Raw genomic sequence first — 72,089 nt, forward strand, 5'->3', positions numbered from 1 at the left:
AGAGTACAATAGTCTTTTCATAAAAGAATAAGTTTAGAATGATAGCTTGAGGTCACAAGGGTATTCTGGTTATTTTACATATATATAAAGGTATTAAAGGGTAAGAAGGTAATTAGGCATAAAATCAGGAGTTAAAGTGCAAATGTAAGAAGGTTTAAGGTTTAAGATTTAAAGTCTAAGGTTTAAAGATTGAGGTTTGAGGTTTGAGGAATAAAAAAGGAGAAAAAGATTGAGGAAAGCTACGTAATTAAATTTAAGAATGTTTTGTTCAGCACAAGCCCAGTGAGGATAACGATACGTAACTCTCACTTGAAACCTCAGTGGGGGACGGCGATACGTAACACCTACTTGAGACCCCAAGGATAAGGTTTAGTAGGGACGGCAATACGTAACGCCCACTTGAGACCGGAAGGAAGGTCTCTCCCATAAGGACGATGATCTGTAACGCTCATAGAGGGATAATTTTTAAGGTAAGGACGGCAATACGTAATACCTATCTCGAAAACATTGTCGGAATTTTGGACAACCTTCTAACACGTGACCTTACGGCCTGTATATGAGTAGACATGCATCATGCTTTTTTGTCGCATAAATTCTTTGATGTTATTGCTATGTGTATGTCGTAATTGTTTATGTTTGCTTGAAATTGTATGATATCTTATAAGGTGTTTAATATGGTGAACTGAATGTGTTTGGTTGAAACTGAGAAGGAACAAATGTTAATCTTAAGGAAGGTAAAGAAAATATGGCTGTATGAAACCCTTGCTGAGAACCTCACCTCCTTTTCCTACAAATGGAGATGGGCATCGTGTTCTATGAGATGTATGAGTTGTTCATTTACGAGGATCTTATTTTTGGGAGTTATTTTATCTGCGAACATACCTCATGTTAAATTTTATATACCATGTAACAGACCATTCCTGCACACATATTTCCTGCTCATCCAGTACATGAAGCTTCACCTGAGCTTTTCCTAGATGATGTGCCTGTTCTTGAGCCCCCACCCGAGGCAAACGCACCTCTGGAGCTGCGGCCTCTACTTTCTTTGTGGATTAGTTAGTTGCTCAATATGGATACCTGAGAGAGGCTCTTGCGCCGGTTTACACTAATGGACCTGTCCCTGTGGATGGGACATTAGTAGTTCTGCTACTGAGAAGGACCTAGGAGAGGGTGCCGAGGAGGATCCAGAGGAGGACTGATGAGCGGATAATTTATACCCTTTTTGGCATTGTTTTTAGGTAGTTTTTAGTATATTTTAGTTACTTTTTATTATATTTTTATTAGTTTTTATTCAAAAATTACATTTATGGGCTTTACTATGAGTTTGTGTATTTTTCTATAATTTCAGGTAATTTCTGGCTGAAATTGAGGGACTTGAGCAAAAATCTGATTCAGAGGCTAAAAAAGGACTGCAGATGCTGTTGGATTCTGACCCTCCTGCACTCGAAATGGATTTTCTGGAGCTACAAAAGCCCAATTGGCGTGCTCTCAATTGCGTTGGAAAGTAGACATCCTGGGCTTTCCAGCAATATATAATAGTTTATACTTTGCCCGAGATTTGATGGCCAAAATTGGCGTTCAAAGTCAGCCTAAAAATTCTGGCGTAAAACGCCCAAACTGGCACCAAAGCTGGCGTTTAACTCCAGGAACAGCCTAAGCACGAAAAAGCTTCAATGTTCAGCCAAGCACACACCAAGTGGGTCCCGAAAGTGGATTTCTGCACTATCTGCACTTAGTTACTCATTTTCTGTAACCCTAGGTCACTAGTTTAATATAAAAACTACTTTTAGAGATTCATTTAGAACTTATGACATTTTTACATTTCATATTGTACCTTTGACGGCATGAGTCTCTAAACCCCAAAGCTGGGGGTGAGGAGCTCTGCTGTGTTTCAATGGATTAATGCAATTACTACTGTTTTCTATTCAATTACGCTTGATTCTATTCTAAGATACTCACTCGTACTTTAATATGGAGAATATGATGATCCGTGACACTCATCATTATCCTCAACCCTATGAACGCGTGCCTGACAACCACTCCGTTCTATCTGAGCTCAACGTAGTCTTTGGGCGACAGCTTGAGTGCGTATCTCTTGGGTTTCTAATCCACGGATCGAGTCCGAAGGTTAGAACCTTCGTGGTATAGGCTAGAATCATTGGCAGTATTCTTGGGATCCGGAAAGTCTAAACCTTGTCTGTGGTATTCCGAGTAGGATCTGGAAGGGGATGACTGTGACGAGCTTCAAACTCGCGAATGTTGGGCGCAGTGACAGTGTGCAAAAGGATAATGGTCCTATTCCGACGCTAGTGAGAACCGACAGATGATTAGCTGTGTGGTGACAGCGCTTGGTATTTTTCATCCGAGAGGATCATACAGCCTGCTATGGAAGGAGGCCATGCATGTTTGGAGAAGAAGACAGTAGAAAAGTAGAGATTCAGATGATAGAGCATCTCCAGAACCTCAGCCTGTTTCTCATTACTGAATCACAAGTACTATTTATTTTATGTTATTTATTTTTCATAAATATAATCACTGTTATCATTAATCTCCTAACTAAGATATACAAAATAACCATAGCTTGTTTTAAGCCGACAATCTCCGTGGGATCGACCCTTACTCACGTAAGGTATTACTTGGACGATCTAGTGCACTTGCTGGTTAGTTGTGCGGGGTTGTGAAAAGTGTAATCACAATTTCGTGCACCAAGGACCTTGGTTGGGCTGAGGAAGATGTACAGCCAGTGGGCGGGCCACTTGCATACTTGCCCAATGGTGATGTGAGATCTTGGAGATAGACTACGATTGTACCACATCCTTTGATGGCAACCGGTTAGCCACGACTTGAGAAGATTTGAAGAGTTACACTCGTTTTTGTTAAAAGTATAGGAGGGACTAGAGATGTTTAGACAGCTAGGTTAGCTTGGAATCCAGTTTAGATCATTTTTGGATGGGCCAGGCCCTGAGATGCTGTATGTACATATATGTTTATATTATGTATCTTTTATGAAGCAGTGTAGTATATCTAAAACTGGTTAATAAGTTTCAGAATTGTATGTATTTAATATCTGTACTTACTTTTTCTTGTAGTATATTGTTAACTATCTTGACCAGACTACCTCATCTTTTCAATAAATTTTTAAAAAAGAAATAAAAACATTACCCGAAAAGCGTGCACGGACTCTAACAATGATTACAAGCTTATATATTATATTAAAGCTATAAGGTAAATAAGTTAGTAACACCTTACTTCTAGTATGATCATGACGTACTGGAGTTGAGTTATAACAATTTGGTATCAGAGCAGTTTGTCCCAATAGAGCTTGGGGATTAGATTGAATCATGCTCCATTGCATGCTCTTCTTGTATCTTTCATGTTGATAGGATATCTTAATGATATGTGTTGCATGATTGCCTGTGTGCATTCATTTAGGAGATATTTACACTTAACTGAAAATGTTAAGAATGATCACCTTAATGTTGATTCATTGGTGCAAATAGGACCTAGATGGCTGCACAAGGACGGGGTATTCGGGGGAGACCTCTTAGTGATTCTACAGGGACTCCAAGTGATGTCTCGACACAGGATGCATATGCTTTTATGGCTACGATGAATTCCATTATTGAGGTTGTGCATGAAACAACAGCTGCTGCTACTAGGGCATTTGACCGTTTGGGAGAGCAAAATGAACAACAGTGGCAACATTGAAGCTGACCTGGTTAATCATGATAGATCCATGTTTCTGGCTGCTTTTTCTGAAAGTGAATCCACCCAAGTTTAAAGGGACAGTTATTGCAACTGAGGTTGATAATTGGTTCTACGGTATAGAAAGGTCATTGCAGGCCCAACATGTACCAAGAGGCCGATGTGAAATTTGCATCTTACATGTTGGAAGGCAATGTCCAATGTTGGTGGTAAGGAGATAGAATTGATGTAGTTGAGGTCAAGAAGTATGTCGGTGGTGGAATATATGCGCAAATTTAAAGACTTGTGCCATTTTTTCAAAATCTTCCAAGGAGCTTTGGCAGAGTTTGAAGAATGGAAATATTTGAAGTTTGAAGGAGGACTGCGTGAAGATTTGATGAATGTTATGGTTCTGATGAAGATACCAAACTTTACTGAATTGGTTACTAAAAGTCAATTGATAGAGGATTGTGCATGAAAGGTAGCATCAGCAAGGATGAACCGCCAAGAGTTACATTCAAAGAGTTTTAATAGATACATGACCCCTCAGAAAAGGAATTTTAAGTCAATTGGACCGCCGCAGCTTTGGAACTAACAAGGTGGCAACATTCCTGCTCGTCCTAATAGCGAGAACAACGGCAAGTCAAGGTAGGATACTAGCAAATGACCAAAACTGGCACAGTCAAATTTTTTCTGTAGCATTGCAGTGGACCTAGACATATGGCTGGAAATTGTGCAAGAAGAGTTACTCAGGAAACATCCAGTCCCTAGCAACAAGGATGGATTTTTGCTATGATGGCTGATGATGCCACACATTCGGACACCCTGATCTAAAGTGAGTGTTGTGTCAAGACATAACTTCTAACTGTATTGTATGATTTGAGTGCTACAGATTCTTTTATCTTAATAACTATTGCACGTAATTTGGGATTAGACTTTTCTGGGTTAGAGTATGATTTAATTATTTATTCACGTACATCTCAAAATGCTTTAATTAATTTGGTATGTCGACAAGTGTCTTTTGATATTAAAGATAAAATTTTTATATATGATTTTATTTGTCTGCTTTTACATGAGTTAGATATTATTCTAGGACTAGATTGGTTGTATATACATCATGTTTTTTTTTAAAAGACTGCTATTATATCATACTCCCAATTAAAGTAATTCTTCTTTCAACTAATTTGATTAGTGATTTAATCAATCAACTACTAAAATCCATTTACTCATTGGCCTAGGTTTCCAATGGTTAAAAGACAAAGGACAAGGATATTTGATGGTAAACATGACCTATAAACATCTTTTCCTAACATCAAATATTTATTGTCTGTCATTACTTACCAAACAAATATTATCAAACTAAACATATATCCTTAGGGTAGTGGAACAAAATAATACGGCATGCATAATAGTGGAGTACTATCAAGTTGATGCTTTTTGTAGTAGGGGTGTTATAGGTCGGGTAAAATTGAGTTTGTTTCAATTTAGACTCACCCTAAATATATACCTAACATATTTTTTAGACTCTAATCTGATTCTAGATCCGATGAAATCTATACATATTTGGACTATAATTATACCAAATAAAAAATAGGATAAAAACCAAGACTACAATAATAAAAAAATAAACAATAACCACATTAACTAAATTAAGAACAAATAAAAAAACAAGTAATAATCAGAACAAATAATTTGTGGAGGAATACAATTATCTCCTCTTCCCATTCTTCTTTATCTAAAGTCTAAACAAATAAAATAAAAAAAAATCAAATACTGTTCAACAATAATGAGTAACAAATTAAAAGTTCAGCCCGTTAAATAGCACAATAAACAGAACAATAATAAGAAACCTTATAATAATAATAATAATAATAATAGTAATCAGAAAAATCAATAATAACCACATCAACTAAATTAAGAACAAATTAAAAAATTAATAATCAGAACAAATATTCAGTTTATTGATAATCAGAACACCAAAATATCATTACTAATTAATTTTTTCAAAAAAAAAAAAGATAATACCATCACTGTTAATTAGAAAGCAAAACAATAATCAAAATAATGAAATACTAGTTAGAACAATAATCAAAATTTTTAATCAAAAGTTCTAATAATCAACATTAATTATTTTTTAAAATTAAAAGAAAAAATCCAAGGAAGAGAAGAAGAAGACGACCGGGGGCAACAGAGCAAAGGTGATGGCCGACTAAGATTGGTTGGGGCTTCTAGTGGTGACGAGGCTAACCTTCGCGAGTCGCAAAGACAGATGGTGGCAGAGAAGAAGATGTCTGAGGGCAGCAGTGCCAGGAAAATAGAGCAGAGAAGCGCCGTCGTACTTCGCTGAGGAGACAGAGAGACAGTGGTGGCGGGCTGGTGAGTCATGAGTGGTGACAGTAATGACGGTGCCGGGTGGTGAGAGACAGAGAGTGGGCTGAGAGGGAAAGGGTTCAGACCTTCAGTGCTGCATGTGAAGGACTGAGAGAAAAGGGGGTTGTGCGTTCCTGGTAACTTTATGCCCTAAGTTCAGTATGTTATATATATATATATATATATATATATATATATATATGCACTAGGATATCTATCAGGTCGGAAGTCCAAAAGGGGGTTGTGCGTTCCTGACTAACTCTATGCCCTAAGTTCAGTATGTTATATATATATATATGTCTGCACTAGGGTATCCATCAAGTCGGAAGCCCAATGACTAATTTCTCAGATATTGTAGAGGCACAAAGTGGACGACTCTCCTAAGCAAACAAGTTTCATTCCCATCGTCTAGTGAATATCGAACACAAGAAAATACCTAAACTCGGACAAGATGACCCGAACTATAGCTCGGACCCGATTGAAGTATTCTCGCCGATTTCATTTTTTTTTCCTAAATCAGATCCAGACTACTTCAAATTCGAGCCTACATATACAAAAAAAATTTTGGTTCGAATCGAATCTTTAGACTGAAGCAGACCATGTACACCCTACTTTATAATTATAACTCATTGCCGCTAACTAATAATATGTATTCACAAATGAAGGACAATATCTGAGTTTGACAACTATTATTATCTCTCTTCACTGTTGTCCAATTCGAATAACACCTTTTAATTACATCGAAAGTCATCTAATAACAATTTTCTTTATACATTTTATAGATTACGGCATTTTGTCTGTAGATGGATCTTTTACTTATGTATAACAAAATTATAATTACATATATTTGAGGTATGAAAACCATGAGTAACATATCCTAAGAAAGATAGTGTCATTTGAGTTTTCCTTTCCAAATGCACTATACTATAGTCAATATATGTGTATTCAACTGTGGCAAAGATTTTTCACTTGGCTATTATCTTTGTTATCTTTAATTTGTGAAAATGTTACATTATTAAACTAACATATCAAAGTATAAGTTGATATATCAATTTTTTGTATTGAGAGATAAAAAAATAAAAGTAAAATCAAGAGAGTAATATCAAAAAATAGAGTAAAAACTAAAAGGTTATGATTAATAATAACTCCTTTTTAGGCAGGAGGCCAAAATCATCAAAGGATGTCCCACAGTTGCATTTCATGCCTATATGTTTCATTACACAATCCCCAATTTTCATAGGAATCTTCACCTCCCCAATTTTCATAGGAATCTTCACCTCTATTAAGGGCTTGTTTGGGTGAACTTCTAAAAAAAATTTTTTTTTTTAATTATTTTTTTTTAAAAGATCTTATGAAAAAAGTAAAAGTAATTTTGTGTTTGGGTATCTCATACAAAAATTTTTTTTTATCTATCAATTATGTTTGGATATAACAATATAAAAGTATTTCTTTTGTTTATTTATTACATGAAAAACATTTTTTTAAGGAAAAAAAATCTTTTAAAAAATGTAAATTACAGCTTTTAAAAAAGGATGTTTTCTGATTTTTCTAGTGCTTTTACTTTTACTACTCGAAATTTTCCAAACACGCTAAAAAATAAAAAAAAGATATTTTTTCATCGAAAAAAGATCTTTTTTTTTTTATCAAAATAATGGCGCACAAACAAGTACTTTGTGCAAAATGGCAAATAACTTTCTATTATCACTAATCACCATCTTAGCCTTTTCATTGGCATAGTGAGTAGTGCATATTGGAACATATTGAACCAAAAATGGAGATTCAAAGTAGTAGACAAAACAACAAATAGGGGTGGCAATGGGGCGGGTAGGGACGGATTTTTGCTCTACTCGACCCCGTCCCGCCGTACAACAATCCGCATAGAACCCGCCCCACTTCTACTTGCGGGTAGTAAAACGTTGAATCCTAACCCGCTCCTGCAGGTACCCGCCCCGCCCCTACCCGCCCCTATAATTATTAAAATCCAATAAATAAAATTAAATTTTAAAATTTATATAATCATCATCACATACATAATAAAAATTAAAGTAAAAATTTAAATATGATACAATATTATTAATTATTTACTAATTATTTTACATATATTATACATATTATATATTATATATATAGCGGGGCGGATAGGGATGGATATTATCTAAACCCGACCCCGCTCCGCCCCTCCCAAAAATCCGCCCCGCTAAAAATCCGCCCTGAGCGGGTAGGGACGGAATGGATACCCGCGAGTTCGGGTGATATTGCCATCCCTAACAACAAACACCTTAAAGACATACTATGAGAGTTGGAAGATCAATGTGGAATTAAACAACATAAGAGGTTCAGTGTGGTGCCACAAGAATATGTGGATCATGTGAGGAAGTACACGACTTCATCTCAGGACAAAGCTGATTCTGAGAGGGCAGTGGTGAAAGAGTAGTGGATGTTGCACTTTTAAAGGTGATGGCAAAGATTCTTGGATTTTTGATATTGATGAGATCCTTTTGTCCACAATTCCTTATTTTAAGAAGCACGGTTTTGGGTAAGTTCCAAATGGCTACTACTGTAGCCTTTTATTGTTGTTGTTAATATTTTTTAATTATTATTAGTGCATATCTATTTAGTCTATCTTTTAATTTGGTGTTACTTACTCTATAGTAGTTGTGGTAGCCCTTTATAGTTTATACATATTTTTATTTAATTTTTTATCTTTTGTAACTATGATGTGTAGATCTAGGTGGAGTCCACACAATGCACTCAAGGTTTATGAATTCATCTCAAATGAGAAATTAAAAAAGAAGCTGATATTTTTTTTTTTCTAGTACTGTATTTGTTATCTTTTATCTATTATTACTGATCTTTTATACATGATTCGATTAATATATGTAGATACAAATAAGGTGAATTATATGGTAAAGAAATAAGTTTTCAGATATTTTTTTTATTGTAATCAAATAGTACTATGAACAAGTTTAATCTCTAAAAAAAAGTTTTTTCGTACAATAAAAAATAACCACAAAAAGAATCTATACTCTCGAATCTATACTCTCTATACAATTTTGATCTGTACTAGAATACACCTATATATATATATATATATATATATATATGCTGAAAAACAAAATAAATAAATAAAGGAGAATTAATGTGCGAATATAATATTATGAGAGCATTTAAATTCAATGAAATAAAATGGTGCAAATAGATTTATGCCTTAGTTGTTAATTTGAATGTGTAGCAGATAATTTTTTAGCTTTGATTGAATTCAAGTTGGTCATGTTTACAATGAGATAAGAAAAATATTATAAATGGTTGGTTTTTTTTTTTTTTTTTTTTTTTTTGGCTATTAGCCAATTTTATTTAACGGGATATGATTTTGTTATGGTTGATTATTTGTTAGTTTTCTTCATACCGTGAGAAAATATTTGTGCGGTTTATTAATTATCTTTGAGCATATTTTAGCAGCTGCAAATCTATATTACTAAATATCATGGCTATTTTTTTATTTTAGCAGATTTGTTATTAATTAATTAGGTAAATTTTTTGCAACTTGGATTCAACTGGTCCGAATACTGGTTCTATACTTCACTAGTTAACATCTAATGAAGTCTATTTAATTTAAGTTTAATTGGTTCAACTTTGTTTATTTTATGCTAAGTCTTCCGTAAATTAAAGAAGTTCAGTATGATATATTATATATGATACGTCATATAGTGGTGTGTGCAATCCACTACACCTTTTTGACCTCTATTAATTTTTTCTAAAAAAATTTACTGAAGAAATTTTCAAAAGTTGTTTCAAGAATTTTGTTCAAAATCCGGTCTTGATACGAGTATTGTAGGACTTAGGACCAAAATCCTGTCTCCATGCTTGCTTGCTACTTTTATGTCTAAATAATTTTATATTTCAATTGCTAAAAGTTGAATTAGGTGATTTGGTTACCTACCTGCTCTAAGCTGATGATGATAATCTCTATAGCCAATGAGTTTTTTTACCTTAGATTTAAGCAAAACAATTATCTGATCTTAATCACAACAACATTGTAGTGTCACAGTCACATCATCACTCATGTTACGTACTTTTTTAGTTTATTTTTTAAATTACTTTATTTAGATACGATTTTAATGTCCTAGGATACAATTAATCTTTAATTAATTAATTATTTACTAAACACTAATTAGGGGAGAAAAGCTGAACTCAAGCTCTTTGGAAGCATGGATGATGGAAAGCAAGGCACCAGCTCTAGATCACACTAGGGTTCTTCCATGAAATAAAAAATAGAGGCATAAATTTTTTTTTATTTCTTCAAGAAAAGAATTCCTTAGATCTTTCACTGGAGACAACTAGGGGTGCACATGAGTCGGGTGAAATCGGGTTTGATGTGACCCAGACCCGGTCTAAAATATAAACCGGGTCTATTTATTAGATCCGAACCCAATTCTAGACCCGATGAAACCAATACACTTTCGGGCTACAATTATACCGGATGAAAATCGAGTGAAAACCGGGCCGTTAACATTACATTACGTTGATACCTTCTTGTAAACTAGCATGTAAAAATATCCAAATTTTCAAAAATCCAACCATTATTTAACATGGTAAAATTTACTTAGAAAAATATAACAAGAACCAACTCTTATTCAAAATTAAAGCATAACCACAATTAATACTAAAACATAACCACAATCAATACTAATATTATCTAATAATACCAAATATTTAAATCAATACAAATAACACAGTATTATGCATTAGTCTAAAGTCTTATGCATTCTAAACATAAAATATTAATTTATAGTCTTATAATGACTAATAACACAAAATATTAAAGTTTACAATACTTAAGTTCCACATAAGAATAGTCATGATCCATCACTAATAACACAAAATATTAATTGTCTATGATGACCGGGCCACCGGGCCAACTTCGAGTGACCCGAACTATGGCCCGGATCCAACCTAAAATAATGATTGAATCTATTTTTGAGACCCTCACCCGACCCTAAATCCGATGAAATCACACCAAATTAGCCCCTAAAATATTCAGGACCGGACCGGACTAGACCTTCGAGTCGGACCGGATCATGTACACCCTAGAAACAACCTTATTAATGTTGGGTATCATTAATGGACTCGTCTTACAATGAGGTAACTAATCTTACCTTTTTTTATTTGCTATAAAGTATAGAAATAATTTCACGTATTTAACGATTAAAATATTTCAAACACCGATATTTTTAAAATATTTAAAAAATTTTCAAAAGTATCTTTTTTTAATTGTTGTACTTTTATTTCCTGGTGCATTAGCCTCTGAACTTTAAAAATATACAAAATTGATCTTTCGATGTTGATAATTTTTTTTCCGCTAGGCCACTAGTTAAAAGAAAAAAAAGAAAGAAAAGTTCAATAATTATCGACCGCAAAAAAAATAGGAAATGAAATTTTAATTTTGTCTGTCTTTTTAATAAAAAAAAATTTCAATTAATAACATTAATATGTTAGCTAAATTTATTTTTTAAAATGATGATGCTAAATACACATCCCAAAAGTCGAGAGATATAATCACCAAAAAAAAAGTCGAGAGATATTTTTTAATTAATGTGCTGTGCAAAAAATTATTCTATTTTTTTGTTTGATCATACTTAAAAAGACAACAATATAAAATTATTTTATTTAATTTAATATTATTCGATTAATTACTAAATACAAAATAAATTAAACAATAATTAAAAATAAAAGATAAAATAATTTTAGATTATTTTAAACTGATTTTGTATTATCTTTTAAATATTTTTTTTTCTTCTTGCATGAACTATGCATAATTATAAGCAATTAAAATTATTTTTGTTCATTAATTATAAAATTAATCTTATTATGTAATTATATGTACCTTGGCCTAAAACTCAATGGAGCCCAATCAACATTTTGTAAATATCCATACTCATGCCTACACTAGGTTGGACACAGCGACATGGACCTATCCTTTTTTATTTAAATAAGTAACCAACTCCTACAATCTCTCCTACTCATCTAGAAAAGAGATCTCAACAACCTCCGTACCAAAAGAGAGTAACTAATCCACCAACAAAGGTGGAACTACTTAAAAAGTGGTTATTAACTCCACCTCTATACTTATAAATACCTAGACACCCACAGGTATTCCTCAAACTCCAATTCACTAAATACATGCCTAAAACCCTTGCTAACATAAGTATTGGAGTTCCTTATAGGTACCACCCCCATCCTTTCCAAAGAGCTCGAACGACATCACTTCGTCGGAAGAGACAAAGGAGTATCTCACTCAAAAAGAGTCTGGACCTCACGTTCAAGCTTAAATCACATTGGTTCTAGGTAAGCTTAGAACATTGGCATCATTGCTGGGGCCTGAAAATCAACACCGTGTGATAGCGGACGACATCCTAGAAGACGGACATACGGCTTCCCATTTCGAGGCCTGAGGAAGAGCAACATAACAACGATCGCGCACTTGTCATACCTCCCCGACCTTACAAGGGAAAGGGTGTTACTGGAGATCTACATCCTATAAATCAAAGAGGACAAAAAATAAGCTTAGAAGTCCATCAATCGGGAGGATCAGGAGAAAGAGATCCTACCGAGTTCATGGGATTGATTCACGAACATCAAGGTCGGTTAGAAAGCTTGAGAATGAGCTAGAATGACAACGTTAATCGGAACAAGATCTACAAAGGGAGATACGACGATGAAGAGAACTGGAAGAAAAATCCAAGAAGCTGAAATCCAACCTCAAGGGAAGGAGAGCCTGAGCTGATAGCGAAGAAATGCCTTTAGGAGGCGAAGATCCATTCATAGAAGAAATCATGCACGCTAAAGTTTTCAGAAACTTTAAAAGTCCAGAGATGAACCTCTATGGCAGAATGATCGATCTGAGACATCATCTGAGTAATTTCAAAAGTCGCATGTATTTGTGAGACGCGTCGGATGCAACTTGCTGTGAAGCTTTCTCGACCACGTTAACTAAGGTGGCAATAAAATGGAAGAAACAACAAGACTAAGGAACCCATATCATGACAGAACAACCAGAATCAAGCCCGGGGAAAGGAAAAAGAGGCAAAGAAAAAAGAAGAGTATAACTCGGAGAGACCTCAAAGATACCATTCTTATACCCTGTTCCAAGTCTCCCTTGTTGACGTATATAGAGAAATCTGCCACATTAAGAAGATACCACATCCTACACACATTAAAAGCAAGAAAGGTGAAATCCGATCTGAATATTGTGAATACAACAAGATGTATGGCCATTCCACCAATGATTGCTACGATTTAAAGAATGTGATTGAGCAATTAGCTAGAGAAGGTCGGCTGGACAGATTCATAGCTCATAAGATGGACAATCATAGTAAAAGAAAGAGAAATGAAGACAAGGATAAGCAAGACCGACTTCAACGAACTCTCGAAAGGCATGTCCATATGATCATTGGAGTATTTGCAGAAGGGGAAATAACAAAATCTTCCCAGAAGAGACACTTGAAGAAAGTATACCAGGTCAGCGAAGATGCCGAAATCCCTGATTTGCTTACAATTGCCTTCACTAAAAAAGACACACGAGGAGTAATGCCCAGACACGACGACCTGATGGTAATTACAATGATCCTCGCCAATGCAAACCTTCACGGAACCTTGATAGATCAAGGGAGTTCGACAGATATTCTATTCAAACTAGCTTTTGATAAGTTGAGCCTTAAGGAAAAGGACTTGAAAGCATACCCAAACACCCTCTTCGGCTTGGGAGATACTCCTATCCGACCTCTGGGGTTCATCCCTCTTTACACCACCTTTGGTATAGGCCTAAAAGCAAGAACCTTAAGCATAGACTACATTGTAGTAGACATGGCATCTATCTACAATGCTTTGATAAGTTGGACAACCCTAAATTGATTGGTAGTAGTAGTTTTAACTTCCCATCTTTGTATGAAATTCTCTACTCTTGAGGGAATAGCAACAGTAAAAGGAGATCAGAAATTGACAAGGTGTTATAAGGAAAGCCTGAACCTACGGGGGTGTGCAAAAGGGAAAGAAGTCAATACCATAGAACTCGAAGGTGTTTGAGTTCGGGAGAAACTGAGACCCAACTCAAAGAAAAAATTGAAGAGGTCCAGATCGGAGATGAGGTTGGAAAAACAATGAACATAGGGGCAAACCTAGGAGAACAGTTGCAACAAGAGCTCATTAATTTTCTACAGAACAATTTCGACCTCTTTGTCTGGAAAACCTCTGACATGCTCAGGATTCATCCTGACCTCATGAGCCACAAGCTTGCTGTTTATCCGGACTTACGACCTGTACAACAAAAATGATAAAAGCTAAGCCCTGAAAGAGCAAAAATTGTAGAAGAGCAAGTCTAAATGCTATTAGAAGTCGGGTTTATAAGAGAGGTCAAATACCCGTTATGGCTCGCTAATGTGGTACTTGTGAAGAAACAGAACGCAAAATGGAGAATGTTCGTTGACTATAACGATCTCACAAAGCCTGTCCCAACGACCCTTACCCTCTACCCAGTATTGATGCTTTAGTAGACTCAGCTTCGGGCTACAAATACCTATGCATTGTGGATGCATACTCGAGATATAATCAAATTATGATGTACAAGCCAAATAAGGAGAAAACATCTTTCATCACTCCTAAGGCAAACTACTGCTATGTAGTAATGCCATTTAGGTTGAAAAATGTTGGGGCTACCACTACAAAACATGCGCTGAATACCGTCAGATTTAGCGTTGGCTTTACCGATGGATTTAGGGACAGTTTTAATGTGAAATCCATCAGGTCAAATCATTATCGGCGGATTTACATTTTTGGTGGTAAATTCGTCGGTAATAATTGGAGGAAAAACGAGAAAAATAGGCGTGAAATGTAGCGTGGAAAGTTCATCGGTAAACCCATTAGTGGATCACTACATTTTGGTGACCTACAATGCGTTACCGTCAGATTTATCCGCTGGTAAATCTAACGGTTACGAGCCTTAAAATTCAAAGCTCAAACCCTCTTTCCTTCATTTTGAAATCTCCTCTCTCTCTCTCTCTAACCTCTCTTCTCCCATACTCTCTAACCCTCTCCTCTCCCCGCTGCTCCGTCAGTCCTGCCGCCTCCTCTCCTTGTATTATCGCTTCTCCGTGATGACAAATTTTCTCAAGCCGCGTCTCTACTCCATAAAGAATTTGTACTGCTTCTGCTCTACGACGAAGAATTTGCTATGCCGCTAGCCACCTTCTCCATTGCAAGTAAGTTGGCCGTTTTTACCATTAGATTTTTTTGAAATTAATGTTTGGATTTTGCTGTGAACTTGGTTTTAATACATGTGTTAATTCCAAATTAATGAAATTTTTGAGAAATTGGAATTTAGAGTTTAAATTATGTTACTGTGAAATTGGGTTTTAGAATTGAATACTATGAAATTAGGTTTAAGGTTTAGATTTTGCTGTGAAATTGGTTTTAATATATGTTTTAATTTCAAATTGATGAAATTTCTGTGAAATTGAGATTTATAGTTTAAATTATGTTAATGTGGAATTAAATTTAAGATTTAGAATTAATTACTGTGAAATTGGGTTTAAAGTTTGGATTTTGTTACTTCATTAGCTTTCTTGTGCCCTAACTTTCATTCATCGTGTTGATGATTGAAATGATTTTTATATAATGAGTACTTAATTTGTTCTTATTATTGATGATAACATTGTTTCTATAATCTAGTTAAAATTTAGCACTATTTTCATATAGATTTAGTGATCTTATGCTAATTTAGGACGTAGTATTAAGTTAATTTAGGATTTAGTTATATGTTAATTTAGGATTTAGGATTTGGTTATCATATGCTAATTTAGAAGTTAGGTTTAAGTTAATTTAGGATTTAGTTATATGTTAATTTAAGATTTAGGATTTGGTTATCATATGCTAATTAGTGCCTTAGTTATATGTTGTGAATTTAATTAAGTTTTGACTGATGCAGTGGATTGAGGTTTGTTGGATATATGAAAACTGTATATGTGGATATATGTCTAATTTTAAGGGAGATTATGTCAAATTCTTTTTTGAAATAATATAAATGTTGAAGGATTTATGTTATTTATATGCTCATTAATGTCAATAATATATTCTCTTTGCAGACATGACCACAGGTAGCAAAGGTAGAACGAGTGGATCTCGTGGTTGTGGTAGAGGGAGGGTTTCCACCGGATCCTTAGGGACTACTCAGGCATCGCTCTCTACCTCGTCTACCCCATCGACACCTTTGATGTCACAGGCGGGTCCAGCAGACCAGCAATTAATTATGGCCCCGAACCCGAACTACATAGCGCCTTCTTCTGCGCTGCCCATATAGCTCCAGCGACAGAGCCTGCGGTGGGTGATTCCTCTAATGCGTCCCAGCCAGATGCCCCTCCACCATCACTTGTCATACGGATGAGGATTTGGCCTAATGCCAATGGTATGCAGGTGTGAGTACATATTGTTTTAATGTCTTTTATCCGCAATCTATTTTGAATTTATTATGTTTTTTGTGTTTTTATCCGTTTGCTAATCTTAAGTTTTTCATTGATAGGTTTGCACCAAACAACAATGCATGTGGAGATCGCCAATGTAATTAAGTCCATGTACAACACTGTATAGCCGAGCTACACAAAGATCCCTGCTGAGACCAGAGAGCGATGGTTTTAGAAGTGGACGGTAAGAACCCAATGTTATTAAATTAACTGTATTTTAACTATTTTTTATTTCAATGAATTAATGTTGTTGAATTACTTTGTGCAGGAGAAATTTATCTAGGATAAGACATGATATCTTGATCAGGAACCGGGTAGTTAAGTGACTTCAGCAGATGATCCAGGACGTTCGTTAGGGGTGCGACCACCTCACCATTTCGCTTTGTCCAGATCTTAATAAGGAACTGGATGTCTATTTTAGTACTGATGAGGGGTTCAAGCATCGCTATTTGAGAAACAGAGTTAACAAGGCTTCGTCGAGGTCGTCGAAGTATACTGGTGGGTTGACGACTTTCATGAAGACGAAGAGCAGGCTGGTATGTAGTTTATTTTCTAATCTTTGTTAACTATTACTTGAATGAATTGTTACTTGATTTATTTTATTAGTTTGTTTCAATATGTGTAGTCTAAGTCATTAGATCGTGAGGCAACATTGACAGAGACCATCAAGTCTACCTATACATTAAAGGCCAAGAAGGAGAGATTTGCTTATGAGCGGTCTACGACTCATTATGTGAGTTTTAATTAATTCTAACTTTGAAATTTATTCGGTTTAAATTCAATTAATTGTCATCCTAATCACAACGTCTGTTACACAAGAGGACTACACGTAGAGATTGGAGGCCGTAACCTAGCAATCTCAGTCGCCTCGTGGGATAACCCCGCCAACTCCGATGCCTCAGTGGTAGATCCTGATAGGGTTTAGCGCGAGACTGTCTCTGAGCCCTAAAAGAATCACGTCTTCGGGTTGGGGACGTTCTTTGTGGTGCATGAATTATGAACTCGTACAACTTAACCAGCATGTGCATCGGGTCATCCAAGTAATACCTCAGGTGAGTAAGGGTCGATCCCACGAGGATTGTCGAACTGAGCAATAATGGTTATCCAATTGGGTTAGTTAGGCAGACAGAAAAGGTTTTTTGATGGTGTAATTCGTATAAAACAATAAATAGGAGAATAAAGAAAGCAAATAAAGGGTTTGGTGTAAAAACAGTTAAGGCTTCAGAGATGTTTACTTTTCCGGATTAAAAGTTCGTACCAACTATTTTAACAATGCATGATTCATTCTATGGCCAACTATAAATGACTAAACCCTAATGTCTTAGTGATTTAGTCTCCTCTAACCATCATTAACCGCCACCGTCGTGGTCACTTAATTCCGATTAGAGTGTTAAGTTTAAAACTAGTTTATGGCCACAAAAACCCTAATTACCCAAAGCTAACAGGATTATATGTCACATATCCCAATTAGTTCATATAATTATCAATTTAGGAGGAATTTGTTTTCAAGATGTTTTCTTCCCTTTGTTTTTATTGCTCTTAGTTTAATTTCCTTTGACGTTTAGTTATTGCTTGCTCTTTTAATTTCTTGTCAATTAAATTTTTGTTGATTGTTATCAAACCCCGTTTCTATGGCCAATACTTGTACATCCGATTGCAATTCCGTGGGAAAACGACCCGGGATTTAAAACTCTCGGTTATTTGAATTGTGACAACCTTTCTAAACTTTGATAGGGTTATTTGCCAATTTAGGACTATACTATTGATGAATTTGAGTTTTATAACTTGTGAATTTCTAAACCGGTATCTAGCCCTCATCAAGGAGTCCAAGAGAGTATCATCAATTCGAGCACTGAAGGTCTTCAGGTCCTCAGCAGGGATGGTCTCAGCCTTAGGAGAAACAATTTTTCCATCAACCATGACTTTATAGGGATCAATGGGAGTGAGGTCCACCTTGGGTGCAAGAACTTGAAATTAAACTTTCAAATGCTGTGCCATCTCATATATTCCCTAGGCCACAAACTCTTTCAGATATCCATATTCTTCTTTCAGCCTCTCCAGGTCCTTCTTTAGGCTCAACTTCTCCCCATAGACATGGCGGTAGCTCTCTCAGCCTTCTTTTGTAAAGCTTCCGCCGTAGCACAAGTCGTCTCGGTATACTTTACTCTTTCATGGAGTTTGGAGAGATCAAAAGTAAGAACCCCCTTCTCGGCCTCTAGCTCCGACTTGGTCTCCCATAGAGAAGCCACCTCAGAGCGAAGGTCAGCCAACTTTCTTTGAGTAACACCAAGAGGAGCCTCATTAAGCTGTTTTAGGAGGATGAAACACATCCCTGCTGTCCAAATTCCACCTCGGGCCAAAACCCCCAAGTGCTTCTAGAAAGAAACATCATCCATACTTATAGAACTATGGAAAAGAATATATTCTTCACAGAAAGCAATAGCGTTAAAACCCAGATTGTAAGCACTACCAAACTCAGAGGATGGAGTTTTACGTTTACGAGAACCCGAATCATAAAAAGGAGGAACAAAGGGAATTGTCCTAAGTAAAGGCTATCTGCTTATGGGAGGAAGAGGTATGGCTTTGGCCAATTAAGATGAAGATGAGTTCGACTTGAAAGGAGAGGAGAGGTTTCTCGACTTTTCGGTTTCCTTTAGCTGCACCATCTAAACTGCTGAATTTTTCTTAGCAACTCGAAGTCTTTGCAAGGCACCAGACCCACTAGTAATTCTTACTACAGAAACGAAGAAAATATAGAGACTAAGGTTACGAAATTCGGCAAAGGAATAGAAACATCAACGAAATACAAAAATCTAACTACGTAGTTCGGTAGGAACATAGCTCGACTTGCCTAACAAAAACTTCTTGGTGTCGAGGTGAGGAGATCGGCCGCAACACTCCTGAAACAAGGCTAATACACACTCATCTACCTCATCCAGATCCTAATGGTTGTATTTATTGACACTAGAGACCTTTTCCTAATACAAACAAAAAATAGGTTTCATCTCTCTCATTAAAGAAAAAAGGTTGGACACCCTCTACAGGTCGGACCTTAAAGAAATATTTCTTAAAGTCATGAAAAGAATCATCAAAAATAGAAAAAATCTTTCTACCCTAAATAGCTCAAAAGAAAATACAGTGTTGTTTTTTAGAGCTAAATGGTTTGGTAAGTTAAAAGAGGTAAAAGAAAATCTTGGAAGAAAGAGGAAAATCAAGCTCCCAGCTTATTAATTGATAAACCTTCATAAAGCCCACGAGTTCGGGTGGAGCTAAGAAGGAGAAACTCTACAGATACGGAGAATTTCAATTTCAAAATCGGTAAACAGAAGTGCACCCCTAGCCTAGTAAACAAACAGTCATACATGAATAGAAAATAATTTTTCAAGTTACTAAGTCGAGGAAAGCAAATTCTATCCTCAGGGTCGGGAGCTACTAGCTCATACTTCTTCTCATCTTCTTGGGTTCTACAAATCCTATGCTGTAAACAAAATTTCTCTACATACTCGTTGTTAACTACGGGGACAGCAAAAAGAACAGTAACATCTACACAGTCTAAGTCGGAAGGTACTTGAGACGACATGCTGGAACTACCAAACGAGACACAAAGGTTATACCTACAAAATAGCAAAATAAAGCTATGTCACTACAAAAACTCTCGAGCTACAAGTCGGGTATAAGCACAACATTCATATAAACACAAAAATTACGAGACCGGGTACGGATCCAAATCTTCCAGTATCAATCACAATAAAGATGTAAAATTAACCCATTCATCCCAGAATACAAAATGATACCATTAATCAAGAAAAATGGCACCATTTGGGGATAAGGAAAAGCCAGAATCCAACATAATAAAACTCAAAACCTACAAATTTTACAAATTCTAGCAGCAACAACAAAATTGATATCTAGAAAAGACAAACAGAGGAAGCTACTACCACAACCACATTTACAAATATTTTTCAAGAAGCCATATTTTCAAAAGACTATAATAAACATGGCAATAATGGTATGAAAAAGAAAAGAAAAACTAACCTTTAAGATGAACAAAAAGTAAGGAGAATGCATATAACAGCAGTGCAAACAGATGGTCCCAAAATGTCTTAGGCAGCACGTGCGAATATTCAAAGTAGAATTCTAAGACAAATAATTCTCAGAAAAAGATCAATGTAAGCAAAGTCACAGTGAAAAAGAAGAAAAGTCTTGAGAGAAATGAAATAAAATTCTCAGAAGTTGAAACGAAAAAGGAGAAAGAGAAAGATGATTATGTTTATATAACCAATAGGAGAAAAATGATCATTTTGTCCCCTATTTAATGACACGCACGATTATCAATGTGACCGAAAAGACGCGCAAATGGTTACGAGAAGACGTAACATCCACATTCGATAACACGTCGAGAATCTGACTTGTTCTCCAAGGAATATCACAAACCCGACTTCTCTGACCAAAAGCTACAATAAATCAAGACCGACTCAGAAATGCTTGTGCCCGACCTAAATAAGCTCGGCCTCAAATAGGGACACTGTTTATATCCTGACCCAAAACTCAGCCAAGCCCAAAAATGAATGGAGCCCAATCAACATTCTGCAGATATTCGTACTCAGGCCTATAGTACTACCTACCCAACCTCAAAGAGGTCGGACACGGTAACACGGGCTGATCCTTACTTATTGAAATAAGTAACCAACTCCTGCAATCTCTCCTACTCATCTAAAAAGGAGATCTCAATGACCTCTCTACCAAAAAGGAGTAACTAATCCACCATCAAAGGTGGAACTACTTAAAAGTTGGTTATCAACTCCACCTCTACACTTATAAACACCCAGATACCTACAGGTATTCTTCGAACTCCAATCTACTAAAAACCTGCCTAAAACTATTTCTAATTTAAGCATTGGAGTCCCTTACAAGTACCACCCCCATCCTCTCTAAAGAGCTCGTATGGCATCACTTCGTTAGAGAAGACAAAAGAGCATTTCACTCAAAAGGAGTCGGGACCTCACGTTCAGGCCCAAATCACATTGGTTCTAGGTAAGTCTCAGAATAGTAACCATCAAAGGGTGTAGTCAACTACAACCAACTAGCATTTTTTAATTTTTTTTTTTTAGGGAAGATGAATTCAAATTATCATAAAATACATTAAAAAACCTAATAAAAAACCATCTAAAATCTTAAAAAATATATCTAAAATCAAATGATAATAAATAGCTAAAATGGTTGTAAAAAGAAAATCTAAACCTATTTTAAAAATTCTAAAATAATTTTAAAAATTCCTAACAAAAAGAAGCATTCGAAACGCAACAAAAGAAACATCCAAAACTTAATAAAAAAGATATCAAAAAATCTTTTTTAAAATTTCAAAACAAATTAGAAAAAGAACATTCGATTTTTCTTTTATTTTCTCTTTGGAGAAAACGTGAATTTCAATTATCATGAGAAATATTCAAAGACAGACCTAATGAAAAACATCCAAAATCTAAAAAAAAAAAAAATCTAAAATCAAATGATAATAAACATCCAAAATTATTGTAAAAAGAATATTCAAAATTATTTAAAAATTCTAATAAAAAGAAACATCCGAAATGTGACAAAAAGAAACATCCAAAATCTAACAAAAAAATATCAAAAATTAGTTTTACAATTTCAAAACAAATCCAAAACAATTAGAAAAAAGATCTAAAAACTAAAAAAAATAAATATATAAAATTATTAAAAAAATAATCCAAAACTTGAAAAGATAAAGCATTCAAAACATTAAAAAAAATCCAAAATTTAGGAGAAAGAAACATTCAAGCTAGTCATAAAAAAGAAAAAGAAAAAGAAGAGAAGGAATATGAGGAAGGAGGTTGTGGTGCGACATGCTTGTGGCAGAGCTGTGTTCGTGAGGGAGGTTGCTGCATGTATATGGTAGACTGTGTGGAGAGTTGTGTTGCAGGGATATCGTGCACAATCGGGGCTGGAGGAAGATGGAACAATACTGCCGAGAGACTCCATAGAAAGGGAAGATGCAGGGGCAACTGGCAGACGCGGTGGAGGTGCGTGGAAGACACATGGGCAAGTGGCATACACGTTGGAAGGAGAAACCACAGGGGCGACTCACAAATGTAGGGAAGGAGGGAGGACACAGTGGCAAGATGCAGTGGAGGGGGAGGACGCAGAAGACAGGAATTGTCGATGGAGGTGGCGGCTTCGGGGAAGAGTGATTGGAGCGGGAGGTCAAAGTAGTGGTTGATGTTGGGTGGCGCCTGTTTCTAAACCTAATCCTAATTTTTTGAATTTCAAAATCAGAATTTTTAAAAGGTTGTTTAAGTTGACTACACGTATTATGTATAGTTTGTTCCCTAAACTTTGTCTTATAAAATATAGAATAAAGCTCTACAATCAAAGAAAATACTTCACAAAATTTAACCAAGTTATTATAAAATGTTTCAAATTTATGCGCGCTCCTCCTTCTTTACCCCTGCCGCTTCTTCTTCTTCATGTTTCAAATTCACTCGCGCACGTCCTTTTTCACCCTCCTTCTTCTTCACTCTTGATGCTGTGTCTTTTTCTTCCTCTCTTCTTTTTTCGTTATTTTTCTCTTTCGTTATCGTCATCACCACCACCATCACCACCCCACCACCTCCTCCTCCTCCTCCTCCTCCTCCTCCTTTTCTCATTTAAATTTTTTCTCTTCCTTCCTCTTCCTCCTCCTCCTTTTCTCATTTAAATTTTTTCTCTTCCTTCCTTTTTCTCTTCCTCCTCCTCCTCCTCCTCTTCCTCCTCCTTCTCCTCCTCCTCCTCCATCATCATCATCATCATCATCATCATCATCATCATCATCATCATCATCATCATCATCATCATCATCATCTTCTTCTTCTTCTTCTTCTTCTTCTTCTTCTTCTTCTTCTTCTTCTTCTTCTTATACATATCGTCGTTATCGTTATTATCATTATTTTTATTCTTATCATCGAATTTTTGTCATATTGATAACGTTGTCTGATCCAAAATTGATTTGGATGTGTTTTCGTTCATAATTCCGTATTGTTTGTATGTTAATTTTAGAACTGAGTTTGTGTGTCGCAATCATTAAGTAATTTCAATGCATTTCTGAGTTAATTGAGAAGCATTTGGTCTCATTCACTTAGATTTGGTGTAATTAGGTCATCGAATGTAATTGTAGTGGTTTTGATATCATAGCCATGTTGATGACGTTGACTGATCCAAAATTGATTTGGATGTGTTTTTGTTCATGATTTATAGTCTTGTTTGTGTGCTTGTTTGTATAGCATAAAAACCAACAACATCAACCACAAAATCATATATCAAAGTAACCACAAAAAAATACACAACACCAGAAAAATTATTGGATGAGAATCAATACTTCTAAAAGAAAAAGTAAGAGCAACAATAAAAGAAAGAAAGAAGAAAAAAAATAAAGCATTAAAGAAGACATTTTTATATTTTTTTTAGCAAAATTTCGGTGTTAAAACAAAAAAAATTGTGTTATTATTAAGAAATTTTAGTGTTATTTTTCTTATAAATTCTGCACAATTTAAAACTCTTCCTCCTCATCTTTTACTACTACTTCTTCTTCTTTTTCATATTTTTCTTCTTCATCTTCTCCTTCTTATTTCATTTTCTCATAATTCTTTTTATTTCATTCTCTTAAGAGGAATAAAATCAAGAAAAAGAGATGAAAAATCAAACAAAAAAGAATAAATAACTACAATAACACATGAGGAAGAGGAAAAAAAGAAAAAATAAAAAATATGGTGTTATTTTTCGATAAATTCTTCACAATTTAAAACTCTCCTTCCTCCTCCTCCTCCTCTTCTTCATCGTCGTCGTCGTCATCATCATCATCATTATCATCCATATTAATATATTATCATAATTCTTGTTTCACCCTCTTAACAAGAACTTATGTCACAATTAATACATTTCAGTGTCAAAATTGAGAAACTTCTGTGTCACGTTTAAAAAATTTTAGTGTTATTTTCTGATAAATTTTACATAACTCAAAACTCCCATCCTCTTTTTCTTAGCTTCTTCATTATCATGGTCTTCTTTTTTTTGTTCATCTTTTCTTTCTTATTTTACTTTTTTATAATTTTTTGTTTTAATTACTTTTTTAATAAGAATAAAAATAAAAAAAATTAAACAAAGAAAACACATAATACTGCAAATTACTAGAAAGAGACGAAAAAAAAAGAAAAAAATACAGCAACAACAGCAATAAAAGAATAACGATAAGAAAGAAACACGCAAAGAATGTTAAGAAGAAGTTGGAGCGTATAAATACGCTTTTATTAAGAAATTAATTTTTGTTGAATTTGAACCAATTTAATTAAATTTAGTTGTAAAAATAATTTAGATGTGTAACGCATATAAAGTGTGTATTTAGCATCACCGGTTTTAAAATCCAGATAAGGAAGTACGCATAAATTAAAACGAGTTAGACCAAAGTAAAATTAACCGTTTTTCTTTTTTTTAGTGAGCATTGAGTTCATGATAAACACACTCACATATCTGTGACACACTCATAAATTTCATGTGATTTTGCTAGTGTGCTCACCGAATAATTTTTCGTATATAGTAATTATATTTATATAACTTTATTTCCGCAGCCACACATTACAAACCAAATCACTTTTATCAATTAATTAAAGTAAGAACTAAGGTGAAAATTTTATGTCGGCAGGGGTCTTGATGATGAAATAATGGAAGCTAGAAAATATCATTCCAAGGTTAGACAACAATTGGTTGATGAAGGTTACCGTATATGGGCTTCCAATTGTGCAGAGAACCTTCAAACTACCAAATTCCATTTACTGCATTGCTTAATATATAATTTCTTTAATTATAATTATATTATTTAATTTACCCATTATTATATTGCGTGAGCATAAGCTTTTGTCTCTTCTTTTTCTTGTGGTGCTAATTAACCCTTCATCTATGTCAAAGGCTTTATGAATATGAATATGGAACATATGTTATTCTATTACTCTATTGCGCCAAATCGAGTCTAAATGAACTTTTTATGATGGGAGAAAAAAAATTTATTTTTTAATAAAAGGGCTATTTAAAAGGATCACTAGGTAACTTTATTTGTCACCACAAAGAAACATAATTATCGCAAATCTGCTTTTCTTAGTAAGATTAGAATTAGATACTCTAGTGTTGTATTAAAGCAACTTAGCCACATGGTTGCAGATATATCATAAAAGATATATTTAATAGCAGATATTACAGTTGAATTTCTAGTTTTGACAAAAAACAGAGTCAAATTGGTAAATAACCGTTATGACTTGAGGCAGAGTCAAATCCAAAACATAATTATTTACTCAATTTGAGTCATAACAATAGCAGCTAATATTGATAAATGTTAAGAACTCAAGACTTATTTTATTTATATTTTTATTTTTCAATATTTTTTATTTATAAGATTTAAAAGAAAAAATAAAATAGTAGAAAATATTTTTTTATTTTTAATAAAATTTTAAAGATAAAAATAGAAATCTCTTAATTTATTTAATATAATGTTTTAATTTTACATTTTAGTAATTGTTCATCATAAATATACTACTTGAAATACAATAAATTTAGATTTTTTTAGTTTTTTACTAATTTTTCATGAATTTAAATTATACTTAAAAATTTGTTGTTGTTCAATATAATATTGTATATACAATATGAAATTTAAATTTTTAAAATTTATTTAAACAGATAACTGAACTAATTATTTGATATAATATATATTTATATTTTAGATCATTCTAATTATGTTAGTAAGAGTAAGAATTCTAGTACATGAATGCCACCCTTTATTAGAATGAATGAATGAATGATAGACAGAAAGAAAGATAGTTAGTTAGTTTGGGGAATTCTTTTTGTAGCTTAGTGAGGGGAATGTGAGTGAATCACCAATCACAAAGACGTCCACGTAAAACAGAGTTCAACACACGCGCGGGGATTGGCGCGTGGGGGAGGCACGGTGGGTATTCCCAAGAGATGGAGACGCATTCGTTCCATTCTTTCACTCGCAAATCGCAATTCTTCGCCTTTCGGGTGGCTCCGCTACCTTAGCTTGCCGCTGCCGCTGACGGAATTCAAAAACCACCTCTCTCTGCGCCTCCAATCCTCTAATTAATTCTTCGCTTCAGGTTAGATTTTCATTTCATGCAATTAATTCCTCTTTTCCAATGTTTGTTGCGCTCCAATTCGCAATTGATTCACTTTTCTTCTTTTCACCTATTCCCTTTAACTTTCATTTTCTTCTCCCTCTACCAACTCTCTATTGCTTATTAAACAGTTCATTGTTTATCAGTTTTTTTTTTAAGGTTAATTCAATAGATTTTTCAGCATCTTTTTCTTCGTAAGTTTCGTGCTTACTTACATGGAGAGAGGAAAATAAGTTTTTTTTTTTATTTTTTAAAAAAGCTTAACGCTGTTAATTAGTGTTTTTGTTTGTGATGTGAAGTAAAACCTTAGTTTGAGCACTTTGAGTTCTGAACCATGAGATTGTTATATGCTCAAACTACTATTGGATGTTTAGTTGTCAGAACATGATTCTTGTTGCACGATGATAGTCATGGCTTTTGTTTGTTTTAATTGGAAAAAAGGAGAAAAAACTCTCTTTAAAGGATCACCAAATTTCATCAAATTTGAACGTTCTCCTAAGACTTGGTTCAGCTCCCTTCCTTCTTCCAGTCTCTGTTGTAATACTGAGAAGAAGTAAATGCAGTAATTTGTATTTCATAGTTGATTGGGGGTGGCAATTTACCAAACCCACCACCCCCCCCCCCCCACAAAAAAAAAAAAAACAAAAACCAAACAAAAGATTTGCGTTGGGATAATTTTGAAAGAGAACTCATATGCGAATTTATGTGTGAACTGTGGCTTTATGCATAGCACTCATTGGTCCATTGGGTTTTGTGTTTCCACAACGGCGTTTGTGTTTATCGGGATAGCATATACTTGTGTCTGTGTGTGCTTTTCCTTTTCTTTTTTCTTTGTTTTTTATTTTATTTTTATTTTATTTTTTTATTTTTTGCTTAACCCAACTGCTCACTTTGACTTTTTTGTTTTCCTGGAAAACCTTAAACTGATGTTTTCTATATTGATTAATGGTAAACTGCATAATAGTAAACCTTAGGATAATTTTGAATATATTTGATTATGTATATTGCTTGATAAAAGAAAAAAAGGGCTGCGGCATGTGATGATTTCTGGACTAAATTGTGACGACTGATGAGTATACCTAATTGACTACGAAGTATTATTAGGCATTGCATATATATCTTGCATGCAGCTTTTGAGTTTTGGATCATAACAGCTATGATGATGGTTTAGGGTCTTTGTACATTATTTTCCTTCTATAAAGTTAAGACTTGTGATCAATAAGTTTTCATGCTGGAGACTGAAGAAGTTTTTGTCTTAATCAGCGTGAACATTGATGACAACTTGTCTAGTCTGGGCGTCAAGAACAGAAAGCAATTTGTGTAGTATTTTTCTGGTGAGCATTATAATCCGTTGGAAGACCTGAGGCCTGTGCTTACATTAGTTGACTGGGATAATTGACACTTTTATCTTTCAATTAACAATGTAGGAAAACAATGAAAGCACACCCTGCAAAGCAACTCAATAACATGGGGATGTCAGGAGCACTTCCTTCCTCGTTGGCCAGCCTTCCACCGTCTCTAGAAGATACATACTCCAAATTATCTGATTCACAGCCTGCTTTTGTGGAAAATGAGCTTACAACAAGACCTTTTACTCATTCAAGTTCTAGTGGAGTAGTTGGGCCTATGTTTTCTTCTTCTCCGGGATATTCAACCGATCTTCATCATTCATCCCTTTCACCTCATGATAAACAATCTAAAAATACTCATTTTTTGTCACCGACATTCGGTAACATTGCTTCGTTGCCATTACCTTATTCTTCAAATAATGGACCAATACCTTCGACCACACCAACACATTATTCCAAAGGAAACAGTGCTTCCTGGCATGCAGATTCCCTGAATAGCTTTCTTGATTTGCCCACTAGTACCCCCATTGACAGCAGTCAAGTAGAAAGCAGTGCCTGCAATATTATGGCATCTGAGGATTATTCTAAGCAAAATAATTGGCAGGAGTGGGCTGACCAGCTAATCAGTGACGATGACACTTTGACTTCTAATTGGAATGATATTCTTGTTGACAACATTCAAGATCTTGAACCAAAGGTTAGACTTTTTTATTCCTCAAATTTATATTAGCTTAACGGTTTTAGGAATGTATTGACTTCATTTTGTTGTTTTAGGTGGTGTTCCAGGTTCCAAAATCATCTTCACAATTTCCAGCAGCCCATCAACAACTACCTGCTTCATCTGGAGAAAATCATGTGGGTGCCACGCCATCTTCCTCAGCAAATTCTGCACCTGCCAAGCCCCGGATGCGATGGACACCCGAGCTTCATGAGGCCTTTGTCGATGCTGTCAATCAACTAGGTGGGAGTGAAAGTAAGTCCAGCCCTCTTTCTCTACTTTGCTAATTAAGGGCTTTGGTTTGTTCATTTTCTTGATCATTCTTTTTTCCCGTTTTCTTTTTGCAGGAGCTACTCCTAAGGGCGTGCTGAAACTCATGAAAGTTGAAGGACTAACTATATACCATGTTAAAAGCCACTTACAGGTATGTGCAATTTGCTTTATCTTTCTAAGTTTGTTTTGTTACATGTCTTTTAAGAAATTAATTGCTCTATGAAATGCAGAAATACAGGACAGCTAGATATAGACCAGAGTCATCTGAAGGTACATAAAATATGCATTGTATTAATATAACTATGTATATTTGTTAGGATGACTTTATCAAACTTTTTGCAAAATTTACTGGAAATTTGTTTGCTCTTGATCCAAAAGTTTTGAAATTCACATAAAATATGCTGAAGAAAAAGGAAGAAAAAGAATCACATTATATAAGAAGTTATTGGATGGGGTAAGAGTCTAAAGCGTTACATTGGTGTAAATGGCTCAACACTTTGTATAAAATGATTATATGTTTTAATTGATTCTCCTTCTATTCTTGGGTGTCAATTTTTCTCTTCCGTTTTATCCTTCTGTTTAAATGCAAGTTCCCACTGCATATTATCCTACAGTTTGCATAAATATGTTTTGAAGTTTCTAAAGGCAAACTATTAAACCATATCTATATGCTATCTTCCATTTCCATATATATATATATATATATGGAAATTGGGTGAAAATTCTAGGCTACATGAAGTAGATTTGAGTATCTTATTGAGCATTAACATGCATATAAATCCACTTTTCTATTTTATACTTTTATGCGAAAACCGAAAAGAAGTAGAGTTTTGATATTATATAACTACAAAAGTACTAGTATGTAGTTCTATTATTTCCTTAAAAAAATCAATTTTAGGTCAATCTTGTATATTGGTAATCTTGTGAAACCTTAGCTCTGTGAAATCTATTACTGATCATTGGTTTTTGCATTTGATAACCGGAAGTACTGTGTCTTAAGTCGCTTCCTTTGAAATCTGTAGCATTTTCTTTGTATATGTAGTTAGATAATGGGCTATTGGTTGACAGTTTACATTGTGTTCACAGGATCTTCTGAGAAAAAACTAGGTACCATTGAAGAGATGCCATCTTTAGATTTGAAGACGTAAGTTAATTATTTACTGCTATTTTAAGTACCTTTTGTTATGTAATATTTCTGTGTTTTTGTGACATTGAAGAGATGCCATCTCTAGATTTAAAAATGTAAGTTAATTATATGCCATCTCTAGATTTAAAAATGTAAGTTAATTATCTACTGCTATTTTAAGTAACTTCTGTTATGTAGTATTTCTGGGTTCTTGTGACTATTGATGCATCAATTAAAGCAATCTGATGTTGCTAATTAAAGCAATATCCATAGATTTTAAATATTAGGTCATTTTCCATGAACAGACACGATTTTTTTTTTTTCTGACTTCATCATTGTGTTGTACAGTGGTATTGAAATCACTGAAGCTCTGCGAATGCAGATGGAGGTTCAGAAGCGCTTGCACGAGCAGCTTGAGGTATGTGCTTCCTTTATTTGGGAATCTACAGTAGGATATGTTTGGTGAATTGTTACATGGCTAAGACATGTTTTAAGGAGTTTGTTTGCAAGCTTTATTTCTGTTGCAATACTATAGAATTTCATCATTTATAGCTAAGTGGAATTAGTGAGAATAACAGTTTAAGAGTTGCTAGTTTTGAAATGAACTTCAAGTGAGGTTTGTGAGCTTGTTGATAGGAAATTATAGCATAAAGAAAGGACCAACAATCACTGAATAGTTATAAATCCTCCAGAAGCTGCAAATAGTAAGGGGAAACAAAATACATCAGCTCATAAGAGCAACCCAGCCATTCCATAGAAGTTAAGGAGGAATTTATGTATTGGTAAAATTAGTTGAATTTCACCGTAAACAAATAACTGAACATATATAAACTCCAAGTCAAACAGACACATTCAGTAGTCTCTGATTAGTCTAAAATAGCTTACAAAATAGTTACGGAAGTATCTTACACTGCAAAAGGAGGTCAGCATCTCAGTTGTTTCTCTTTCCTTTTTACTGCTACTAACAATGCATGGGACATTTTTCAAGGCCTTTGAACTCCTCTTGATTCTTATATTCCGTTTTCCTTGATTTAAGAGTAACAAAATATCCTTACTATATTTAGCCATGTGGAATTTGGTAATCAGCAAATATGCCTATAGAATTTATGTTTTTGTTAAATCTGTTTGATGAACTGTCACGACTCTACACTTATTTCTCTTACATTTATAATGTCCTTTTTTGCCTTAGCTGATACAGTTTTCTCCCCCTTCTTTTTGCATCAGATTCAAAGAAATCTACAGTTACGTATAGAAGAACAAGGAAGGTATCTCCAGATGATGTTTGAGAAGCAATGCAAATCTGGTGGCATTGAACCATTCAAGGCATCATCATCTGCCATTGATAGTACATCTGGAGTGTCCTCTGATGCCATGAAAGATTCACCTGCCAAAAGTGAAATGGAAGCCATCCCAGTGGACCTTTGCAGTTCAGGGCCTCATCAAGCTAATGGCAATGCCACAGCTGAGAAAAAATCCCTGGAAGTGAGTGGGAAGCAAGATGCTCCCGAAGATCCTAAGCAACTTGCTTCTGAAAGTGAAGATAGTGGTCATCCCCCAAAGCGTCCGAGGACAGATGAGTGAGGCAATGTGATCTGTTGAATCAGCATTGAACTGAGAAAAGACGATACTGATTCATTAAAGATTCTATTTTAAGTAAGGAAGGCTAGTCTGATTGATATCTAGAGCTCCGTAACTTAACGAGATCTTCCTGTCCTGTTTTGTTCAATAAGGACTTGCATGTTTACTTTTAATTTAGCTGAAAAATGATAAAAAGTTTTGGTAATCCACATTTGATACCTTGGTCAGTGTGAGATTCTAGTGTACAGTTGAGATAAGTCTTACCACCCTCCTGTAGTCCAAACAGTCCAAATTTCTTGTACTATGTACAACAGCTCCAACTTGAACTCTTTCTTTATCTGGACGAAATAAAATTTAAAAGGAAAAAAAAAATGCCAAAAGGAGGCACAATTCTAGATTTAACGTTGCTCCCTTCTTATTGTTTAACTATGGAATTGGAGCATATTTTCTTGCAGTTTAGTTTTTGCGTTTCATTCTGTGATTTCTTTTATCAGAAATTTTGGCATTGTTTCACTAGTAATAGAAGGGAATACCTTTCAATTTTGGTGTAGAACCAAGCTGCAGTTCTACACATGTAGATTGTTGTTGTTGAGTGGAGAGGAGGACAAGTGCCCCCACCAGGGTACATATTTTGGCGTGATGCGCTAGGTCAGATAGAACATTCAGGTTAAAACTGTTCATACACGTGATGAAAGAAAGTGGCATGAATAATTAAAGTAAGGGATAAAGTATACTTTTTGTTCTTGAAATTTGACAAAGATTTTAAAAATATCCTTAAGTTTTATTTTGTTTTAATTTTATCTTAAAAATTTTCGATTTGCATCAAATATATCCTCGATGGCTAAATTTTCAAAAAATTTAAGACCAATCTAGACTGGTTGCGCAAAACGCTATGACTAGATTGGTTGTGCAGCGGTGGATGAATGGACCGTGGCTAATAGCTACAATGGTTGTGCTAGAACTGAGTAGCAAGAACGGCTAAATCGCAAGGTGAAAGAAGAGTCTTGGAAGAAAATAGAAGGGTAGGGTTTAGAATAACGAAGTGAAATGGTTTTTTCCTTCCATTTTCTCGCCTAAGTCGGACTGAAATATTTTTTGTGGGTCCCTTTTACTTTTTGGTACGGGAATTATTTTTCTTAGCGTTTTCTTTCTAAACCAAATTATTGAAATATGACATTTCTCTCCAATTTCTTTCCTTTCGCGTTTATTCTCCCCTGTCTTCCATCTAAACAAACACAGTGTAAGAGATAACATATGAATTCAATAATAACACATCAAAGTTAAAATATCAATTCAGCTCACATATAATACATGTAAATTCATTTGCATTTTTTTAAAGGAGTGATCAACGTCCTAGTTGATAGTCAGCCCACATTTGAGCAGCTATTTCATCCCTTAACATAGCTCCCAGCCTATAGTCTTCATCGTGTTCATGTCAAACTATTTCATCCTCTTCTAGATTATTATCTTGCATTTCTCGATCAACTTGAATTATGAGATGTGGATCAGGATCTACATCCATTAAAAAATTATGTAATACAAAACAAGCTAGAACAATTTCAGTCATAGTTTCAAAGTTATAATGTGGTTTAGTGCCACTTGTGATTATTGTAAATATTTTTTTCAAAACTCCAAATAACCTTTCGATAACATTTCTCAATAAAGTATCCGAAGATTAAATAATTTCTTTTCATTTTCTAGGCCATGTCTTGCATAATCTTTTAAGTGATATCTTACCCATGAATCCAGCATCTCCAAGGTAAAATTTTTCTACAAAATTTATCATTTAAAATAATTAATTTAAAATAAACACATAAACTATTAACCTTTAACTACTTATGATATAATGATGTTTTATGTTTTAACTATTAACCTTTAACTAAAATAAACACATAAACTATTAACCTTTAACCTTTAACTACTTAGTTTAAGATTATTATCCCTTAATAATGCGTTCTTCAGAACTTTTGAGTCAAATGCTGTTCCTTTCCAACCCGTTAATACATAAGTGAACTTCATATCAAAATCACATGCATTTAATACATTTAGTGTCGGCCACTCTTTTCTCCCTCGAAATTTGGGTTGATCTGCTATTGGCACTTTAACACAAAAATGTGTTCCATCTATAGCTCCAATACAATCCTTAATAATAGTCCATTAATTAATAAAGTAACATGAAATTCGCTATATCAAACAAAATTATATATTCTTGTAATTGTACATGTCCATACCATAAAATAAGGATAAAATATATTATTGTGAAGGATCACCGGAGAAATAATGGTTGCAGATGGTTGTCGAAGAAATTTTTCTCCTAGTAAAATGATTGCCCGTAAAACAGCATGGAAGTGGCGGCTAATAGTTTCTCCAGACTGGTGGTAGAAAAAAGAAACGGATCTAATTTTCACATTACGAGCTAATATATGCAAGAACCTAGCAACTTGCTCCTCTACTGTAACATGTTTTGTATATCTCACTTGACATGTTGCTCTTAATTTCTCGCACAACTAAAGAAATGCATCAGGATCCATGCATAGGATATCACGACACCTATTAGTTTCACTTAACTGTTGTACAGCTCAAATTTGTTCTCGCCCAACTATTTTATGGGAGATGAATTTTTCAACTCGGTAGACATCAATCTTAATAAATATAACATGTGCACGATGTAACATATCAGTGTTATTGTACATAGATTCTGTCGCCTTTTCCAATCCTCTTTAAAAACGGTTAATATATGTTCTTGGTGTTCAAGGGTTAATATAGTTTCCTGAACCCCCAACTTAAAGGAATGGTTTAGTGTGAAATCACAATTAAAGATGTCTTCCATATCGTCGACAAAAAAAACTTTCTATATGATCATCCCTATCCATTTAACAAGCACTTTGTATGTTCAAATGTACATATCATAGATTTACAACACCAAAAACAATAAAATAAAAAAGTATTGCAACATATATTAAGTATTCGCAATGCAATTAAATAACTAGTATTCATACATATAAACTCTTAATCAAAGAATATATTTAATTGTAAAAGAATCTCAACCAATTGAAAGATAGCTAATTTTTATAATTTTCGAAAAAACTTTAACATAAACTACATATTAAAAAAAAGTAAGAAAACACAGAAAAAGAAAGTAACCAACCATGATAGAAGTTGTGTGTCCATTAACAATTGAGGTAGACAAAACCACACTTTTAGGTAGCTGAAATCACAAATTTAACTATTTGTGTGCTTGCAAATATAATTGTGAAAAGTTCATCTTAAAGTGTGTATAAACTACAATTTGTATCATTCTTATTATAGTGAAATTAAATTTAATTTATATATGTGTCAAAAATGCAATACACTCTCATGTTTCTAAAGAACACAAGTAGAACTATTTGTTTGTGTGTTATTTGGCAACCATAATATATGCTTTCTAAATAGATAACGTGTGCATACATGAAGAAATTGTGTGCCAATTAGCAAAAATAGTGTGTTTGATGAAAATCAAAATTGTGCTTCTATAAAAAAAATTGTGCTTACATGGAAAAAAAATAATGATCTTTTTCAAACATTTATTATATACAAAAAAAATAGTTGCACTACTCTATAGTCTATACATATGTCAATTCTCCCAACTCTGATGAATTTATGAATCAGTATGTTTGCATGTTTTCATTGGAGCATTTTATCGAGCAGTTTAAAAATATGAAAATAAACAAACCAATAAATCAAATAAAAATGTAATCTCTGTCCATACACTTCAAAATTGAATCACAAACACACAGATCCATGGATATATGGAGTTAAATGTGAAATAACTGCAACATAAAATCTTACCTATTTTCAGTAGTAGACGCAAAGCACTGTGACTAGACTAATTGCACAATGGTGAATAGACAATAGCTAACAGCTGCAGTAGTTGATGTGTTAGAGCTGCGTAGCATGAATGACTGAATCGCAGGGTGGAAGAAGAGTCTTAGAAGAAAGAAGGGTAGGGTTTGGAATAACGGAGTGAAATAGTTTTTTTCTTCCATTTTCTCGCCTAAGTTGGAGTGAAAACTTTTTTTTGGGTCCGTTTTACATTTTGGCACTGTTGATTATTTTCCTTAGTGTTTTCTTTCCAAACCAAACAGTTGAAATATGACATTTTCCTCCTATTTCTTTCCTTCCGCATTCATTCCACCTATTTTCAATCTAAACAAACATAGTGTAAGAGGTAACATAAGAATTCAATAATAACACATCAAAGTTAAAATATCAATTCAGCTCACACATAATAGAACATGTAAATTCATTTGCATTTTTTTAAAGGAGTGTTCAAAGTCCTAGTTGATAGTCAGTCCACATTTTAGTAGCTATTTCATCCCTTAACATAGCTTCCCGCCTATAGTCTTCACCGTGTTCATGTCGAACTATTTCATCCTCTTCTGGATTATTATCTTGTAGTTCTCGATCAACTTGAGCTATGAGATGTGGATCAGGATCTACACCCGTTAAAAAATTATGTAATATAAAACAAGTTAGAACAATTTCAGTCATAGTTTTAAAGTCATCATGTGGTTCAGTGCCACTTGTGATTATTACAAATCTTTTCTTTAAAGTTCCAGATGACCTTTCGATAACATTTTTCAATAAAGCACAACGAAGATTAAATAATTCCTTTTCATTTTTTGGGCCACGTCTTGCATACTCTTTTAAGTGATATCCTATACAATGACATGGGGTAATTAATCCATGCTTCAACATGAATTCAACATCTCCAAGGTAAAATTTTCTTGCAAAATCCATCGTTTAAAATGATTAATTTAAGGTAAACACATAAACTACTAACCTTTAACTACTTATGATATAATGATGTTTTATGTATATGCTAACCTCATGGAAGTTTAAAATTATCATTCCTTCATAATGCATTCTTCAGAACTTTTGAGTTGGATGTCGTTCCTCCCCAACCGTTAATACATAAGTGAACTTCATATCAGAATCACATGTAGCTAATACATTTAGTGTCGGTTATTCTTTTCTCCCTCGAAATTTGGGTTGATCTGCTATTGGCACTTTGACACGAAAATGTGTTCTATCTATAGCTCCAATACAATCCTAAATAATAGTCCATTAGTTAATAGGCTCAGGAAAATAATCCCATAGCAAGCCTAACATACTCAAACATAAACTGAATAAGAAAATTACAAATATTTTACAAGTTCTAAAATAAATAGTTATACATTTTTTAACAAAAATTAAAATAATTAATGGTCGGACCATGCCTATGTCATATGGAGTATATATATCTAGGAATTCGTCAAAGAATAAGTACTCATTGCAGATCGTTACATCTTGAATAGAAAGTCTCACATTGAAAAGTAATTGTTCCTGAAAAATATTTTTAGAAAAACGGAGTGAGTTTTGTAATTCAATTACTAGACAATACATCTATGATCGACATGTGATCATATAAACATGATATCAAAATAATTTTAATTAGAAAATAATAGTTGATAATAATAAGTGAATCAATAAGGGAGTTCTCATACAGAAATCAAATCAAAAGTCCACACATGGACGGCTCCACCTCTATGGGTAGCCCTTTCCTCTCGTGAGTCCTAACAAAATAGCAGATCTAACACATGGCCTACACGTTAGACTAGCAACATCCCTGCTAGTTGGGGTCTGAGTTAGATGCATCTAAGTTAACGTCATAACCGCTGTTAACTATGATTTTTTTAATACGAGCCTCCCAAACTAATTCAAAACATATAATTTCAAATACAACAAATCTTTGATCTTTCAAATATATAAGGTATTGAATCAAATCATATTATACTTTCTCATCAGAAATCTTTTCCAATCATACTTTTCCAATCATAAGAATTTCAAACATATTTCACAATCTTTAAAGTAAAATCAAACATTTTAGAATAATGCAAAACTTCATCAAAAATATATATGGTCTTATATATAGTTTTAAAAGTATAAACTTCATAAAAATGAATTATTTAATTCTAATAAATCAATTATTCTAGTCAATTTAAATTGTTCAAGCAAATATAGTGAGAATAATTCAAAGATCATAATAGATATATGTCAAAATAATTATAGGTGCACAATCAAACAATAATAAATATAAAGCTTACCCACAACTTGGTCCCAAGGGACCGCAGATACCAAACCAAGAGTGCCAAAATCCAAGGTGGAGAGGATTGAAGTAGAATGGAACGGATGAACGTAGGATTTGGATTGGGGTAGCGACAATGTGGAGCTAGCAATAGTTTGGGTTAGTGACAGGAACAGTTCAGCTCCAGCGGCACCAACAGCTCCAGTAGCAACCAAGGTTCACCCGAATAGAGACGCGACAGTGGTAACAGAACAACCCTCTATTCACAGTAGCTCCTCTCGCACATCTTGTTTCTCTCTCTCTTTGAGCTCTTTCTTCTCTCTCAACAATGGCGACAGCGACTTGGCATGGCGGCAGTTGAAGCTCACCGACGACAAAGACAAGGCACGGCAGCTGTAATAGTTTGACGGCGGCGAGGCAGAACAGTGACAATCCTTCTCACGCTCGTCTCCTCTCTCGGACGCATCTCTCTCGGTTTTGGCCTCTGATGGTGACGCGACGGGACAAAACGAAGAGCTCCAGGCTGGCGGTGACGAGGTGCAACTCTCTCTCTCCTTGCGTGGTGGCTCGGCGTGGACATTTTCCTCCTTCCTCCTCCCTTCTCTTCTCGCGGTCCCCCTCTTCTCTCTTTCCCTTTTCTTTCTTTCTTTTTCCATCAAGTCTGGGTGTGTGTGCTGTGAGGAAGAGGGTGTGATGTGAGTGAAGGTGTGTGCAGCGGTGGGAGGTGAGTGAGTGAGAGAGTGTGTGGCTAGGGTTAGAGAAAGAAGAAAAATATCTAGGAGTGGGTCCCACCATCTTATCTATTTATTTTTTTTTCTGGTTACTACATTCTTCCTTCTTTTAGAAATTCGACCCCCGAATTTCAAACCAATATACTATGTAATATCATGTGAGCAGTACAAGTTACACATATTTCATAGCATTAGACATTGATGCAACACATAACAAATTTAGGAATTAGAGAAAAAAGCAACATTGTGACAACTTCAATCGAAATAAATACAATCACATTATGAAACCATAAGTTTAATAATGTGTACAAATATTATGCAAATATAAGACTTTAGACGAAATACTATTATAAGAGTTTAGGAAAACAATGATATGCATTAGAATAAAAAATTCTTTCAAGAGTAATGATTATAAGAAAGAGAGTTGTGACAATCATGGAATTAAAGGGGAAACGATGAATACACTAGCGACAAAACAAAATCATTTCAATGACAATCTTTCTCGGATCTAAAACATTTTTATGATAACTTGCTTATCAATTACTACAGAAGTTCAACTAATTACAACATAACCACACAATGCAACATATTCCTTCCAGTTAAAGAGATAAATACATTTAAATAGCTAATCTAAGACTCAAATCATATATCCAAGCTTCATGAAAATCATATAATAAAGATAAATTTGTAAATTTTGGTATAAATTTTCTACTAAGATCAAAACACTTGTCATTTATCATAAAAGTTTTTTTTTTCATAAAAAAAAGTACCTTGGAATTTTTATTTATTTATTTTTTTGAAAATACCTTTTTAATATCAAAACTTATTAATTAGTTAGGAGACATGGCCTAGATAAACAAATACATACAAAGATCGCTTTTAATTTATTTCTAATTTGAAAGGACACAATTTTTTAGTATCAAAGAAGAGAAAGAACATACAAGGCCTAAAGTTTATATTATGTATATATCAAAATTGAAACATTAGGGTAAAGAAAGTTACAAAAAAAAAAGAACAATATGAAACAGTAGCATCACAAGCAAGAAAACGAAGAGCAACACTCTTATAACTTAAATGGAATATCCACAACATTCATAAATAAAAACCACAAACAATAAGATAGAAATAATAACAGAGAAGCAAAGTAAAACAATAAATTCAAGGTTTGACACCACATTTGAGAATATATAATCGATTAGTCATAGAAATAAAAAACATTAACTGTCACAGAAACTAACTTGCTCTCTTTTCCTAATTTAGAAATCCCTAACTAAGTCTCTTGGAAATTATTATTATTATTATTATTATTATTATTATTATTATTATTATTATTATTATTATTATTATGGCTTTAGTTATTAAGCATACTAATATAAAAATGGAAATTACTTGACTATAAATGATAGGTAGATAGTGTAAAACATGACAAGATGTTATTTATCTTCTTGTTGTCTTTTATGTCAAAATTTACATGTATATTCAACTCATTTAAGTACAAAATATTAGTTAAACCATCCAAGAAAAGGTCCTTCAATACTTCACATGCAAGAACAGTTTAAGGCCAGCACAACAATTCATAACAATTTTAACATAATTCAGATCCCTCACAGCGTTCAAGCAAAATTCTCCAATTACGGTTAGTGTGACCAATTATTGCAAAACACGTATACAGAAAGCCGAAGATAAGTGAAAGAAACAGCTTGTCAAACTGACGTAAGACTAGATCAAACAAAAATACAAGGTGAGAACAAAGGCAAAGTTAAGTTGGAAAAAAAATATGTGTAGACAAAATCTTGCTCCTGAATCCTCGAAGTTAAATCTCCAATACACTCAGTCGTTTAACTACACAAAAGCATGTTCACGATTCAATTCCAAACCTCATCCAAAGAGAAAACACCACCAAAAAGTTAAAACTAAAATAAAATCCCCTTATCCTTATTAGTGAGACTAAGAACTGATAACCCCCCACAACCAATGCACCGTGTGATTTTGGTCAAAGATACCTGGAAGCATAAACAAGTATACCATTCGTGTGATAGAATTTAATAACTTCTACGTGCTCGGCCAAAAATAAAAAGCGATAAAAAGCAAAGCATATATGATACAGTCAGCATATATGGTAAACGACGACCAATAAGTGCTCATTAAACGGTTACTCTCCTATCTTGAAAGTGTGTCAACAACTAGGATGGATGAACAACAGGTTGGGCCTATCATCATTCTCAAAACTAACAGTCAAAATCATTAAGAACAAAACACAAACTGCTATACCGAGTTAGAAGTCACCATATGAATGAGTATGGTAGTCAAAAGTATCGATTGGAAGACAACACTACAAAGGAACAGGAATTGACATGTTCATATTAAATACATGGAAAGAAACTAGAAGAAACAAAAGAAAAGATCTAGGGCATTCAAACTCCAGGTCAAAGTCGCCAACTCCTATATAAGTGTCTAACTCGATTACATGGACAATGTTACTCAACGAACATAACGCTGCAAGAAAACAGGTTCAAATTGAACTTTGCACCAAGCACTAATACTAGAAAATAAATATGGCAGGAAAACTCAATAGAGAAGACAAGTTTAATCTAGATCATGAGCCTGTATTATTTTTGTAGAGCTTCCCTTTTTTTTTTCAAATCGTATCTTTTGATCCAAAATTTTAAATCGTTGCAATCAATGAAAAGCATTGGAGGTCATAAAAAAAAGTGAAACAACTATATAATCAAGTTATTTTTATAATATTTAAGGGGTAGAAAGAAAAAGAATAATATAACAAGGACATATCAACCTCGGAATCTTGAAAACAATCTTGGTGCAATCCCATACCTTTCAATTGGTTCCTAAGGAAAAGAGAAGCAAAAACCGATTTTTAAGCACGAGAGAATAACAAAGGAAACAACACAAAGTAGCAAACTTAAAAAAAAATCAAAGATTAAACAAATGAACCAGGCAAGTGCAAAAGCATATCACTAGGATGCACTCAACACCTGTGATCGGCCAACACTACACGGGAAACCAATAACATTTAATTCAGATGCTGCTAGCACAGTAGGTTGGAATGACCAAAAAGGAAAGAAGAGTTTGGAAAAACTATTTTAGGAAACTAGATTCAATCCACATTCCACTGTATGCATCGTGCTCAATAACCAAACTACAATGCTGCATAGAATATAACTACATTTTGATTTACATGCACGGTTTATAATTTATAATTGAATCTAGAAACGGGTAAAAGTAGAGAATTTGTTTTGTTTTAAGGAATTAGATATCTAGTCGTCCATGTCTAAAATAATAGAAAATTCTTTTCAATATCTGCGATTTACAAATCTCAACCTCCCAAATGCATTGTGAACCAAGCAAAACCGAAGCTAAATCCCTCTACATAATAATGATAAAAACAGTTGAAGAATAGAAGTTTCAGGGGAAAAAGCAAGGGTAAGGAGTTCTCGATTTCTTCTGATCTAGGCAAAAGCAGAATTCATCATCCAATCACCGACAAAAAGCAAGCATTCCGCGGGAAAAAAAAGACCATGTTCAACAACACAATACCGTAACAGAACAGATCATCAAATAAAAAAAAAACTCAACCAAACTATTAGATAAAAAAAGATTCAATTCAGCTAACAAATCATCCAAAAAATTAGCCACACCAAAGCAAAAAGAAATCACAATTCCAATCCAAAAAAGAAACAAGAATGACACTCCGTTCAAATGTTCATCGCGTAGTTCTTCTCCCTAAGCAACCGAATAACAGTTCAGTTATTGTTCCGAAAGAAAGAATCACAAGTGGTTCAAAATTATGTTAGCTTCAAAGATCATCCACATAAGAAGAACAAACTCCTTGTTTATCGAAATCCAAAAGAAAGCATCTCAATTCAACAGCTAAGCAAATCCACAATTCACAAATCCAAATACAGTTTTACAAAAGGAATCAGATAGTAATTCACAGCATGAACATATCGAATCTTCTAGATCATGAATGAAATCTTGAAATCAAGAACCATAGAGAAGATTAAAGCAAATATTCACAAAAGTGAGGAAGAGCAAAAGTAGCTAAAAGATAAAAGAGTCGCAAACCGGAATCGGAACCAAAACTGAAGTCATTGGAAAAGCAAGTTCAAGAATCAAGATTCCAAAGGATAACTCAAGGATGGATACAAAGAAGATGAAATGAGTGGCAAAAAACGGTAGATGTCACATGATAACAACAACCAGATGACAACAACGACATAAAGGACAAAGATGACATTCTTATAGGCCTTTGATAGTGTCACAATTTGTACAAATAGGTGCGCTTCTATTTATACAATTGTGATCCTACTATAGGACACTTGCTCCATATTACACAGATTAAACCTAAGCTCTGATACCACTTTGTCACGGCAAAAAATGAGCCATGACCGGTGCTCAGAAAAATAATCACATAGCAAGCCTAGCATACTCAAACATAAATTGAATAAGAAAGTTACAAATATTTTATAAGTTCTAAAATAAATGTTATACATTTTTTAACAAAAATTAAAATAATTAAGAATGGTCGGACCCTGCCTGTGTCATATAGAGCATATACATTTAGAAACTCGTCAAAGAATAAGTACTCATTGCAGATCGTTACATCTTGAATAGAAAGTCTCACATAGACAAGTGATTGCTCCTGAAAATATTTTTAGAAAAACGGAGACTATATAAACATTATATCAAAATAATTTTAATTAGAAAATAATAGTTGATAATAATAAGTGAATCAATAAGGGCGTTCTCGTACAGAAATCAAATCAAAAGTCCACACTTGGGCGGCTCCACCTCTATGGGTAGCCCTTTCCTCTCGTGTGTTCTAACAAAATAGCAGATCTAACGCGTGGCCTACACGTTAGGCTAGCAACACCCCTACTAGCTGGGGTCTGAGTTAGATGTATCTAAGAAAACGTCATAACTGCCGTTAACTATGGTTTTTAATACGAGCCTCCCAAACTAATTCAAGACATATAATTTCAAATACAACAAATCTTTAATCTTTCAAATATATATGGTATTGAATCAAATTAAATCATATTATACTTTCTCATCAGAAATCTTTTCCAATCATACTTTTTTAATCATAAGAATTTCAAACATATTTCACAATCTTTAAAGTAAGTAAGTACCAACAAATACTTCAATGCTTCAAAAACAAATATTCAAGTAAAATCAAACATTTTAGAATAATGCAAAACTTCATCAAAAATATATATGGTCTCATGTATAGTTTCAAAAGTATAAACTTCATAAAAATAAATTATTTAATTCTAATAAATCAATTATTCTAATCAATTTAAATTGTTCAAGACAAATATAGTAAGAATAATTCAAAGATCATAATAGATATATGTCAAAATAATTATAGATGCACAGTTAAACAATTATAAATATAAAGCATACTTACAACTTGGTCCCAAGGGACCGCAGATACCAAACCTAGAGTGCCAAAATCCAAGGTGGGGAGGATTGAAGTAGAATGGAACGAATGAACGTAGGATTTGGATTGGGTTAGCGACAAGGTGGAGCTAGCAATAGTTTGGGTTAGTGACAGGAACGGTTTAGGTCCAGCGGCACCAACAACTCTAGTAGCAACCAAGGTTCATCCAAACGGAGACGCGACAGCGGTGACAAAACAACCCTCTTTTCAGGGCAGCTCCTCTTGCACATCCCGTTTCTTTCTCTTCGAGCTCTCTCTTCTCTCTCAACAATGGTGACGACGACTTCGCATGGCGGTGGTTGAAGCTCAGCGATGACAAAGACAACGCGCGGCGGCTGTAGCAGTTCGACGACGGCGAGGCAGAACGGCGGCAGTCCTTCTTCCATGTCTCCTCTCTCGCGCTCGTCACCTCTCTCGGATGCATCTTTTTTAGTTCTGGCCTCTGATTGTGATGTGACGGGACAGAACGGCAAGCTCCAGGATGGCGGTGATGAGGAACGGCTCTTTCTCTCTCCACGTGTGGTGGCTCGGCGTGTACATCTCCCTCCTTCCCCCTCTCTTCTCCCTTCTCTACTCGCGGTCTCCCCTCTTCTCTCTTTCCCTTTTCTTTCTTTCTTTTTTCGTCAAGTCTGGGTGTGTGTGCTGTGAGGAAGAGGGTGTGAGGTGAGTGAAGGTGTGTGCGGCAGTGGGAGGTGAGTGAGTGAGAGAGTGTGTGGCTAGGGTTAGAGAAAGAAGAAAAACATCTAGGAGTGGGTCCCACCGTCTTATCCATTTATTTATTTTTTCTGGTTATTACAATAACATGAAATTTGCTATATCAAAATTATATATTCCTGTAGTTGTACATGTCCATACTTTAAAATAAGTATAAAATCTATTATTGTGAAGGATCACCGGAGAAATAACAGTTGCAAATGGTTGTCGAAGAAATTCTTCTCCTAGTAAAATGATTGTCTATAAAACAGCATGGAAGTGGTGGCTAATAGTTTCTCCAGACCGGTGGTAGATAAAAGAAACGGATCAAATTTTCACATTACGAGCTACTATATGCAAGAACCTAGCAACTTGCTCCTCTATTGTAACATGTTTTGTATCTCTCACTTGACATATTGCTCTTAATTTCTCACACAATTGAAGAAATGCATCAAGGACCCATGCATAGAATATCACGACACCTATTAGTTTCACTTAACTGTTGCACTAAAGTAGCTCGAATTTATTCTCGCCCAACCATTTTATGGGAGTTGGATTTGTCAACTCGAGTAGACATCAATCTTAATAAATATAACATATGTACGATGTACATATCAGTGTTATTATACGTAATTTCTGTCGTCTTTTCCAATCCTCCTTCAAAAACGGTTAATATATGTTATTGGTGTCCAAGGGTTAATATATTTTCCTGATTATCGACCCCAAACTTAAAGGAATGGTTTAGTGTTAAATCACAGTTAAAGATGTCTTCCATATCGGCGACAAAAAAACTTTCTTCATGATCATCCTTATCCATTTAACAAGCACTTTGTATGTTCAAATGTACATATCATAGATTTATAGAACCAAAAATAAAAAGAAAAAAATATTGCATCATATATTAAGTATGCGCAGTGCAATTAAATAACTAGTATTCATACATATAAACTCTTAATCAAAGAATATATTTAATTGTAAAAGAACCTCAACAAATTGAAAGATGGATACTTTTTTATAATTTTCAAAAAAACTTTAACATAAAAAATATATTCAAAAATAAAGTAAGAAAGCACAGAAAAAGAAAGTAACCAACTATGATAGAAGTTGTGTGTCCATTGGCAATTGAGGTAGACAAAACCACATATTCATGTAGGTGAAATCACAAATTTAACTATTTGTATGCTTGCAAATGTAATTGTGAAAAGTTCGTCTTAAAGTGGGTATAAACTATAATTTGTGTCATTCTTATTATAGTGAAATTAAATTTAATTTGTATATGTGTCAAAAACACAATACACTCATATTTCTAAAGAACACAAGTAGAGCTATTTGTTTGTGTATTATTTGGCAACCATAATATATGCTTTCTAAAGAGATAATGTGTGCATACATGAAGAAATTGTGTACTATTTAGCAAAAATAGTGTGTTTGATGAAAATCAAAATTGTGCTTCCATAAAAAAATTATGTGCTTACATGGAAAAAAAATTGTGATATTTTTCAAACATTTATTATATACAAAAAATAGTTGCACTACTCTATAGTCTATACACATGTCAATTCTCCCAACTCTGATGAACTTATGAATAAGTATGTTTGCATGTTTTCATTCGAACACTTTATCAAATAGTTTAAAGACATGAAAATAAACAAACTAATAAACCAAATAAAAATGTAATCTCTATCCATACACTTCAAAATTAAATCACAAACACACATATCCATAGATATATGGAGTTAAATATGAAATGAAAGCAACATAAAATCTTACCTAATGTCAGTAGTAGATGCAAAATGTTGTGACTAGACTGGTTGCGCATTGGTGAATGAAAAGTAGCTAACAGTTGCAGTAGTTGATGTGCTAGAATCGGGTAGCATGAATGGCTGAATCCCAGGGTGGAAGAAGAGTCTTGGAAGAAAGAAGAAGGGTAGGGTTTGGAATAACAGAGTGAAATAGTTTTTTCCTTCTGTTTTCTTGCCTAAGTTGGAGTGAAAACTTTTTTTTGGGTCCTTTTTACTTTTTGGTACTGTTGATTATTTTCCTTAGCATTTTCTTTCCAAACCAAATAGTTGAAATAAAACATTTTCCTCCTATTTCTTTCTTTCCGCGTTCATTCTCCCCTATTTTCTATCTAAACAAACACAGTGTAAGAGGTAACATACTGATGAGCGGATAATTTATACGTTTTTTGACATTGTTTTTAGGTAGTTTTTAGTATGTTTTAATTACTTTTTATTATATTTTTATTAGTTTATATGTAAAAAAATCACATTTCTGGACTTTACTATGAGTTTGTGTATTTTTCTGTAATTTCAGGTATTTTCTGGCTGAAATTGAGGGACCTGAGCAAAAATCTGATTCAGAGGCTAAGAAAGGACTGCAGATGCTGTTGGATTCTGACCCTCCTGCACTTGAAGTGAATTTTTTGGAGCTACAGAAGCCCAATTGGCGCGCTCTTAATTGCGTTGGAAAGTAGGCATCTTGGGCTTTTCAACAATATATAATAGTCCATACTTTTTCTGAGATTTGATGGCCCAAACTGGCGTTCAACGCCAACCAAAGACCCTTTTCTAGCGTAAAACGTCCAAACTGGCACCAGAACGGGAGTTAAACGCCCAAATTGGCATCCAAGCTGGCGTTTAACTCCAGAAAAGGCCTATGCATGTGTAAAGCTCAATGCTCAGCCCAAGCACACACCAAGTGGGCCCTGGAAATGGATTTCTACACTCTCTGCACTTAGTTACTCAATTTCTGTATTCCTTAGTAACTAGTTTAGTATAAATACTAGTCTTTCCTATTGTATTCACATCTTTGGACTTTTATGCTTTTGCCATTTTTCACATTTGGGAGGCTGGCCATTCGGCCATGCCTAGACCTTTTTCTCTTATGTATTTTCCAATGGTGGAGTTTCTACACCTCATAGATTAAGGTGCGGAGCTCTACTGTTCTTCATGAATTAATGCAAGTACTATTGTTTCTCTTTCAATTCACGCTTACTTTTTCTCCAAGATATACTCTCGTACTTAATTCAGTTAAGTCAGAATGAAGGGGTGACCCGTGACAATCACCCACTATCTTCGTTACTCGCTTAGCCAAGATCCGCATGCCTGACAACCACAAGCGGTCTACATGATGTTCAACGTAGTCATTGGACGACAGCCGGAGCATAGTCTCTTGGGTCTCTGATCCACGGATTTGACTTACCTCTCCTGACAACAGATCATTCGAATCTGTGAGATTAGAACCTTCGTGGTAGAGGCTAGAACCAATTGGCAGTATTCCTGAGATCCAGAAAGTCTAAATCTTGTCTGTGGTATTCTGAGTAGGATCTGGGATGGGATGACTGTGACGAGCTTCAAACTCACGAATGTTGGGCACAGTGACAGTGTGCAAAAGGATAGAGAGATCCTATTCCGACACAAGTAAGAACGGACAGATGATTAGCCATGCGGTAGCTGTGCCTGGTATTTTTCATCCGAGACAAGAGATCTGATAGTTGATTAGCCGTACAAAAACCGTACCTGGACCATTTTCACTGAGAGGACAGATGGTAGCCATTGACAACGGTGATCCACCAACATACAGCTTGCCATGGAAGAGAGCACGCATGATTGGATGAAGACAATAGGAAAGCAGAGGTTCAGAAGCAACAAAGCATCTCCAAACGCTTATCTGAAATTCCCACCAATGAATTACATAAGTATCTTTATTTTAATTTACGTTTTATTTATCTTTCAATTATCAAAACTCATAACCAATTGAATCCGCTTGACTAAGATCTACATGATGACCATAGCTTGCTTCAAACCAGCAATCTCCGTGGGATTGACCCTTACTCGCATAAGGTTTTATTACTTGCACGATCCAGTGCACTTGTTGGTTAGTTGTACTGGAGTTGTGAAAAGTGTGATCACAATTCCGTGCACCACATACGAATTCAGTAATAACACATCAAAGTTAAAATATCAATTCAGCTCACACATAATACAACATGTAAATTCATTTGCATTTTTTTAAAGTAGTTATCAGAGACCTAGTTGATAGTCAGCCCACATTTGATCAGCTATTTCATCCCTTAACATAGCTTCCCGCCTATAGTCTTCATCGTGTTCATGTCAAACTATTTCATCCTCTTCTGGATTATTATCTTGCAGTTCTCGATCAACTTGAGCTATGAGATACGAATCAGGATCTACACCCATTAAAAAATTATGTAATATAAAACAAGCTAGAACAATTTTAGTCATAGTTTCAACGTCATAATGTGGTTCAGTGCCACTTGTGATTATCGCAAATCTTTTTTTCAAAACTCCAAATGATCTTTCGATAACATTTCTCAATAAAGCATGACGAAAATTAAATAATTCTTTTTCATTTTTCTGGGCCACGTCTTGCATACTCTTTTAAGTGATATCTGATACCTCGATATGGGGTATTCAATCCATGCTTCAACATGAATCCAGCATCTCCAAGGTAAAATTTTCCTACTAAATTCATTATTTAAAATGATTAATTTAAGGTAAATACATAAACTACTAACGTTTAACTACTTATGATATAATGATGTTTTAGGTATATGCTAATCTCGTGGAAGTTTAAAATTATCATTCCTTGATAATGCCTTCTTCAGAACTTTTGAGTCATATGTTGTTCCTCCCCAACCCATTATTACATAAGTGAACTTCATATCAAAATCACATGTAGCGAATACATTTAGTGTTGGCCACTCTTTTCTCCCTCAAAATTTGGGTTGATCTGCTATTGGCACTTTAACAGAAAAATGTGTTCCATCTATAGCTCCAATACAATCCTAAATAATAGTCCATTAATTAAAAAAGTAACATGAAATTTGCTATATCAAACAAAATTATATATTTCTGTGATTGTACATATCCATACCTTAAAATATGGATAAAATCTATGATTGTGAAGGATCGCCGGAGAAATAACGGTTGCAGATGGTTGTCGAAGAAATTCTTCTCTTAGTAAAATGATTGCCTGTAAAATAGTACGGAAGTGACGGCTAATAGTTTCTCCAGACCGGTGGTAGAAGAAAGAAACGAATCTAATTTTCACATAACGAGCTACTATATGCAAGAACTTAGCAACTTGCTCCTCTACTGTAACATGTTTTGTATGTCTCACTTAACATGTTGATCTTAATTTCTCAGACAATTGAAAAAATGCATCAGGGACCCATGCGTAGAATATCACGACACCTATTAGTTTCACTTAACTATTGTATTAAAGTAGCTTGAATTTGTTCTTGCCCAACCATTTTATGGGAGATGGATTTGTCAACTCGGGTAGACATCAATCTCAATAAATATAACATGTGCACGATGTACATATCAGTGTTATTATGCATAATTTCTGTCATTTTTTCCAATCCTCCTTCAAAAGGTTAATATATGTTCTTGGTGTTCAACGGTTAATATATTTTCTTGATTATCAACCCCAAACTTAAAAGAATGGTTTCGTGTTAAATCACAATTAAAGATGTCTTCCATATCGGTGACAAAAAAATTTTCCTCATGATCATCCTTATCCATTTAACAAGCACTTTGTAGGTTCAAATACACATATTATAGATTTACAACACCAAAAAAAGAAAAAAAAAATATTGCATCATATGTTAAGTTTACTGGTGCGTGAAATTGAACTCCGCACAACTGTTCCGGCAAGTGCACCGGGTCGTCCAAGTAATACTTCAGGTGAGTGAGGGTCGAATCCCACGGAGATTGTCGGATTGAGCAAGCAATGGCTATCTTGTAAATCTTAGTCAGGCGATTAGAAAATATATTTGTTTTTTTGAAAGCATAAACAAAATAGTAAAGAACGAAATACCAAATTAGTGTAAAGCAATGATAGATATTTAGTTAAGGCTTCGGAGATGCGTACTCCTTCCGGAGTAACTTTTCTTGCTGTTTACTTCAATAATGAATGATTCATTCAATGGCAGCCGTAATTGACTAACTCATGTAGCATCCTCATCAAGTTAGTCTCTTCTAAACCATAGCAGTCTACTATATCTAAGCAACTCATGTAGCATCCTCATCAAGTTAACTCATGGCTTTCCACTATAGCCGAAGGTGAAGACCTAAGTAATCCACTCCCCTTGGTGATCCTACTCAAAATGCCACAGACAAGGATGGATCTTCCGGATCAGGGAACGCTTCTTTTTAGACTCTAGCCTTAACGCCACAGAAACCTCAATAACCCACGGTCAACAGGATTTTATGTCACGTATCCAAAGTCGCCCAAGCACGCTCTTGGAATCCGCAGTGCACTCTCTAGCTGTGGTTCAATGCTATCCGAGTCAAGACTCACACGGAACCCATGTAGAACAAGGATGATTGTCACGGGTCATCCTCAATCATGAGATGAAGAACGAAAATGCACAAGAGAATGGAATCAAACGTGTATTGAAATAGAAATAGTAATATTATTAATCCATGAGAATCAGCAGAGCTCCTAACCCTAACTTAGGAGGTTTAGTTGCTCATATTTTACAGAAAATAATGTAATTCAAAAATAGTGTGTAGAGGAGGAAGAAGATCCTAAACAAGGGTGATCTTCTCCTTCAAATACTAATCTAATAATTAGGGATTACAGAATTAAGATAGACTGGACTTTTAGTGCGAAAATTCTCTTCTTGGGCCCACTTGTTGAGTGTTTGGGCTGAGCTTGGGGTGAATCCATGAGTTGGTAATCCCTTTTGGGCGTTGGACGCCAGCCTTGCTCCCTTTCAGGCGTCCAAACACTAGCTGCTCCCTTTTGGGCGTTGAACACCAGAAATGGGGTAGTTGTGGGCGTTCAACGCCCGTTTTGGGCCTTCATTTCCAAAGACAAGTATGAACTATTATATATTTCTGGAAAGCCCTGGAAGTTAGCTTTCCAATGCCATTGAGAGTGCATCATTTGAACCTCTGTAGCTCCAGAAATGCTTGTTTAAATGCACGGAAGTCAGAATCTGACAGCATCTGCAGTCCTTTCTCAGCCTCTGAATCAGTCTTTCCCAAAACTTGCTAGAATTACCCAAAAATCACCTAAAAACATAGGAAAAACCAAAAAAACTCAAAGTAGCATCCAAAAAGTGATGTTTACACTAAAACCTACTAAAACTTGATAAAATTTAACAAAACATAACCAAAAACAATAAGAAAATAGTGCTAAAAAGTGTATAAAATATCCGCTCATCAGAACACCAAACTTAAACTGTTTCTTGTCCCCAAGAAACCAAAAACAAAATAGGATTAAGAAGAGTGGATTACAATAAATCTCAGAGCTCTCAATGAAGCTTAGCTCCACTTATTGGAATGGGGCACTTAGCTTCTTGATTTCTGAATAGGTTCGGCATCTCACTTTCCTTTGAAGTTCAGAAGCATTGGCATCTCTTGGAACTGAAATCCGGATGATATTATTGATTCTCCTAGATTATCTTTTCTTGATTCTTGATCCATAGGTTCTTTTGGTACTTTGCACCTTATTGAGCCTAGCCGTGACCCTAACATTTTTGTTTTCCAATATTACCACCGGATACATAAACGCCATAGGCACTTAATTGGGTGAACCCTTTAGGATTGTGATTCAGCTTTGCTATAATCCCCAGATAGTGGTACCCAGGGTTCTTAGGCGTACTCTCTTTTTTCTTCTTTTGCAATGAATCACGACTTTAACCGCTCAGTCTTAAGCTTTTCACTTGACACCTTCACGCCACAAGCATATAGTCAGGGAAAGCAGTTTATTTGAACTTTTTAGGCCTTTTTATGGTGAAGCCCTCCTAACTATTGATGCTCAAAGCATTGGACCCTAGCTCTCCTTTTCCTTCATTTTGAGCTTTATTGGATTTTTCTTTTGCTTTTTCTTTTTCTTTCTTTTTCTTTTTCTTTTTTTTTTTTTTTTTTGCTTTTTGATGACAAGTCATCTTATGCTAGTTTTACAAGCATTTTTCACTTGTTTCATTAGGTTTTATGCACTTTCTTGCACAATTTTTTTTTTTTACTTTTTGATGACAAGTCATCTTATGCTAGTTTTATAAGCATTTTTCACTTGTTTCATTAGGTTTTATGCACTTTCTTACACAATAAGTAAGTGATTGGAATGGATTTTCATGATTATTTTGAATCAATCAAACATCATTTACTTTACACAAAAGCATAAGATTTATGATAGAATTAATTGATTTTATGAATGATGCAAAGATCTTGTGATTTTGGTGAGACTTTGATTGGTTGTTTGATTGCTTGTAAGTGAAGAAATGAAAAAATGAAGAATCATGGAAACATTGCATTCAAAGAAGCAACGCCACGCTCAAAAAGCACACTTTGAGGCTAGCGTTCACTTTGGAAGTGAGCGCCACGTTCACTTTTTCACCTTTTTCGTGTTTTTCAAGGTGCAACACTCAACCAAAGAGCCAGCGCTCAAATATTGAGCGTAGCGCTCAACCAAGGGAGCGCTAGGAGAAGCGCTCAACCAAGGGAGCGCTAGATAGCGCTCAAGGAATCAACAGAGCGCTCACTAGGAGAGCACCCATGAAGAAAAGGCGCGTATCATTGGGAGAGCGCTCACTAAAGGAGCGCAGCGTTCAAAAAGAGAGCGCTAGAGAAGGCTACATGCGCACCAAAATTAGCACGAGGGATGCACACCAAGGGGCCAGCCTAGGCCAATGAGTGAAGCGCTCAAAAAGTGAATTCAGCATTCACAAAGAGAACGCTGGCTTGTGAGAAAGGCACACGTGAGGAAGCATGCAGGAAAAGTGAACACAGCGCTCAAATCACAAACTGAGCGCTCCACTGGGAGGAGCCCAAGCCACCAAGCACCTGATCCACTTATTCAAGGCCAAATCCAAATCAATAAAAGCCCACTTCCAATGCTTAATGTGGAAAATAGAAAGTGTATAAATAGGAGCAATTTTGATTTGAGAAGGACTTTTTTACTTCACATTTTTGTTTTACTTTTCTTTTTCTTGAAATTTTCTTTAGAATTTGGGGAATTGGGGATTAGATCTAAGTTTTCTTTTTGTTTGTTCTTTCTTCGGCAACTTCTATTTTCTGTTTTGGGTTTTGAATTCAGATTGAAGAACACCACTGAATTTCTTCATCTGAGAATCATCTTTTACTTTTCCTGCTTATAGTTCTAAGTATTGTAAATTTGTTCTCAATCTTCTTTTCTGTTTTCATTTTATTTCTTCTGCAATTTCTTCTTTTCTATTTTGGTCAAGAGAGAAATTGAGATTTGAGTTTCTTTCTGTTTTGTTATTTGAAGGCAATTGTTGATTTCTCTTTAAGATTTTAAATCTGATCCAAGTTCTCATTCCGTTTTGACTCCTTTGCAAATTTTCCATTTCTGTTTTGCTACTGAGATCCAGATCTGAATCTCTTCATCTCATAGTTCTCTGATTTATTTCAATTTACATTTTCCATCTCAGTTTTGAATTTCAATACCCAAATCCCTTTATTCTTCATGCAATTTAAGTTTCCGAGCAATTTAGATTCAGCAATTTACATTTCTTGCACTTTAAGTTTCAGTCATTTACCTTTCTTGCAGTTTAAGTTTCAACTTATTTACTTTCTTGCACTTTAAGTTTCTGCAATTTACTTCTTCTGTACTTTAAGATTCAGCCAATTCTCATTCTCCCTTTTATTTTCTTGCAATTTTACTTCTGTTGATCAAATTTCACTCAAATCATCAAATATTCACTTAACTAAATTCATCACCTAACTAAAGTTGCTCAATCCATCAATCCCTGTGGGATCGACCTCACTCTTGTGAGTTATTACTACTTGATGCGACCCGGTACACTTGCTGGTGAGTTTTGTGTGCAAATGTTTTTCCCTCATCAATTTTTTGGCGCCGTTGCCAGGGATTGATTTAGATTGACAATGACTAAGTAGGGTGATAATCTAGATTAAGCATTTTTCTTTATTTTTGTCAAGCACACTAACTGTTTGAGTTTTTGTTTAAGCTAACATTAACCTCACTCTAGCAGTAGAGTGAATTGCTTTTGGTTTCTGGTCTTGTGTGTGTTTTATGTCAGGAGGAAGATGAGGTGAATCCACATCTTTTGATTCTGAGCCGGAGAGGACATTACTGAGAAGAAGAAGAGAAGCAAGAGGAAAGGAAATTATTGGAGAAGAAGCATCAGAGGAAGAGGATCAAGAGATGGAGGATAACATCCCGAATCACCCTGAGGGTGTGGCTAATAACAATGGCCAGCCTCAAAGGAGAGTTCTAGCTTCCTACACCTTCCCCAATGCAAGAAACTGTGGGAGTAGCATACTCACTCCAATTGTTCATGCAAACAACTTTGAGTTGAAACCTCAACTCATCACTTTGGTGTAAAACAACTGTTCTTATGGAGGAGGTTCCTTGGAAGATCCAACTCAGCACCTAGCCATCTTTCTAAGGATATGTGACACAGTTAAGACAAATGGTGTACATCCAGACATCTACAAGTTGTTGCTATTCCCATTTTCATTAAGGGACAAAGCTGTCCAATGGTTGGAGGCATTTCCAAAAGAAAGCATCAACAATTGGGAGGATCTAGTGAACAAATTTATAGCTAAATTCTACCCACCTCAGAAGATCATAAGATTGAAGATGGAGGTACAAACCTTCACCCAAATGGATGGAGAGTCACTTTATGAGGCTTGAGAAAGAAACAAAGCCTTGATCAAAAAGTGTCCACCAGAGATGTTCAATGAATGGGATAAACTCCAAAATTTCTATGAAGGATTGACACTGAGAGCTCAAGAAGCCCTTAATTATTCAGCAGGAGGTTCATTACAACTCATGAAGACAGCTGAGGAAGCTCAGAACCTAATAGACACTGTGGCAAATAACCAATACTTCTATACTCATCAAAGGCAACACCAACCAGCTCAAAGGAAGGGTGTATTGGAGCTGGAACGTGTGGATACCATTTTGGCTCAAAACAAAGTGATGCATCAACAAATTCAACAACAAATGGAGATGATGGCCAAGAGGATTGATGGTCTTCAAGTAGCTGCAGTGAATACTACAAATCAACCACCAGCTGGGTGGGGGCAAAACGAGGAAAACTATGAAGAGCAGCAGCAAGAGCAAGTCAACTATATGCACAATCAAGGTGCTGGTCAGAATGAATTTCATGGAGATACCTACAACTCATCCTGGAGGAACCACCCAAATTTGAGGTGGGGAGAGAACCAAAACCAACAGCCTTGGCAGAGAAACTCAAACCAGAACAATTCCAGAAACATAAACCATCAAAACACTAACCAAAACCAATACAGAAAACCACAAAACAATCAACTCCAACCCAACTACTATCCACCCAACAACCCATCCACTAACCAAAATAACTATCATCCACCCTCAACATCCCATAATCAGCCACAACTACCCCAAGAATCTCAAAAGATCTCCAACTTGGAGATAATGATGGAAAAGATGATGAAACATCAAGAGCTAACCAGTAAAAATCATGAAGCTTCACTGAGGAACTTGGAAAGGCAAATTGGACAATTATCCAAGCAAACAGCAGCTGAGAGACCAACCAATGCATTACCAAGTGAAACCATTCCCAACCCCAAGGAAGAATGCAAAGCAATCCAATTAAGGAGTGGAAGAACCTTGGTAAATGACAAAGAAACTAACAAGAGGCCAGCTGAGACTAGCAGCAAGGAAGAAGTGACACCTAAAGACAAGCAAGAACAAGAGAAGCTCAAGGAGAAAGAGGAACAACCACAAGCTTCAAAGAAGGGAAAGCAAGTCATGGAGGAGCAATCACAAGAACAGAGAAAAATTGTGAAGCCTTACACACCTCCTCTGCCATATCCTCAAAGATTTCAGAAGGAGACCAAGGATCAACAACTTCCCAAGTTTCTAGAAGTTTTCAAGAAGCTGGAAATTAATATTCCTCTTGCTGAAGCATTGGAGAAAATGCCCTTGTATGCAAAGTTCTTAAAGGAGCTTATCAACAAGAAGAGGAGCTGGAATGAGAAGGAAACGGTGATCTTGACCCAAGAATGTAGTGTTGTCATCCAAAGAGGTCTTCCACCAAAGCTCAAAGATCCAGGAAGCTTCATCCTATCTTGCACTATAGGCAACAGAACATTGGACAAAGCCCTCTGTGATTTACGAGCCAGCATCAACTTGATGCCTCTCTCATTAATGAAGCAGCTAGCAATAGAGGAACTCAGGCCAACTCGAATGTCACTTCAAATGGCTGACAGATCACTCAAAATACCTAATGGAGTTGTGGAGAATTTGTTAGTGAAAGTAGGAGAATTCATATTTCCTGCTGACTTTGTCATTTTAGACATGGAGGAAGAAGGACACAACTCAATCATTTTGGGGAGGCTCTTTCTAGCCGCAGCAAGGGCTATAATTGATGTAGAGAAAGGTGAAATAACACTCAGAGTGCATGATGAAAAGATGATCATCAATGTCTTTAAAGCCATGCAATACCCCCCTGAGAAAGAAAAGCATATGAGGGTGGAAATGGTGGAAGAAGTAAAGAGGGGGTAACTTGAGGCCAACAACCAGGAGGAATAGGAAGAGAAAATAGAAGTGGAACAAGATTTCATAGAAGAGGAAGTATTAGAAATCTCTTCTGAAGGAAAGACAGAGGAGAAGCCAAAACAAGAGTTAAAGCCTCCCCCCCCCCATCTCAAGTATGTATTTTTTGGAGAAGCAGAGGCCCTGCCAGTGATCATAAATTCCTCCTTGAACATAGAAGAAGAAATAAAGCTGATTGAAGTGTTGAAAGCTCACAAGACAGCCTTGGGTTGGATGATTAATGATATCAAGGGCATAAGTCCTGCCATCTGTATGCACAAAATTCCATTGGAGGAAGATTCAAGGCCTGTAGTTCAATTCCAAAGAAGGCTTAACCCAACCATGAAGGAGGTGGTTCAAAAAGAAGTGATGAAGCTATGGAATGCTAGAATCATATACCCAATCTCTGACAGCTCTTGGGTGAGCCCAGTACAAGTAGTGCCAAAGAAAGGTGGCATGACTGTCATCTTCAATGAGAAGAATGAACTCATTCCCACAAGGACAGTGACGGGGTGGAGAATGTGCATTGATTATAGAAAACTGAATGATGCTACAAGGAAAGATAATTTTCCTCTCCCATTCATTGACCAGTTGCTGGAAAGATTAGCTGGCCATGCATACTATTGCTTCCTGGACGGGTACTCTGGATACAATCAAATAGTGGTGGATCCCAAGGATCAAGAAAAGACTTCCTTCACCTGTCCATTTGGAGTCTTTGCTTACAAAAGGATGCCCTTTGGGCTATGCAATGCCCGTGCAAGTTTTCAAAGGTGTATGCTTTCTATATTTTCTGACATGGTAAAAAAATTTTAGAAGTCTTCATGGATGATTTTTCTGTGTTTGGCAATTTATTTAACACCTGCTTGCATCATTTAACTCTTGTTTTGAAAAGATGCCAAGAAACTAATCTGGTATTGAACTGGGAGAAATGCCATTTCATGGTTCCTGAAGGGATAGTTCTTGGGCATAAGGTTTCAAGCAAAGGTATAGAAGTTGACAAAGCAAAAATAGAAATCATTGAAAAGCTTCCTATACCTGTTAATGTGAAAGCAGTAAGAAGTTTTCTTGGACATGCTGGTTTTTACAAGAGATTCATCAAAGATTTTTCAAAAATAGCAAAACCACTAAGCAATTTGCTAGTGATTGATAATCCTTTCATCTTTGATGACAATTGCAAGCATGCCTTTGAAATTTTAAAAAGAAAACTCACTACAGCACCAATCATCACACCCCTAGATTGGGAATTGCCTTTTGAACTTATGTGTGATGCAAGTGACTTTGCAATTGGTGCTGTATTGAGGCAAAAGAAAGACAAGCTACATCATGTTATATACTATGCTAGCAAGGTGTTGAATGAAGTACAGAAAAATTATACCACCACCGAGAAAGAGCTATTGGCAATTGTATATATATTTGATAAATTTAGACAATACTTGATTAGTTCAAAGGTTATAGTATATACTGATCATGCTGCTCTCAAGTATCTCATGTCTAAACAAGATTCAAAGCCAAGACTTATTAGGTGGGTGTTGCTGCTACAAGAATTTGACATTGAAGTGAAAGATAGGAAAGGGAATGAGAACCAAGTGGCAGACCATTTGTCAAGACTATCACAAAAAGCTAACCAAGCTCCACATTCAGTGAACGAAAGCTTTCCAGATGAACACCTTTTACAAATCCAACAAGCTCCTTGGTTTGCAGACATTGCAAACTACAAGGTTGGAAGGAAGATTCTCCAAGAATTCACCAAGCAACAAGTGAAGAAGCTGCTCAATGAGGCCAAGAAATTCTTATGGGATGAACCATTCTTATTCAAGAGGTGTCCAGATGGAATGATTAAGAAATGTGTTCCTGAGAGTGAGATGAGAGACATATTATGGCATTGTCATGGTTCAACTTATGGTGGACATTTTGGACCAGAAAGAACAGCAGCCAAAGTACTTTAAAGCAGATTTTATTGGCCAACCATATTCAAGGATGCCAGAGAGTTTGTTCATCAATGCAATGAGTGCCAAAGAGCTGGAGGATTAACAAGAAGGAATGAGATGCCTCAAAACTACATCTTGGAGGTAGAACTCTTTGATCTTTGGGGCATAGACTTTATGGGCCCTTTTCCACCTTCATATTCTTTCAAATACATACTTGTAGCAGTAGAGTATGTCTCAAAGTGGGTGGAAGCCATGGCAACAACTACATGTGATGCACAAATTGTCCTTCAATTCCTTAAGAAGCACATTTTTACTAGATATGGAGTGCCTAAGGGTCTTGTCAGTTATGGTGGTAATCATTTTTGCAACAAACAGATGGAGAAACTACTTTGTAAATATGGGGTGATGCATAAAGTAGCTACACCATATCACTCACAGACCAATGGCCAAGCAGAGCTTGCAAATAGGGAGTTGAAGAGGATTTTGGAAAAAACAGTGGGGAACACAAGAAAGAATTGGGCCAGAAAATTAGAAGATGCTCTCTGAGCATATAGAACAGCATTCAAAACTCCTATTGGAAAGTCTCCTTTTCAGTTATTATATGGCAAGTCTTGTCACCTCCCTGTAGAACTTGATCATAAAGCCTTCTGGGCCACTAAACTCCTCAATCTTGATTCTCAAGCAGCAGGAGAGAAGAGGCTACTGCAACTAAATGAGTTGGATGAGTTTAGACTGGAAGCCTATGAAAATACTAAGATATACAAGGAAAAAGCTAAGAGATGGCATGACAAAAGGATCTCGAAGAAGGAGTTCAAACCAGGACAGCAAGTACTCTTGTATAACTCCAGGCTCAAAGTTTTCCCTGGCAAACTCAAGTCCAAATGGACTGGCCGCTACTTGGTGACAAAGGTTCTTCCTTATGGAAGCCTTGAACTCCTAGATGAAGCAACAAAAAACAATTTCACAGCAAACGGTCACAGGCCAAAGCATTATTTGGGAGGCCCTTGGGACAAAGAGAAGGAGATTCAGAAATTAAGTTGAGCAAGAATGAAGGATGTCAAGCTAGTGACATTAAAAGAGCGCTTGTTGGGAGGCAACCCAACCAGAGGTAGTTTTCTTTTCGTAAACTATTTCAATAAAAAAAAGGGTTAAGTAGACTTATCTGTATTGCAAGGAGCTAAGTTTGGTGTTGCACACCAAAATAATTTAAGGGTGAATGAAGGATGCTAAGTTTGGTGTTCCACCAAAAATCTCATTTAAAAACACATTTCAACCCTCTGCATAAATGGTTACTAGCTCCAAGCAATCAGGGAAATCAATAAACCATTGTCTGTCTTCTAGTTTTTAGTTTTATTACTTTTAGCAAAAGCACATGGTTTCATGTAACAGATGTATCTTAGACAGTAGCAAGGGACTAAATTTGGTGTTCCCTCACCAAAGTAAGTTCAAGAATCTACAATAATTCATGCATGCTAACCATCTGCCTAAGTGCTTGGAAAAAAACAAGCAACTTCTAATAATTATGCAGAAAAAATACTCAACCTCTTAAAAGAATCATCACCAAGGAAAATGCAAAAGTAAAAGATGATGATGACAAAAGGAAAGCTGCAAGACACTCCTGAGAGGTTGTATTGTCACAAAATTTACTCTGCTTTGAAATATTTTGAATAAGAAGTTGCTGTGTACCTTGATATTTAGTGCAAATAGTGCAAATTTTGATGTCTGTTAAATGCACTAGCTGCATTATGCTTGTTATCACTCATCTGCATTAAATTCATGTCTTGTTTCCCTTTTGCATCAATAAGAGAAAATGTTTGAAATAGAAAGTGTTTGTCCAATGTAGTAGGAATTAGAATAAAGACTTGTGGTGGTAATTGCTTGATTAGATGATAAGCTTAATAATAAAAGCTATAGAATAGAATGTCCTTTGTAGTGTGAACTTAGTTGCTGTTATAAAACCTTTTATTAATGAACATCCCTGGAAAATGAAGATAACTGAGAAAGAAAAAGGAAAAGAAAAAGAAAAGAAAAGCCAAGGATTGGCAACAAGAATGAAAGAAACAAATAATAAGGCTGGACACCAATAGCTTGGACCTTAGGACATATGCCTGTGGTGCTTCTTGTACTAGGATATGCTTGGATAATTAGGTTTTGAGGAGTCTTTTAAAACATGGTAACTTGGATTAACTAATCCGGGATTACCAACTAAAAGTCCATTATCAAGAGCAACCTAGTTACAAATAATTTAGTGACCCAAAGAGGTACTGGGCATCAATGTCCCTAAGAAGAATTGTGAGCCAAGTGTCTGTAGTGAAGAGGTGTTGAGAAAAATTGAGCCAAAAGGCTGCTGCAATACTTGACACTGAGCTATCATTGAAAAATAAAGTTTCTAGGCAAAAGAAAGAAGGAAAAAGCTAACAGGGATCAATAAAAGAACAAGGAATTGTAACAGCAACTATAGTGAATCCTCAAAGAGACATTTCATATCTGTCAACTAAGAATAAATTGAGCTGCATCTTGTCTGCATAAAACCCCATAGTTCAAATTCTATTACCTACTAAATAAGGACACATATACTTCTTTGTTTTGTTTCATCTCTTCTCATGTTTAGTGCTTGCTTGGGGACAAGCAAGATTTAAGTTTGGTGTTGTGATGATAAGTCATCGTATGCTAGTTTTATAAGCATCTTTCACTTGTTTCACTAGGTTTTATGCACTTTCTTGCACAATAAGTAAGTGATTGGAATGGATTTTCATGATTATTTTGAATCAATCAAACATCATTTATTTTACACAAAATCATAAGGTTTATTATAGAATTAATTGATTTTATGAATGATGCAAAGATCTCGTGATTTTGGTGAGACTTTGATTGGTTGTTTGATTTCTTGTAGGTGAAGAAATGAAAAAATGAAGAATCAAGGAAGCGTTGCGTTCAAAGAAGCAACGCCACGCTCAAAGAGCACACTTTGAGGCTAGCGTTCACTTTGGAAGTGAGCGCCACGTTCACTTTCTCACCTTTTTCGTGTTTTTCAAGGTGCAGCACTCAATCAAAGAGCCAGCGCTCAAATATTGAGCGTAGCGCTCAACCAAGGGAGTGCTAGGAGAAGCGCTCAACCAAGGGAGTGCTAGGCAGCGCTCAAGGAATCAACGAAGCGCTCACTAGGAGAGCGCCCATGAAGAAAAGGCGTGCATCATTGCGAGAGCGCTCACTAAAGGAGCGCAGCGTTCAAAAAGAGAGCGCTAGAGAAGGCTACATGCGCACCAAAATTGGCACGAGGGATGCACACCAAGGGGCCAGCCTAGGCCAATGAGTGAAGCGCTAAAAAAGTGAACTCAGCGTTCACAAAGAGAACGCTGGCTTGTGAGAAAGGCGCACGTGAGGAAGCATGCAGGAAAAGTGAACGCAGTGCTCAAATCACAAACTGAGCGCTCCACTGGGAGGAGCCCAAGCCACCAAGCACCTAATCCACTTATTCAAGGCCAAATCCAAATCAACAAAAGCCCACTTCCAATGCTTAATGCGGAAAATAGAAAGTGTATAAATAGGAGCAATTTTGATTTGAGAAGGACTTTTTTACTTCACATTTTTGTTTTACTTTTCTTTTTCTTGAAATTTTCTTTAGAATTTGGAGAATTGGGGATTAGATCTAAGTTTTCTTTTTGTTTGTTCTTTCTTCGGCAACTTCTATTTTCTGTTTTGGGTTTTGAATTCAGATTGAAGAACACCACTAAATTTCTTCATCTGAGAATCATCTTTTACTTTTCCTGCTTATAGTTCTAAGTATTGTAAATTTGTTCTCAATTTTCTTTTCTGTTTTCATTTTATTTCTTCTGCAATTTCTTCTTTTCTATTTTGGTCAAGAGAGAAATTGAGATTTGAGTTTCTTTCTGTTTTGTTATTTGAAGGCAATTGTTGATTTCTCTTTAAGATTTTAAATCTGATCCAAGTTCTCATTCCGTTTTGACTCCTTTGCAAATTTTCCATTTCTGTTTTGCTACTGAGATCCAGATCTGAATCTCTTCATCTCATAGTTCTATGATTTACTTCAATTTACATTTTCCAGCTCAGTTTTGAAACCCAATACCCAAATCCCTTTATTCTTCATGCAATTTAAGTTTCTTAGCAATTTAGATTCAGCAATTTACATTTCTTGCACTTTGAGTTTCAGTCATTTACCTTTCTTGCAGTTTAAGTTTCAGCTTATTTACTTTTTTGCACTTTAGGTTTCTGCACTTTACTTCTTCTGCACTTTAAGATTCAGCCAATTCTCATTCTCCCTTTTATTTTCTTGCAATTTTACTTCTGTTAATCAAATTTCACTCAAATCATCAAATATTCACTTAACTAAATTCATCACCTAACTAAAGTTGCTCAATCCATCAATCCCTGTGGGATCGACCTTACTCTTGTGAGTTATTACTACTTGATGTGACCCGGTACACTTGCCGATGAGTTTTGTGTGGAAATGTTTTTCCCTCATCACTTTTTCTTTTTCTTTCTGCTTTTTGCTTTTTCTGCTATTTCTTTTGCTTCAAGAATCAATGTTTTTTTATTTTTCAGAGAGTCAATAATACTTCTCTAAATTCACTGTTCTTCAAGAGCTAATACACTTAACTTCACTATCAAATATGCACAGTTAATTCATACATTCAAAGGATCAATGCAAGGCCACCATAAAAAATATTTGGAGATAAGTACTTCTAAAAAATAAAAGTTTTCTTATAATCTTAATGAGGATACATTGGATATCTTATAACCATGAAGTACTTGAAAATAAACTACTAAAGCAAAATCCTAAAAATGATCATGCAAAAGCCAGAATAGAAATAAAAAAAATGGAATGAAATAATGAAAAATAGAAAGAAACGGGAATGAAACTCAACCACCTTAGTACTGATAGTTGCTCAAGCTGTGCGCTTCTGTGAAGATGATTTAGCTTCCCTTGTTGCCATTGATGATAATATAGACCTAGAGCTCGCTCTGCAACACCAAACTTAAAAAGTTTGCTTGTCCTCAAGCAAAGAAAACTGAAAACAGAAGGTAAGAGTGTTAGAAAGGGATGACAAATTCGGGCATTCAACGCCAAGAATGGGCGTTCAATGCCCAAAAGGGACCAAAAATTGGTCCAAAGCTTCTCCTGAATAGGCGTTAAACGCCCAAGTTGTTCCTATTCTGGCGTTTAACGCCAGCAAGTACTCCTCAGTGGGCGTTGAACGCCCAGCCTCTGCTCCCTGGCTGTCGTTCAACGCCAGCTTTCTGCTCCATGTAGGGTGTTAAATGCCCTAGTGACTCCTTCCCTGGCGTTCAATGCCAGCTTGCTTCTCCCCTTTAGGCGTTGGACGCCCAGGTGCTCCTTCCTTGGCGTTCAACGCCAACTATGCTACTTATCTTGGGCGTTGAACACCCACACTTCTGCCTGTGTGGCGTTCAACGCCAGGTCTTCCTCCTTGTCTGGCGTTCAACGCCAGCAAGGGGATCTCCCCAGGGTGTTCTGTTTTCATCTCTGAATGTTTCTGTTTCTGTTCTGATTACTGCACATGATCACAAACTTTAAAAAATCAAAGGGAATAACTATGATAATAAACTAATATCACCCAAATATAAATGAACTTAAAGAATGAAAAGCATAAATACTCTTATCATGGTTGGGTTGCTCCCAACAAGTGCTTCTTTAATGTCATTAGCTTGACACTTGATTGTTGACTTTCTTCCTCTTCTTCTAGTTGGTTAATAGAAAGGACTCCAAGGGGAAAGAGGAGAAGATTAGTGCTCTTAGAATTGAATTCCTCCTAACAAGCTTTTTTGTTTTATTGTCATCAGATTGATTCTCCTTGCTTGTTAGGGTAGGGGTTGTATTATTTCTCCATCCCTTATGCATCTTCCTCTTGGGACCTTCCTCCTTGGTGGATGGTGACTGCCCAACACCAAACTTAAGTTTGATGTCTGGGAAAACTGTATGAGTTTTCACCAAAGGAGGAGGTTTCAATACTGTACTTTGCATGGAAGTACCTCCTTTATCAGGGGATAGTGGAGGTTTAAGGACCTTGAAAACCATGTAATCCTTCTATAATCTTAGCACCAATTCTCCTCTCTCAGTATCAGAGAGGTTTCTTCCAGTAGAGAGAGACCATTGCTCCAAAACCTCAGCAAAAGGAATATTGAATTGCAGCTTCTCATAGCCTTCCAAGGATTGTGAGCAGTGCTCATCCTTTGTTTCCTTTTGAACCGTCTGAGGGTGTGGTACTTTAGGCTTTCTTCCCATAAGAGGGATGTGTAACAATGTGCTTCCAGCCTCTTCTTGATTTAGTTCCTCAACAATGGGTACCACCTAAGGCTCAGCCTCCTTGGTCCTAATCAGGGCTTTGCACTCTTCTCTTGGATTCACCTCTGTGTCTCTGAGAAGAGTGTTAGGGTGTCTCTGCAGTTTCTGAGGAAGATTCCTCTGAATGGCAGTACTGCACTCCTTAGTAAGCACCACTGTCTCTACTTCCCTCCAATCCCTCTTGTTATTCAGTATTTCCTTCATGAACTTAGCATATGAAGGCATTTTTTCAAGAGCCTCTGCAAAGGGGATTTTGATCTCCAGCTTCTTGAAAGATTCTAAGAATTTTTGGCAAATTGCCTATCTTTTTCATCTTTCTAGAGTCTTTGAGGGTATGGTAACTTGGCCTTGTGCTCAAGGGCCATGAGTGGTGCAGGTTGAGTGTCCATAGTGCCTAAAGAAGGGTTACCAACTTGCTTAGAAGAGGTATTACTAGAACTTACACGTGTCTGGTCTCCCTGTATCTGGTGTTCAACGCCTGGGCTGCCCCCCTTCTGGGTGTTGGACACCCATGCCATCCCTTTCTGGGCGTTCAACGCCCCTGATGGTACCCTAGGCGGCAGCTTGTTCATCTTCTGCCATTTCCTCATCTCCCTGCCTCTTACTGTTCTGAGGCTGGGTGTTTAGGGTACTCCCTAATTAGATAGCTTGGCACTCTTCCCTTATTTGTTCAGACAATAGCTGTTTAGCCTGGTTCAATCGTGCTTCCATATTCTTGCTGGAGGCTCAAGTCTTTTGCACTGTTTCTTGCAAGCTTAGCACTTGTTGTGTGAGAAAGTGTAGCTGCTGGGTTAATGACTCACTTTGCTTAGGAGGGTCTGATTCAGTGGACACTGTCTTGACCTCTCCCTTCATTGAAGTCTAACTAGATGAGTACAAATGTTGATTGCTGGCAACTGTCTCAATGAGTTCTTGAACTTCCTCAATTGTCTTTCTTGTGTGGATTGAACCACCAGCAGAATGGTCTAAGGACATCTTAGCCATATCTGTGAGTTCGTAATAGAAGATGTCTAATTTTACCCATTCTGAAAATATTTCAGTAGGACATTTCCGTAGCATCATCCTGTATCTCCCCCAAGCATCGTAAAGAGACTCATTAACTTCTTGTTTGAAGCCTTGAATGTCCAGTCTTAGCTGGGTTAGCTTCTTTGGTAGAAAGTATTGATTCAAGAACTTATCCACCAGCTGACTCCATGTTTTCAATCTTGATTTAGGTTGATTATCGAACCACCTCTTTGCTTGGCCTTTCATAGCAAATGGAAAGAGCAACAACCTGTAGACATCTTGGTCTACTCCGCTAGTTCTTACTGTGTCAGCTATCTATAAGAATTCAGCAAGAAATTCTGCGGGCTCCTCTTGTGGAAGTCCCTGAAACTGGCAGTTTTTCTACACTAGAAAGATCAACTCTGGGTTGTGCTCAAAATGAGCTACTCCAATAGAAGGTATACTAATACTCTTTCCATAGAAGTCAGGAGTGGGAGCTGTATAAGACTCAAAAGTTCTTTTAGGTTGTGCCTCTCCCTCTAGATTCAACGTGCATTCTTCCTGTTCCTACATACACAGACAAGAGACAAAAAAGAAAGTGGGAGTCTCTATGTTAGAGTATAGAGAGCTCCCAATGAGATACCCAAAAAGAAACAATTTTTTTTGAAATTCGAAATTAAATAAAATAAAAATAGAAAACTAAAAATAAATTAGAAATTTCGAAAAAAATAATAAAAGAAAAGATTAAGAAAAGATATGACAACCACTTAACTAACAAGATTAAAAATTAAAAAGGATATTTTCGAAAATTGGAGAGAAAAAGTCAAATAAAGATTCTGAAATTCAATTTTTTAAAAGAAAGTGAAGATTTAAAATTTAGAAGTTTAAAATTTAAAAAGAAGATAAGATAAGTTTTAAAATTTTTAAATTTAAAAGAAATATAAGGTAAAGATTTGATGATTTGAAAATTTTTTGAAATTTAAAAAAAAAAAAGAAAGAGTCAATCAAAGATTTGAAAAATTAAATTAGAAAAGAGAAAGTCAAACAAGATAAGTGAAGATTTTAAAATTTAAGACAAAAGATTTGATTTTGAAAATTTGAAATTAAAAAGAAGAGGAGGTCAAAGAAAGATTTTGAAATTTTAAATTTTGAATTTCGAAAATTGAATTTGAATTAGGATAAGATAAGATTTTGAAATTTGAATTTTAAAATTTGAATTTAAAACAAGATGAAATAAGATATTTTTTTTTTGAAATTCAAAGAAAGGAAAGATAAAAGACACCAAACTTAAAGGAAGTATTGTTGTGCCCGTTATTGCAGAAGGAATGCGAAAAGAGGTAACTTCCCGAAGAAGGCGAAGAGGTGGAGAGAGAAAGTGTACGTCTCGAAAAACGTATCGAGTGGATCAATATTAATGGGGAAGTTAAATGGTAATTATTACTGATTTAAGAGATTGAACGCCATTGGCCGTAGTCATCCAATCTGATGAAGGGTGAAGCTCTAGCAGTTCATTCTCCTGGCGATCTTACTAAAAACGCCACAGACAAGGTCGAATCTTTCGGATCAGAGAATGCTGCTTTTTTGGATTCTAGCCTATACCACGGAGACCCTAATCTCCCCGAAAATCGGCTGAACTGGTGTCTCGAGAAGTCCCCAACGAAATCGTGGATTAGCCGTCTAAGAGATGTATAAACATAGCTATTGGTCTGTGCTTTCCAGTCACGTATTCACGCGAGCCCAAGTAGACGCGGGTGTTTGTCAGGTACGTTCATCTTAGTATGATGAACAGAGCTGATTGTCACTGATCATCCTATTCACCATGTTGAAGAGCGAGTATACATCTTAGAAATAATCAAACATGGATCGAAGAAGAAATAGTAATACTTTTATTAATTTATAAGACTCGGCAGGGCTCCTCCCCTCAACCTAGGAGGTTTAGAAACTCATACTGAAAGGAGAATACAATGATAAACGTGTAAAGTGGTAAAAGAGATGGTAAAAAGGTTTTGAATTACATAAATATAATCTCTTAAATACTAAACAAATGACTAGTAAGGGTAAAACAATCTTTTTAGTGCTAAAATACACTTCTGGGGCCCACTTGGTGAGTGTTTGGGCTGAGCTTTGATGAGATCCACATGCTATGAGGCTCCTAGGGTGTTGAATGCTGGCTAGGGAGTCCTCTCTGGGCATTTGGACGTTGGACTCTTCATTGTGGGCGCTGGACGCCTGGAAGGGGGCAAGAAGCTGGCGTTGGACGCCAGTTTTGGGCCTTCTAATCTGAAGCAAAGTATGAACTATTATAAATTGTTGGAAAGCTCTAGAAGTCAGCTTTCCATAGCCGTTAAAAACGCTTCATTTGGACATCTGTAGCTCCAGAAAAGCTCTTCCGAATGCAAGGAGGTCAGATCTGGACAGCATCTGTAGTGCTTTCTCTGTCTCCGAATCAGACTTTTACTCCAGCTCCTCAATTTTAGCCAGAAATTACCTAAAATTGTACAAAAACACAAAAACTCATAGTAGAATCCAAAAATGTGAATTTAACACTAAAACCTATAAAAACTTAATAAAAACTAAACAAAACATACTAAAAACTATATGAAACTGATGCCAAAAAGCGTATAAAATATCTGCTCATCAGTGATATTCTCCTTTAAATACTAATCTAATACTTAGGGATTACAAAATTAAGATAGACTGGACTCTTAGTGTGAAAATCCTCTTCCTGGGCCCACTTGGTGAGTGTTTAGACTGAGTTTGGGGTGAATCCACGAGTTGGTAATCCCTTTTGGGCGTTGGACACCAGCCTTGCTCCCTTTTGGGCGTCCAAATGCCAGCGGCTCCCTTTTGGGCGTTGAACACCAGAAAGGCGGTAATTGTGGGCGTTTAACGCCCGTTTTGGGCCTTTATTTCCAAAGACAAGTATGGACTATTATATATTTCTGGAACTAGAAGTTAGCTTTCCAATGCCGTTGAGAGCGCGTTATTTGGACCTCTGTAGCTCCAGAAATGCTTGTTTAAATGCACAGAGGTCAGAATCCAGCATCTGCAGTCCTTTCTCAACCTATGAATTAGTCTTTTCCAAAACTTGCCAGAATTACCCAAAACTCACCTAAAAACATAGAAAAACCACAAAAACTCAAAGTAGCATCCAAAAAGTAATTTTTACACTAAAACCTACTAAAACTTGATAAAACTTAACAAAACATAACCAAAAACAATAAGAAAATAGTGCTAAAAAGTGTATAAAATACACGCCCATCATATACGCAATGCAATTAAATAACAAGTATTCATACATATGAACTCTTAATCAAAGAATATATTTAATTGTAAAAGAATCTAAACCAATCGAAAGATAGCTATTTTTTATAACTTTCGAAAAAACTTTAACATAAACTTCATATTAAAAAAAAAAAAGCAAAAAAACGCAGAAAAAGAAATTAACCAACCATGATAGAAGTTGTATGCCCATTGGCAATTGAGATGAACAAAACCACACTTTCATGTAGCTGAAATCACAAATTTAACTATTTGTGTGCTTGCAAATGTAATTGTAAAAAATTCATTTTATAGTGTGTATAAACTACTATTTATTTGTGTCATTCTTATTACAATGAAATTAAATTTAATTTGTATGTGTCTAAAACACAATACAATCTCATGTTTCTAAAGAACACGAGTTGAACTATTTGTTTGTGTGTTATTTGGCAATTATAATATATGTTTTCTAAATGGATAATGTGTGCATACATGAAGAAATTGTGTGTCATTTAGCAAAAATGGTGTGTATGATGAAAATCAAAATTTTGCTTCTATAAAAAAATTGTGTGCTTACATGGAAAAAAATTGTGATCTTTTTCAAACATTTATTATATACAAAAAATAGTTGCACTACTCTATAGTCTATACATATGTCAATTCTTTCGATTTTGATGAACTTATGAATTAGTATGTTTGCATATTTTTATTGGAGCATTTTATCGAATAATTTAAAGACATGATAATAAATAAACTAATAAACCAAATAAAAATGTAATCTATGTTCATACACTGCAAAATGAAATTACAAACACACATATCCATGAATATATGGGGTTAATTGTGAAATAAGAACAACATAAAATCTGACTTAATTTTACTAGTAGACGCAAAACGTTATGACTAGACTGGAGTGGTAAATGAATGGACAGTGGCTATGAAAATAAAAAACAAAATCATAATATAAACATATAGTATTAGAATTTGTTGGGAAACTAGTATTTTTCTTTTCGTAGAAATAATAAGAACCTGCTTAAGTTTAGGATTTTATGTTAATAATTATTAAATTTGGATTTTTCACTTGAATAAAATAAAAAAAATAAACAAAAATGTATTGGATGGTCTTTTTTGCCAAAAATAAATAAATAAATAGATAAATCCTAAACCTGGTCATCTCTTTTCAAAATCACAATACGTTCATGTCTGAATTCCTCTCAACTAAAATCCTTCTAAATTTTAAATGATTGTTTTATATCACATAAAATGCTATTTTACTTGAATATTAGAATTATTTTCTAAATAACATTTAAAATTCGAAATGCTTATAATAGATAGAATATTAATAACATAACAAGCAAAAAATGAAAGAACAGAAGAAGGATTGTTTAATCTGAGAGGAGGGCGATACAATATTCTTCTGGTCAAGACAAATTTTCATTTTGTGATATTTGAATAAAAAAGAAATAATTATAAAAACAAAAAAATTAATTATATTTCAAGCAGACAAATTATTGAAAGTAATGTCCGTTGTTAATCAAGGTATGACAACTTTGACCAACCAAAAACAATAAGTGATCACTTGTCACTTAAAGAATTAACACGTTATTTCATTTCTATAGGTATAGATATTTTATTGATCTATACCATAGCATTTTCCAAAAAAATAATGGCTTATTAGATACTGTTGATCGAAAAATATTTTCGATTAAAGTAAGTTGGTTCGAAGTAGTGAAGAGGTTCAAGATGTAGGCGGTTTTTTGAAAAGATGCACGTGCAAACATTGGCTGAATGTATTTGACACATTCATTTTCAAAACGCTCTATTAAATCGAACAGGCCTAATCGATCAAGTGCTCGGAAGAGGTAGTCGAATGGGTTAACTCGAAAAGCAAGCCGTTATGTAAGTAGAGAAGTTGAAGGCATTTATCACGTGAGAAATTTATGAGTAAGCATTGATCAGCCAAAGGGCGGGAACGGTTACCAAAGAGTGTGCATTTAAGATTGCACCTTGTAATTAATCGTCAGTTATGGAGGTAGATTATAAATACTAGAAGATTTTATGGAATAAAGGTTGGAACTTCGTTTCAGAAATTACTCACGCACTCTCACATCCAAGCGACTTTCTGAGTTTGCCTCGAGTCAATTATCTGTAGGATTCCTTCTATTTGTCTTTATCTTTCATTTAAAATTTCAGTAAGGTTTATCTTTCAAGTCAATTTATCTTTCAAGTACTATTTAATTTCCATGTCCAAGTACTCTTTGATTCAGTCGAAGGCACCT

The 72,089-nt window shown here is 35.3% G+C and overlaps 1 protein-coding gene across 4 annotated transcripts; it reads left to right on the forward strand.

Annotated features, from left to right (window-relative positions):
* The first annotated feature begins 26,295 nt into the window (after positions 1 to 26,295).
* LOC112758771 (protein PHOSPHATE STARVATION RESPONSE 1) lies at positions 26,296 to 32,180 on the forward strand. 4 transcript variants are annotated; one of them, XM_025807514.3, is made up of 9 exons: positions 26,301 to 26,716; positions 27,998 to 28,068; positions 28,162 to 28,780; positions 28,870 to 29,056; positions 29,149 to 29,225; positions 29,305 to 29,344; positions 30,161 to 30,218; positions 30,549 to 30,618; positions 31,425 to 32,180. In XM_025807514.3, the coding sequence occupies exons 3-9, from the start codon at positions 28,169 to 28,171 to the stop codon at positions 31,779 to 31,781; spliced, it is 1,401 nt and encodes a 466-aa protein (XP_025663299.1). In that variant the 5' UTR covers positions 26,301 to 26,716; positions 27,998 to 28,068; positions 28,162 to 28,168; the 3' UTR covers positions 31,782 to 32,180. The 4 variants fall into 4 exon arrangements, with proteins under 4 accessions (XP_072076246.1, XP_025663299.1, XP_025663298.1 ...); XM_025807512.3 differs by having other exon boundaries at positions 26,313 to 26,716; positions 28,858 to 29,056; XM_072220145.1 differs by lacking the exon at positions 27,998 to 28,068 and having other exon boundaries at positions 26,296 to 26,716.
* Positions 32,181 to 72,089: the final 39,909 nt, after the last annotated feature.

Source organism: Arachis hypogaea, chromosome 16 (genome assembly GCF_003086295.3).
Source record: "Arachis hypogaea cultivar Tifrunner chromosome 16, arahy.Tifrunner.gnm2.J5K5, whole genome shotgun sequence".
NCBI lineage: Eukaryota > Viridiplantae > Streptophyta > Magnoliopsida > Fabales > Fabaceae > Arachis > Arachis hypogaea.

Coding starts and splice junctions, on each gene's coding strand:
- LOC112758771 (XM_025807513.3), top strand. CDS start 28,169: ATGAAAGCACACCCTGCAAAGCAACTCAATAACATGGGGATGTCAGGA. Junction 28,781..28,857: donor TTCAAGATCTTGAACCAAAG/GTTAGACTTTTT, acceptor TTGTTGTTTTAG/GTGGTGTTCCAGGTTCCAAA. Junction 30,219..30,548: donor CCATCTTTAGATTTGAAGAC/GTAAGTTAATTA, acceptor TGTGTTGTACAG/TGGTATTGAAATCACTGAAG.